The sequence below is a fragment of the Ptychodera flava genome, unplaced genomic scaffold, assembly GCF_041260155.1.
Source record: "Ptychodera flava strain L36383 unplaced genomic scaffold, AS_Pfla_20210202 Scaffold_31__1_contigs__length_3010019_pilon, whole genome shotgun sequence".
Classification (NCBI taxonomy): Eukaryota; Metazoa; Hemichordata; class Enteropneusta; family Ptychoderidae; genus Ptychodera; species Ptychodera flava.
Genome location: NW_027248353.1, coordinates 1,300,688 through 1,372,776, shown reverse-complemented (window position 1 = coordinate 1,372,776; position 72,089 = coordinate 1,300,688). Strand labels below are relative to the sequence as shown.

At 38.5% G+C, this 72,089-nt stretch overlaps 1 protein-coding gene and 1 pseudogene across 1 annotated transcript; both read right to left on the bottom strand.

Moving 5' to 3' along the window:
* Window positions 1-37,237: 37,237 nt before the first annotated feature.
* Window positions 37,238-71,180, bottom strand: LOC139127383 (large ribosomal subunit protein mL37-like; annotated as a pseudogene).
* On the bottom strand, window positions 45,169-48,127 carry LOC139127339 (uncharacterized). Its single transcript, XM_070693255.1, has 3 exons — window positions 47,865-48,127; window positions 47,146-47,228; window positions 45,169-46,452 (listed from the first exon to the last, which is right to left on the bottom strand). Exons 1-3 carry the CDS (start codon window positions 48,022-48,024, stop codon window positions 45,196-45,198), a joined length of 1,500 nt encoding a protein of 499 aa, XP_070549356.1. The 5' UTR covers window positions 48,025-48,127; the 3' UTR covers window positions 45,169-45,195.
* Window positions 71,181-72,089: the final 909 nt, after the last annotated feature.

Below are 72,089 nucleotides of genomic sequence, written 5' to 3'. Positions count from 1 at the left end.
TCCAGATCTTAAGACAATTCGTAAATTTTTCCATCACTGTTTTCCAGTTTTCTCTAGATGTGTTACTGTTTCCTAACCCAACTCCCAGGATCTGCAAAACCTTGTTTGAAAAATCGATCCCTTCCACTGAATCAGTGCGGCTTTTAAAACTCCCAGCCCATAAACCTTTGGATTTCTTTTTGTTCAGCTTTGCACCTGTTGCTTTTTCATATTTGTTGAACATTTTCAACGACTGAGTAATGCTTTTCAAATTTCTCAAATAAAGAGTCGTATCATCTGCAAAACCCTTAATTTTTTCCTCTTGTTTGTCTGGTAGTATGAATCTGATATGCTGTCATCTTTACGAATATTTTCAGCTAGCACTTCTGCTGCCATAATATACAGTAATGGTGATAAGGGGCACCCTTGTCTCACTCCCTTATTAAGTCGAATACTGCGAGAAAGAAAGCCATTACACTTAATTTTGCATGTAGTATTATTATAAAGAATTTTTATCCACTTGATAAAGTCAGAGCCAAAGTTGAATTTGTCAAGGACTTGAAAAAGGAAATCTCTGTTTAACCTGTCAAAAGCTTTTGTTTGGTCAAGACTTATGACAATAAGAGGTTTATCAGTCAAATTAGCGTATTCAATAATGTCCCTAGTAAAGACAATATTATCACCTATCTCCCGCCCGGGGATGTATCCACACTGATCTGGGCTACATATTTTGCCAATTACCTTCCGCACCCTATTAGCAATTACTTTTGCAAGAATCTTATAGTCTACATTGAGGAGACTTATTGGTCTCCAATTGTTTAAGTCTGCCCTATCTCCCTTTTTATAGAGCAAAGAAACTAAACCAAGTTTCTGGCTGTTCGTCAATTCCCCTGAATTAAAGCAAGCGTTAAATGTTTCTATTAGGTCAGACCCTAAAATATGCCAGAAGCATTTATAGAATTCCACTGAAAGGCCATCAGAACCTGGTGACTTATTGTTGGCCATTGACTTTAAAGCGTTGAGAGCTTCTTCCTGTGTAATTTGACCTTCACAACTATGTTTATCATGATTACTTAAAGCAATGTTGGTTTTATCTATTAATTCCCTCTGTAGTAGGGTGTCAACATTCTCTTGTCTGTAAAGATCTTCATAAAATTCTGCTTGTATGTCTAATATAGAATCAATATCAGTCACTATTTTGCCACTCTTGTCTCTAACCTCCTTGAATAGTTTTTCTTTACCTCTCTGTTTTTCTAGATTGAGGAAATATTTTGAAGACTTTTCTCCTTGTTCAACCCATTGGGCCCTTGATCGAATTTGCTGTCCTTGTATTTGATTTAATTCATACGATTTTAATTGGTTTTTAACCTCTTCAATATCACTTGCGGGTTGATCTGATGTCATCATACTGTGCAGCCTTTTTTCCAACAGATTACGATGTTTCTTATTACTTCTTTTTTTCTGTAAACTATACTTAATGGCCAATTCTCGAAGTTTATCCTTGCCTTTGTCCCACCAAACTGAAATGTCATCAAAAAGAGGTTTTTGACTTTGCCAAAGTTCCCAGAGGTTTTCTACTTGGTTTTTGAAATCAGTACATGACAGGTGACTGTTATTGAATTTCCATGTCCCTTTCCCACGTTTTACACCTTCTAAAGATTCCATATCGACTACAACTGGTTGATGATCTGAAATAACACAAGATAATATTTCACACTTTTTAACCTCAGTAAATAAGTCGCTCGTAAAGAGCCACCGGTCCAGTCTAACTTTTGTCTGATAGTTCTTTTTGTCTTTACAAAGTCTGTGCCACGTGTATTGGAGAAGATGTGGGTGTACATGCAGAATCATTTGGCCTGTTAATAGAATAGCGCCCTCTACAGTCAAGCTTCACTACCATTCACTGTTCTGGTCACAGGCTTAGCAGCTTAAACTGTGTCTATGTAGTATGTAAATTAACTACTTTTACCAGAAAATCAAGCTACCAGCATTTGAAGAATGCATGTTAGTGCACGTGTTTATTGTGAATGAAATTATACTAAAAGAAACTGATTGGTCAGAAAAATTGAATCAAGGTTTGCATTGATCAGCATGTTTCCCTATTTACCAGCTTCATGTTGGATCATCAAAATTCAAATGTCAAATTACCCAGAGTACTGTGAAATACACCACTGTAAAAAACTCTATTACTATAGGGCTAAATCCATGAAAATCATGCATTTATGTGTGTTTAAGCAAGAAAAATCAGGAGTGTGTTTCCATTTATTGTGAGGGATCTTCAAGACCCTTTTGTAAATTATATGTGCTTCATGTCATACTTCATGTTAGTGAAATCTGTGTCTTTCTGTTTGTTGTAGGGATATTTCACAAGGTCAATATTTATGTGGTATATTGTATGCTTCACTGCTAATATTTTACGCCATCAGCAATATTGAGACACAGCAAGGTTGTAAATATTTACAGACTGCAATTAAACATAGTGTAGCATCATTAGGTGTTCTAATGAAATTTAATGTATCTTTTCAGCCAAATGATGGAACCATGCACTCTACCATTGACAGTGACACTGAAGTTTGACCTCGGAATGGAATGGACAGGACTGGAAGATGAATTGCAGTGCCAGAAATCATCAATTACTCCAAGACACCATCGCAACACACGGAGCAACTTTAATTTGCATTCACAGTTCCTACAGTGTGCTAAAGGAAATTTCACTGTATCTTATGGTAAAAAGGTCTACATCATTCATGCCAAAAATGACCAACAGATAGAATATTAAAAACCGAAAGGTAAATCATAAAATGTCAATTTTTTTTCTCACCATCAAAAATGTACAGGGCATGATAATTAGCATGTAGCTAACATGATGACTAGTACAGCCACACTCTATCCTGATTCACTCTTCAGCTTGCTGGCGTAATCAGACTCTGATTGGTTGCATTATAAAGTACGTACACCTATGTGTGGACACAGTTATGAGTGTTCAGAACCCCATTGTCAATGGGGGAGCTTTATTGAAAGAAAGTGTGCATAACATTGAAGTAGTCAATTTTGATTTTAAAGGACTTATTGTTTGGTTGTCATATATGATTTGATTATTTATTTCCCAGCTATGTCTTTTTGGATACTCATCTCTGTTGTCATTACTGAGAAAACACACCAACATTGGTTAAGCTAGCACACTGTTAATCAACTGTTTTACTGTAGTGTGAGTGAGTTTTCGAAGACAACAGTCTTCATCTGATGAAGACTGTTGTCTTTAAACTTATTGAGAAAACCTAGCCTCTTGCTAGAATTTCAAATTCCACGCTTACCCAAAGTGGCGTTGTCTTGTACAATCCATGTAATAATGGGGAATCCTTCACTTATCATAAAATCTTGAATGTTTTCGTATTTGAATGCATCAATCAAACCGTATCAGATGGATTTTTATTCTAGCAGTTGGTTGTTGATATTGATTGTGCAAAATGTGTGATAAAATATGACATTAATTAGGGGAAACATCTGGCTGGTTTACTGTTTCAAAATCTTAGGGAATAATAAAAACATCTCAATTTCACAAAAAACCCTTTTGATGTAAATGGTATGAAGTTTGATGTAGAGGATGGACAACTTGCACTGTTTTCTAATGTTCTGCTCACTGACATTCCTTTTAAAGCAGACAAGGGTCATAAACTGTAATTGAGAGGCTCCATATGTTTGCACAGATTTTGTGTTGAATTTAATCAATGGAGTGATTTTAAAGATTTTTTATCAGCAATATTGAGTTACAGCAAGGTTGTAATTATACATATTCTAATTAAATTTAATATCTCTTTTCAACCACCTGACAGAACCATGCACTCTACCATTGACAATGACACTGTAGTTTGACCCAGGAATAAAATAGACATGGCCAGAAGATGAACTGCAGTGACAAAAATCACAATAACTCAAAGACACCATCGCAAAACACAGGAAGCAAATTTAATGTACGTTCACAGTCCCTGGAATTTGATGAAGGACATTTCGCTATCTCTTATGGTGAAAAGGTGTACATCATTTATGCCAAGAAGACCAAGAGATAAATTGTAAATTGTAAATTCCCATACTTTTTCAGTGTTTCATCTTGGCTGGGCAATTGCACAATTCACCCTCTATGGAGGGCAGTGCACCGTCAATCGTACGTAGAGGGAGCAAATCATTGCACACTCTACAGAGCTGGCTGGCATATCATAGTGTCACACATCGATGCATATAACCTATTGTCAGCACCTGTTGGCATGGCAACAGGCATTTATAATGAAGCAATCCTTCAAAGGTACAGTGGAAATGGCTAACTGTTATTATGTTTGTACATTCAGCCCTAACAAAGCAAACATACAGAATGTGTACAAACAAACATAGAGAATATTGTACCGGTATATGCTACATTTTTTCATGATTATTAATGTTTATGAATATTAATGAGTTGTCCTCACTCTTGGAAGCCCTGTACATTCACGACAGTGATACTCCCAACTTGTTGACTGTTTGAAAAAATCTTAGAGCATGGTGATTGCAGCAAGCAGCCTGGATTGTGTTTTAAGCAAGTGATTTATGGCTTGTAGTATGTATATCACAAGTGACATCATTGCAACATTAAAACTTACATGCAAAGACATTATAATTTGTTTCAATTTAATCCTCCAGAATTGTTAAATCTCCCTAAAATTCCTGTAGAGGGGGACCAGTCTCCACTAGTGTAACATCCTAGATGAAACACTGCTTTCCAATTTTCTATCGATAAAAGAAATTTTCTACAGCCCAATGCCTCAGTTGTTAAGTGTAAAAATGTATGATTCCATGTTGTAGAAGCTATTAAACTCGGAGTTGACCCTGTACAGAATTTAGAAGTCCATACAAGTACAGTATGTAAATAGCTTATTCATCACAAACAGCATTAGGACTCCGTTACATGAGTAAATTTTACCTCAATATGATTGCCTTTGGTACACCAAGTGTGGTCATGTGACAGGGTGAGAGTAGTTGTTTGTAGTACTCGTATGAACAATTGCCTGTTTTATTAATTGGCTTAACAAAACTCGGGCATTGTATCTTTTTGTTGGTGATACATTTCAAACAAATTTCAATAAATAACCTTATTACATGTCTAATACATAACAACATGATTAATGATACTGTTTAGAAAATCATTGTCAGTGCCAATTTTCAGAAAGAAAGTGTTCATAACTATTGAACTCTTGTCAAATTTTGATTTTAAGGGACTAACTTGTTATTTGTTGTCATCATTTGCCTTTATTGATCCAAAATCATGATATATGCAATGATTTTTATTAGCTGTGTCTTTTTTGGTAGCATTGGATAGTACATGCACATCATCTATTTTAAAGGTCTGGTGAAATGGTCCCGTTCTTGAGACCAAATATCTTCTAGGGGGCAATACTATTACACTCGCAACAAAATTGCAACCTAAAAGTACGCGCAAGTGTTAATTTTTTGATATTTCTATGCGCGGCTTTCATCAGGTCATTTTGCGACACCAAGGTCACGCCCTCAGCAGGAGTCAAGGTTGGCCGTCTGTGACGTCACAGTTGTGTTCATTTACATCGAATAGCGGTCCACGCCGCCTTATCTCTGCCTGGTATCCGCTAACAAAACACTGTTCGCGCTGCCTATTTGCCACGTTTGTCAATGCGAATTGAAATCCGAAGTGGCGAAAAAAAAGATCCTTATTTGCCACAGTGGCGAAACTGATTTTTGTTCAAAAGATATGGCAAATTAAAGAAAAAACGTGGCTGTTTGTAGTCTTTTGTTGATCTGGCTTCTCTCTCGGCGATTCGCAAAACTGTATCTACTTCCGTATTGCGTCACAATCTTTCATCGTACATATTTGCAATCGAGCCAAGTCTCGCGAGAGATTTGACGTTATGTAGTCTAGTCCACAGCATGCTTAAATGGCTCTCGCGAGAATTGAAACTTCGACGCACGCAATCGAGCCCTCGCGACAAATTTGACGTCACTTTGTCTACTGTACTGCAGGCATAGGAACGCCCGCTCACGAGAATTGAAACTTTTGCTATAGGCCTACATAGCAGACATACGAATTTTAATCGAGGCCACAAGGTTCGATGTTGCAGTTGATTTGCATTGCGGTCTGGCGGTTCCGTGTTGTGCATTTTAATCCATGTTGCGGTCGATTTGCATTGCGGTCCTCGCGTGGTCCGGTATAACCTATTGTTCTTCATTTTAATGGCCTCCATGCGCACAGTCCAGAGCTGCAGAGGGACTGTGCTCCATGATTTGTACCGGGTATTTATATCGCGATCTCTACGTTCCGTGTTGTTTTTCGTTTTAATGGCAGTCACAATGTTCAGTGTTGGTGTTCATGCAGTTGATTTGCATCGCGGTCCCAATTTTGTAGCGTGTAGCGAGGCAGGCTGAGGGACCGTGGCCGATCGTACGAACCAGAATAGACAAGCACATTGGTTCAAAACACTCAGCATTTGACGGGAACTCGAAAAAGTTTACAGTTGAGCCGTTACGTTCTTGCCGCTGTCACAGCCACTAAAATAACAACGTCTCCCCATAGTGAAATTAAAGGAGGACACTGTCCGGATCATGTAAGCGGAAAACCTAGAAGTTACCCCCCGTGGGGAGATTACGGAGGTGTGAAATACCTTACTTCCCGTTATGAGATACGGCGTCGGGCAAACTTCGGAAAGCCGACAAAAGTCGACTGGAGAGGCTCGGCGGACACGCCCACATCGCATTTTTCCTTTGCCATATTTCATAATCACGCGCGCTAAACGAAAAAAGAAATGAATGTGACTGTTTTATAGACCATCAACTGTATTTCTGTGATTTTGCAACATGGGCATTTCACCAGACCCTTAACATTGTTGAGAAAAAATAAACACTCTTTTTGCTGACTAAACAGCGCCCTCTATAGCTTAGCATTCAACTACTTCTACTTAATTTTAGATCATATTACTCCATGTGTTTATCTTGTAAAACAGTTATAAATAATGAGCATGCTGTCATCACTTTTTTGTCAAATGAAAAATTTATTAGTATATCTTAAAGCCGCAATTTTCAATACCAGGTTCTCGCATTAGTGGAGTTCTCCCCCAGTACAATGTTTTGATTTCTATTACATTAATTACACAAACTGTTCTCAACCTTTTGCCACCTTTTGCTAATCCTGCAAACAGAGTTTATACAAGCGTTTGATTGACAGTTGGTTCAAAAAATCGCCAACCATTGATTCCCTATCACCAACTCTTGAATTCCCTAAAAATTTGTCTTACAGTCACATTAGAATTTGAATATAACCACAGAGTACGATCGGCAGCAGCTTAGTGCTGGCAGTCTGTCTGCGTTTTTGCACCTGGAAAAAACTAAAAAGTGGATTTTCTGGAGCGTGTGCCCGCGTGTTGCCTGTTTGGTGTCCACTTACACAACGAACACACACCATACCTTCGCGTCCTTTTAAAGGGAGAACCCCCCCCCCCCCTTGAGTCTTTTGTATGGAATCTCTAAACATATAAAGATGATAAAATAAATTCAAGTTGAAAATGTCAGCGACCTTGTGCGTTGATGGAACAACTTCTCAAATTGAATAAATTGTTTGGAAGATGTGGTCTGTATATTCATCGGACATTGTACCCGGTACTTTCTATAATGCTTTGTAGAATTAACTCTGGGACAAGATATGTGATTGCTACAACAGGTTGCACTGTCTGTTACTGAATGTGCAGCAAATTGCTAATTGTTATTTGTAGATGCAATATGTGATTAGTACTTTGGAGAACGGTCAAATCTGTCTTTATAGTGGCTACCTCCTTGTGTCTGCTTTAAAAAAGTATGTTAACGAGCAGAACATTAGAGAAAACTTTTTAAAGCAGATAAGGGTTCCAGACTGTCATATTTTGACACCTCTGAAATATGACGTTGTGTAATACCAGTACACATTTGTACTGTTACCATCTCCAAGGCCAAGAAATACTTAACCCCTATAGGCAAAAGGTATAGTCTTAAGCCATAATTTACAGCGATTTTAGTCAAATGGATACTGTTCTTCAGCTTTTATTACTTAGATAGTATTTCTCTCTTAAATAGACTTGGTTTACCAGTTACCCAATGACATCTTAAGTCATGTTGGTACGGCCAAACTTATAACTATTCTCACAGCATTGCAGGTGACTCGCCACAAAGGTTGTTTTTAAATGCCTTATTCATTGCTTTCACTTTAGCATTATTCAAAATGCCTCAATTATGCCATGGTTTTGTTCAGTGGGCACCACATCAACAGACATCCTGATGTGCAGCAGCACCACAAATACCACGATGACCCATGCCTAACAGTTGATCATGATTAATTTCCGGCATACTCTGGTAATTTACATTTATCTACAAGTTAACAGTTACTAGTGGGATTTTTCTCAGTTTTATATGGTATTGTATCTAGTATACAAATTACACGTACTGTGTATGTTGATTTGATGACACTTTGGCAATGGAAATATAACGAATGAAAGTAAAATTATCAGAAACATGTTAGCCACAGATGATGCTAAACCATAATTTTATCATATAAGACATTTTTTATTTCAGTATATTACAACATGTTTTGATGCAAATATCCTACTTTCCATGAGAAGCAGACAACAGGAGAGAATCGTGGAAAATTTGATAAATTATTTGCTGTCTCAGAATGCTTGTTTATACAGTATCTATTTTGTCTTTGTACTGGATACTGAAAGGTATGAATCCTTGCACTGTCCTTGTCCTTGTGTCCTTGCACTGTTCCCTATATACATTTGCAACAATTGTAAAGTTGTTGAGTTTAAGCTCATATTTGGTATGTATGTAAATACCAAAAAGAGCTTATATTTTTGAGATATCAGATGAAATTTTGCAGAGGAGCAGAACAGATTAACAGTGCCAGCACTACGGCCCTTCATGGACAATTTTAAGTCAGTACGCTTGTATATGAAGAATTAATCAACCACATTTATGAAAGAACAGATTTCACATGGGCCATTTCAGGAGGTAATTGGTGCTGTTAAGAAAAAAGGACCAGAAGCAAATGAGTATGTCTCACAAAGGCAGCATATACAATGAATTGCGTTTCCAGAATTGTTCAAATTATTTGAAATAACTTTCCTAAGTGTGTAATGTTTAGCTCATGCAGACTATTACCGAAGCACAGAGACTTATGGTACATTGCTACCAAAGTCAAAATACTTCAGTTTTGACAGGGCTTCTGAAAGGCATGGTCCCTGTTCGCTTGATTAATTTCATTCCTTTCATTAGTTTTAGTATACGGAAACCATAATCATCAGCTAACATTTAACAGCTTGAACAAGTTTAGAAGCGATCTGTGGGGTATCCTTGAATGTGTTCCTGATTTTTTTGCCCTATTCATATTTCAATTCCGTAATTATTTTCAAATAACGAGATTCTAGTAACTTTAATCTATCATATTGCCCCTCTTATAGTGCCTTGAAACAGCTTCTTTGATAACAGTGACAAGAAATATATTAGGCCAGGAAGGAAATTGCACACCGGACTCATCGCTTCTACTTCAGCCAATGTGGAAGGGATTTTTGCGAAATTGAGTCAAATGTATACTTACACATTGCAATAACTTTTAGTGTTTTAAGGGTATTTTTGTTGTGTTTTCTTTTAAAGTTTCTTGTTACAAGTTTGAGATTTTGCTGATTAATAAAAATAAATTAAAAGATTTTGCTAGCTGCCTTTGTAGCATTACCAAAGTAATCTGGTCTTAGTTTGGGACTGTTTAATATTTCAATCTCAAATCTCATTTTTACAGGTACTTGCCATTTAATGCAAACATTACTGTGAAGTAATAGCAATATAGAGAAGTTCTTGCCCCCATTTCACAAACGGTATGCATGATACTTTGTATTTGATTTGGAAGCACAACTATGCTAAAATTTCATGAGACATATGACGATTTTATTGCCGATGTAATAGTTTCTGTGACCAGCAATCTGCTGAGCAAAATTTCTTTCTGCGTATTGGAATAGCCTTAAGGTCTGGCACTGCAAGTCAGCAGCTATGGCATCACTCCTATTGCACCGATTCTATCTTCATGCGTGTATATGGTGGGCAATCCGCACCAGCTTTTTGCCTGCTCAGTCATGACTTTCACTTGTTCTAGCTTCAAATTTTGAAGAACGTTGCAGACTTTTCTTTTGCAATTTATTTTATTTAAGCAGATTGTGAAACATCAGTCAGTACAATCTTCGTCACATGTGTGGGGACACTTACCTGAGTAAATAGGGTATGGTATCTTCCCTACAGTCATGTGTCTTTTTCTCCAACCAGTATTTTGCAGACAAAGACACCAGAAAAGAGGGCAGGGAAAGACACTAATGGTTGCGTAGATTGCCCGGGGCAAGTAAAAGTCCACATTCGGGCAAGTGAACTACTGATGTCTCTTGCCCAACGGGACAAGTGAAAAAAAATATGTAGAAATCAAATCCACGAGAGCGATTTTCTGGTGTGTGAATAATCATTTGTCATTGTGAGCATCAGCATAAAGTTTTTCATTAAATCGCATGAAGAGCTGATAAAAACAATAGCACTAACAGAATCGCTTTTGATAAAATGCTTTTAAACAATACCACTGGTTAACCGTACGCTGATTTTGCATATGAAAAGCTGTTCAGCTGGTTGAGCATTCGTTAACAAAGTTCAATCAATGCCCTAACTGGACAAGGTTACAGTGTCACACAAAGAGCCCAACTGTGTATGTTTCACCCGAACCTGAAAGCATGCTGCAAGGTGAATCAGCTTCAGGTGAACACATGGAGAAGGCAAGAGTCCATGCCCATTCAACAGTGAGGTCACATGACATGGTTGATCCCACATTTTGGTTGCTAGGTTACCAAGCACCTGCGCACCCTCAAAGTTTACTGACAGGGCTAATGAATCTTATATAACAAACAATTCAAGCATTTCCTCTGAACATGTTGCCACCTTGGATCCAGGTCAAAGTGCAACCTGTCTCTTATGCTAATGCAAATACGGATTATATGCAGCACACAGCAGTAGCACAGGCTTCCCCTATTAATCAGTCTCCAGCAAGCTCTCCAAACCTCAAGTTAGTTGACTACATATGGTGATACACACTCTGGTTTTAACAATGGAACTGAAATGTCTACCCATGCAGAGGCTTGCATTCATGTATCCACACTTAGGGCTTCTCGTAAGTAAGCCCCAACTCGTCTCAGCTCAACATCTGATATCAATGACCAAGGGGATAGACACCATAGACACCATCGTTCACTTACCGCCAAGCGGTATTCAAGCAAACGTGAGTCTAGATCACATGCTCGACACCGTCATAAACATGGTTGTATATTCTAGGTCTTGGTCCTCATCATCAGATTCTAGCCTGAAGCAAGGTAGGCATAGGCGTTGCTGCTACACTCCACCTCATAATACTGGTGCATTGGCATAACAACATGCTATCCTGCTTAGAGAGCTTGCTCGTCTCATTGTCGGCAACATGACCATAGGGACTCAGTTTGTTGAACATGTGCCATCTAGAGCCGACTTTGTCCAATACCTGTCCCCATACAGGTGACCCTGCCCTTTCCTGCTCCTCCACGACGGAAGACTTGTGTTGGTCACCGGCAAGGGTCAAAGTGAGTCCTATGATTCTTAGTGCTCTAGTCGTTTTGCACAGGAATGTTTCCCAGCAATGACACCTACTGCTATGCCACTTCCTAGGGATACAGCAAGACAGTGATCAGGATAATATGGATGGGCGCAATCTCACTCATTGCCCCTGATGACCTGGACATTTGTAAAGCTGAGGGCACATCACTCAACCCTCAGTCATTTCATGGTTCATCTTTGGTGGCTGGTCGCCAGCCTCATTTACCTGCCAGATTGAAGACATTGATAGCCCTACTGAGTCAAGTGCTTAGTCGCCAACCAAGGAATATAGTTTTCAAGACTGCATTGAGTGGTTAATCATCAATACCCTTCGCAATGCACATCACCTGCTGCTCCTGCTCAGATTGAGACTTTAGCACTGGTGGCTCTTAGAACCCCACTAAATGCTTCCTCCAGTCATAAACCCTTACCCTTGTCTAGTGCAGTAGTCTCCCTATATGATAAAGTAGACAAGGAGATAACTGGCGCGGAAGCTGGCAAATCACCATTAACATTGGCAAGTTTGCGTGGCTTAAATCAACATGTAGAGCCACATGTTACAAAACCCATACTCAGCCACTTGTTGGCCCTATGCTAACACTTGATAAGGACGTGCAGTTGGTTGACTAAGACACCTCTTGTTTCAAATCTGTTAATCTATATCAGCCAGCCTTTTACCAGATTCACGAATCATTTAGACAAATGGGTTGCACTGCCTCTTCTCTTGATTTGTTTCTAGGGACAGCTGCAATGAAAATTCTAGCCACTCCCTTAGATGACGATTATATTCACAGCCTCATCTGGGCTATTACCACTGCTATTGGCCATATGGCTGAAACAGCAGTTAGGGGTGCCTGTGCATGTGCATTGGCTAAATGGGATGCCTTTTTGTAACGCCCATTAGTTCAACCCTTAAATGAGCTGAAACTGGAGCCACACATGATGTGAAAAATAGTATTAAAGGGATGTGGCTGGTTCAAAGGAAGCCAGTCCCAGTCGAATTTCAAAACTGGTCAGTGGAAGGGAAATAAGCCCACTTCTACACCTAACACCCCACCTCCACCTCGCCACAATTGCAAATTCCAGTTGGAGGAAGATACAGCATTTTGCTGATCAGTGGGAATCATTTACCGACCACCAATTGCTCCTCCCAGTGATCAGAAATGGCTACGAGCTAGATTTTCATTATCCTGGGCCACTTTTCGACAATTTTTTTGTCTTTATGCGCAAGCATCAGCATTAAAATCGAGAGGCACTTGAATTGAAGCTGCAGTGGAGTCCCTCCTTACAAAAGATCAGTGAGGAGGGTAGATCCAAACAAGGCAGTATCAGCCTTCTGCAATCATTATTGCTTCCTGGTTCCCCAAAAGTTAGGAGGATGGAGACCAATTCTCAATTTAACAGTTCTTGATCGATTCTTCCATAAACCCTCTTTCGAATGGAGACTCCAAGAAACATTTTACCCGCATTACATCTAAGGAAGTGGCTCGTATCCATAGACTCCAGGACACCTGCTTCCTCATAACCTTCTATGAATCTTATTACCATTATCTACTGCTTCTTGTGTTTGCAATCAGATGTACAAGTACACTGCTCTCCTTTCGGCCTGACCATAGCACCAGTCTTCACTCGAGTAATGGTGGCTCTGGTGGCACTTCTACACCAACATCATCCCACGGGCAAGACTGCTAAGGCATCTAAATCGGCACTTTTTACAATGCCTGACTCCTGTGACACCAGCCCTAAGATATCACATGATGTGGTGGCAGGAGGAAGACAACCTGCTTGCAAAAATGCAGTCAGTGAGTGCCCCTCCAGATATTTTCTGTTCACAGATGACTACATCATCAGTCGTGATGCACATTTTGACAATTATCAAGCACCTGGTCTGTGGAATGCACAGGAGCAAATCCAGCATATCAACTGGCTCACACTTCAAGGGGTCTTTCTTCCACCGCAGAGGTTTCAGTGTCATGTGACCTCTAACCATGTGTTAGTTAAAACAGACAATGTGACTGTGGTATCCTACATAAACAAAATGGGGGGACCAGATTCCCGACTCTGTGTTACCTGCTATGGGATCTAATGATGTGCCAGGTATTGGACATAAAGCTCAAAACTCTTCACCTGCCAGGCAAGCAAAATCATATTGCGCAAGTACTGTCACGCAACCGACAGATCCTTTCAACCTAGTGGGCTCTACCCCAACATTTAGTCAATTTGATTTTAAACTCCTGCTTGTGTCCCCAGTAGTGGATCATATGGCAGTTGCGGTGGACACCCTGTTAATGTCCTGGAAGGGACTAAGAGAAATAACAAAGAATAATCATGATTCTGATTGCCCTGTGGCCTAATAGATTATGGTTTTCAATTTAGTTGGCATTGTTGATAGAGATCCCCCTTGAGTTGCAACTTCAGGAGGACCTCCTTCTCAAGAGAGATATTTGGTTCATCTGAACCCAAGCATCTTCTGCCTTCAGGCATTAAAGTTGTTGAACAAGCCCTCCTTAAGAAAGGTTAATCCAAGTCAGTTGCAGCCATTATTGCAAGACCTCAATATCCCCTCTTGTTCACAGTAAGCAGATTTTCTTCTCTGTCTGTTCAGGGAGAAATACTGCGGTGCTGTAGACTTTGGCAGTCTACAAAGTTTAGGGGCAAGATTATTGTCATAGTAGTATCTTATCTGCCATGATATGGAACATTATGATCGAAATCCGCCGCCCCAGGAGGACTACAGTCCTCCAGTGGAGTCTATCATTGGTTCTAAAGGTTTTTACAAGTGACTTACCTTTCAATTTATGAATGCTATCAGTCGTAAAGCACTAACGTTTAAGACTGCATTCTTATTGACCTTAGCCTAAGGTCAGCATTAAATCACGCCCTGAGCATGGAGGACGGCCTGCTTCACCTTAGCAAAGACCAGGCCATTTTAAAAACAAGGCTTGGTTTTCTGGCAAAAAACAACAATAAACAAAGTTTGGGGTCTGTTTCCTCCCTGATCTACATAAAGGCTCTAAGCCACCTAGACAGCCTGGAACCCGAGGAAAAGTATCTTTGCCGGTCAGAGCACTGCGTAGGTATATAGACAGGATAAAGTCTTTAAGGGAAGGAAGAATGTGCTTATTTGTTCCTATTCCCCTATCCACCAAATTAGATTGTGCACTATCTCAATGGATTGTGGGCACTGTTCGTTGGGCACACTCTGGAGGGTCAGACAGTCAGTTGTGCCTGTCTAGAGTTACTGCCCATAAGGTTGGGGCATTTGCAGCCTCCTGGACAATAACCGCAAGATTTCCCTGTCAAAGGCTCTCCTCTGGCAGGTACTTGGCGATCAGCTAATTCATTCATTAGCCTTTATATTTTGGATATAGCTTCAGAATTGGGCGGTCTTCATGCGTTGGGCCAATCAGTGTGAGCAAAAGTGTCATTTCATTACAGCATTAAGTTGATCGTAGCCCCTTCATCCCACCTCCAAGTTTGTGTCGAATTCTAAATTTCCTAAAAGTTGAGTGAAGTAAGTGTAGCAATGAAGCAGCAGAATTGAAGTTTATACCTAAACTAATTTCTGCACCAATACCTATAACACGATTGGAACTAATTTTTGGATAATCGGATTTTCATATTTTGCAAATTTCTCAATAGTTTTAGGTGCCATATAGTGGAATAATATCGCAAATTATTTATTAAAACAAGCGTGTAATATAAAAAGAAAGTCAGATGAGATAACATTTGTATATCAAATCCACATTACTTCACCATCCAATTATCCCAAATTAGTTCCAATCGTGTACTATAGTTACATCTAGGACCCACCCTCCTCCCTCACTTGCAAGAGGCTACCACTGGCCTATCGATGAGTGTGGTTTTCTCAACCTAGCCAGGTATGTTAGTGGTTCCACTATACGTGAAAAACTGAAAAAGATGCATATGACGTCACCAGCCAGCATGATGCTGGCCATGAGGATGCCCTGTTTAGTGTGTATAAAGCTAGATGCAATGGAATTTCCCTATAGTTGAGTTGACAAAAGTATAGCTATTCGTGCAGAAATTGGTTTAGGTCTAAATTCAATTATTCAACATTTATGAAATGAACAAGCATCGGTATATAACGGTCATGCTAATGCATGGGTTTATACTGGCATATGTAAGTATATCAGCGTACATAGCATGACCTGTGAAAGCTTTTTTATTACGAATGATCAGTGTAACATAAAGCATACCACACAGCTTCTTTCATGTACATTCTGTCGAGAAGAGGATTCCTTAATTGATTTATAATGTACAAACCTTGCTTTATGCGAATTAAATTTGATATGAGCTGATCCATTTCCTTAGACTCTTTGATTCTCTTCGTGATGATTGAGATCTCTTCAGGAAGCTTCTGTTGAAGCTCAGTCAACTGCATTATCTCTTTGTCATAGTCATTTCCACTTGAATCAAGTTCTGCATTTACTTCACTGATCTGAGCTCTTAACCTCTTCTTTTCTGTCTCATTACTGTCTTCCATGTCGAAAAGTTCCCTGTTCAGCTCACTGATCTTGTTTAGCAGTTCATTCGTCCTTACGAAATTCCTTTCTGGCAAGGCTGCTATTTCTCTGTTAACTTCATCAAGCTGATCCGTCAGCTTGTTTCTTTGCATATCCATATTTTCTGTAATAGATGCCTGTTCCAGCCTAAGCTCATCCCTCTTCTTCCTTAGTTTTTGACCTGTTTCTCGATGTCTTGCCTTCATAGATAATTGTTTTTCAAGTATTCTTCTCTCAGTTGCTTCGAAGGCTTCTCTTTCATCAACAACATTGACTTCAATCCATCTCTTTGACTTTGCTTCTCCATCAGCTCTGCTTTTTCATTCTCGCATAATCTCTTCTTTGGTTTGCATATGACTTTAGGTCTTCGTTTTGATTGTGCAGAACGTTGACATCAGGTGCCTTTGTAGCTGCCTCTGTACATACAATGTACAATGCGGGAGTTAATAATGCAAGCAAATTCATACAGAAAAATCAGGCGGATATTTCACTATTTCAGTACTGTTAAATAGAATGAATACCCATTCACTATTTGTTTGATTAGTAAACCAAATAAATTTACACCTTTACTCTATGTGTCTACAGTGCATATGTACATCAGCATGTGAACGTCTTTTTTTATAAATTCCGTCCTTAACATAAGGCATACGTCATGGTGTCGATCGAGACTGCCCTTGAAGGGAATTGTGCTAACAGAAAGGACTGGAAACCTTTAACCTACCTCTGTCTGTGATATCCTGTTTACACTGCAAATATTTTTGGTAATCTATGAATGTTTCCAAAGACAGCATCCTGACACCAATGTCATTCAATAGTGGTATGGATAGAAATGTTTCATCTGCCATCCTATCTAACCTTCCACTGCTATAAGCATCCCACAAGGCATCAGCTGCATCCTGTGAACCACACCCTATGGTAAAGTTCAGACTTCCTTTTCCAATGTCTTTACCTTGAAGTTCTGGATGAATGTTGGTAATTTTACTCCTATAGACCTGAGCATTTGCTTGCGTGCTTTCATGTCTAAAAAAGACGTTCTCAACATCACCCATTTGTTTGTCATTTTCTGGTGCACCACCTTGTACTTGCAAACGCACATCAACTTGACCTGTTGAAAAATCATAAATACATTATTTGCACAGTCCAACGACATTTGAACAACGACACAAATAAACAATACGTAAATGACTTTTAGTATTACCCAGATGTTAACAAATATGTAAATGTTGTATAACATCACTAGGTCCGTAGGCTCTGGATTGCGCAGTAAAGTCAACTGATGATTCAGTCAAGCTATTGTTCCGTGCGTTTGTCACATTGAAGCTTGACTATGACAACAGTTTACTGTATGGCTTTCCACTATATGGCATTTCAATTAATAGTATCAGAAAAAATCAACAAGTACAAAACACCGCCTGATCTCTTAAACCCGAAAATATGATCATATAACAGGAAAATTAAAGAATCTTCATTTGCTTCCTATATCTCAGCGAATTAAATACAGGTTACTTCTTCTTACTTATAAAGCGATACATGGACAGACCTTACCATATCTCTGTGAGTTATTACTTCATGTATATAAGCCAATACAAAATCTCCGCCTAGAATCCAAATTTTTGCTCGAATTTAGACCCTGTGTGTTGTCCTGTGATAAACGTGCCTTGGCAAATATTGCACCTGTGGTATGGAATCAGCTCCCCAAGAGGTTGGACTATGTGATAAACCAGTGACTTTCAAGATGAAACTGAAGACCTATGTTTTTAAGAGGCTTACATCTGACTTTTGCCTTTGAAATTTTGCGTGGGGGGTATTTTTTACTGTGATTTTTTTGGTCATGCTAAGCGCCTATGAATTTTTAAGGAAATACTGCGCGCTCTAAATGCTCGTATTATTATATATTGTTAGCTCCACTGTCAGCGACGCAGAGCTAGAGCTTATCAAATAGGTTGATTTTCCATAATTGTCCATCATCGTCCGTCGTCTGTCGACAATTGCCTTCTCCTTTGAACCGCGAGTCCGATTAATTTGAAATTTTATATGCAGTTCACTTAGGGTAAGTTCACTTAAGTTTGTTCAATTGTGGTGAAATTTGCATATTTGTACTTATGGGGCATTTTTTACTGGTTTTGGTAAAAAAATCATCTTCTCTGAAACCGATTGTCTGATTGCTTTGAAATTTGATATGCAGTTTACTTAGGTGACCTCAGTTAGATTTGCTCAAATCGTGGTGAAATTTGCATATTTGTATTTTTAAGGCAATTTTTGTCGTGTTTGGTATAGAATCTTTAAAAATCTTCTCCTTCAAAACTACCGGCCAAATAGCTTTGATATTTGGTACATAGGTCCTTAGGGATAATCTATTTCAGATTTCTTCAAATTGTGCAGAAATATGCAAATTTGCATTTTTAAGGCATTTTTTTTTCAATTTTTTGTAAAAAAAAATGTGTTTTTTAAAAAGTACTGGTCTGATAGCTTTGAAATTGGGTATACAGGTTTCTATAGATGGACTAAGTAATATATATTGAATTTCTGATGTAATCTGTAATTTTGTATTTTTGGGGCAATTTTTTCCATTTTTGGACAAAAATGTGTATTTCCGAAACCACTCATCCCGATACCTTTGAAATTTGGTATACAGGTTATTACAGATGAACTAAATGATATGTATAGAAATTATGCTGATATCTGCAATTTTGTATTTTTGGGGCAATTTTTTTCAATTTTTTGTCAAAAAATGTGTTTCTCAAAAAGGACTGGTCTTACAGCTCTGAAATTTGGTATACAGGTTTTAACAGATGAACTTAGTAATATATATAAATTTCTGATGAATTCTGCAATTTTGTATTTTTGGGGCAATTTTTGCCTTTTATGGTCAAAAAATGTGTATTTTCAAAATTACTCATCAGATAGCTATGAAATTTTGTATACAGGTTTCTACAGATCTGCTGAATGATATCTATTGAAATTATGATGAAATCTGCAATTTTGAATTTTTGGGCAATTTTTTCAATTTTTTGTCGAAAAATGTGTTTCTCAAAAGTACTGGTCTAATAGCTTTGAAATTTGGTATACCGGTTTCTACAGATGAACTGAGTAATATATGTAAAACTTTTGATGAATCTGTAATTTGTATTTTTGGGGCAATTTTTGCCATTTTGGTCAAAAAATATGTATTTACAAAACTACTCATCTGATAGCTTTGAAATTCGGTACACAGGTTTCTATAGACAAGTTATGAACTAAATTTCATCTATTGAAATTATGATGAAATCTGCAATTTCTTTTTTGGGGCAATTTTGCCATTTTGGGTCAAAAATTTCATTCTCAAAAAACTACTGGTCTGATAGGTTTAGTTGACATGTTCTCAGAAATGATCCAATGTGATATATTCAAATTATGATGAAATTTTCAATTGTATATTTTTGCAGCTATTTTAACCACTTTTTTCTGGCGATTGAAATGAGCTATAAAAGATTTCACCTGCTTCATCAACATGTGTCAAAAATAGTTATTCTCTACATAAACACAGCAGAGCTATATCGGCAGTTAGGTCGCTTGCAAAATTGTTATTATTATTGTTGTTGTTGTTGTTGTTGATGTCATGAGATCATCGATGCAACACTTTTCTAACCCATTCACAAGATTGTCTTGTAACGATATTTATTCATTTGAATGCCTTACCAAATATAAACAAGGAAGTTAAAGTTGCAAACAGTATTCATTGATACAGATAGCGAAACACCTGACACTGGCTTATATCAATTTGGCAGGTACTTTCTTCTCCAGTATTTTTTATTTTGCGCAACTTCCTCTTTTGTTATGTTTTCACTTGTTTATTGGTCATAGCTTAAATGTCAACAAGATAAGTGACATGGAAAAAGCCCATACTGAAGTATATGACAAATGGTTTGAGCAAACGTACCACTTAAAGTGCTGGTGATGTAGTTTTTGATTCCCTTTGCAGTTGCTCTATACTCGTAAACTTTGTTGACTTTCACAGCGTAATTTCCAGGTAACATATGACCGGTTTCAAAAGGATAAACTATTATAATATCGATAAAATATTGTACTCACTCACTCCGTGTGGTAGGAAATGGTGTCCACACAACATCACTTATGCCAGGAAAATAATATTGACAAAGTGTCAGAAAATACTTACTTGATGTTCCGTTTTTGTCATCATTTACAGGATCAGCTGGCTTGTAACTTCCACATTATCAACTTCAAAATCACATCCTTGTGTGGTATTATCTGTGAATGAATGACACAACAATTAAAGAAGCTATATATCGCAAAACAAACACGGAACAAACACTTATACGACCCAGATAAACCAGTGATTTGACGAGCCCAAACAAATCATTGCTGCTTAAAGAAAGTGCCATTGCGAAAGTACTCTGACACTATCTGACACCTTAAAGCCCCCACTCAATTATCAGATTTATCTGTATAAATATTATTTACTTGGTAAAATACTCAATGGAAAACAAAAAGAATGACAAACTGTTAATGGGCTATTGACACATTCGCTAATGCGAGAACCAAGGATTGAGAAGGGCGCCTTTAAATGAGAAGTTACTAGGACCGTTGGCGCACAATAGGGTGATTACCGATGACGCAGCAATTTGCATACACAGGGCAGGAGTTTTTGATATCTCATAGCATCGTTTTGACTGTAAAATAAATTTGAATAATCAGATGGGCACTTTCGGGACATATGCAAAGGGGGGTCAAATGGTCGTACAGGGAACACATTTTGCAGCATATGCGTTCCAGGACAAAAAAAAACGGAACATGTTTCAGGTTATTTTCGACTCAAGCATAGTCGTTATATATTCACAGACATCATATGCAAGATTCAATGACAATGAACGCCTGAAACATGGCAAAATTATGGGATTCTGGGACTAAACACGGCATGTCCGAGCAGTAGCGTGGTTTTTTCATATTTGCATAGATTTACGATAATCCTGCTTTTATAGGGAAGTTCCTGTTTAACTTAGCAAATGTTTGTATACTCACCAATTCCAATCTTACGTCTCTTTGCCGCAGGTTCAGTCTTATCAATGTCAGAATTTGGAGAGACGTTTCTTTCAGTAGTGTGACCTGTAAGTGACATCCAATCTTTGCACTATTACATGCAGTATGAGTAACAACAAAAATTAAGGTTTCAATGTGTACACTTTTCATGCGTAATGTTGCAAAATAAGCGTACTATGTAGAATTGTAATGTGTAAATTGTTGAGACAAAAAGCTTGTAGGGTAAAAAATATATCATAGTTAATGGATATTTTGGGTGACAACATTGTTTCCCGAAATCCTCAAAGTTATGCTGAAAACGTATTGAGAGAGAATATTTGTTTTAAAGTCCATTGTACGTTTATCTGAAATCAATAGGTTTGAGTTTAAGGTTATGGCACTCGCAATGTATTACTTCACACCATTATTTTTTACTTTAATGTTTCTTTTTTATGCAAGGAAATTCTGCATTTTAATTATAAAAGAGGAACACTTTCCTACCTTGCGCAACAACAGCTACATCCGACAGATTGTCCAGTGTAATGTCTTCGTGACGGCATATGAGTTCAATCAACTCCGTTTTCATTTGCCTTGATACCTCATTTGTTTTGCCTTAGACTGCCTCTCATTCTAAAGCCCTCTTCTGGTACGTGGATAATGTTTCACCACCATTTTTATTTTGTCGCATAGTTTGCTGTGACTACTTTTCATATCAACTGATATATCATTCGAGTCTAAATCAGGCAAATATTCCATGACAGTCTTGAAACTCGCCGAAAACAATGGTACAAGAAGTGGAGTTCCCGTCGCGATCGTAGAGAGTGACAGGATCATCGAGTTGACGGAAGATGGAGGTACTAGTACTAAATGAGATTGCTGCAGTGAAGTAATCACTTCAGTAGCTTCGAACGATTTGTAAATTATTTCAAGATGGGGATGGGGCTTAAGATTCTTTTTATGGTATCCTCGCGACCTTTAGCTATTGAAACAATGATCCACTTTGGAGGTTCTTTTCCACTGTCATAAAAAGATTTGGCCATGCTATTCATAGCTTTTGCCACTACCGATTTGTGCGTTAACTCCGCGATATCATTTTCGTCGACGAACATCAAAATTCGAAAGTTTCCACTCTCAGGAATGTTTGTTGGGCATGCAATTTCGAAAAGATCATCGTCTGGTGTCAGTAATAAAGCAAGGTGGTTTATCTTTGTTTTGAAACATTCATAGAGGGATTCGAAATGCTGAATATTTCAGAACTTACTGAAATAACAGCTTTTGCGTCCCTGCTACCCTTCTTAACTACATCTTCCCAAATCTTTCGCTTTTTTTCGTTGTATCCTAGAATACATAAGGGCGTGTCCAGCTTGTAAGGATTGACAAGATAGAATGACGCATTGGGAAAGGTTGTATCTTTAATCGCGAAAGCTTGATATGATGTTAACATACTAAAACCAAGACCAATTTAACCCTTTCAATTTTACTGATTGCAGGAAAGTATGTCTTGTGGTGATGAAGCCAGCTAATATCTTCCTTGTCAAGTTGATATAATTCAGGGGGATCTGGATAAATTAGGTTGGTACCAAATTTTCGAAATTCATTTTGGTCTTCTCTATTTACTTTGAAAGCAGTGCAATATATCGCTAACCCTATTGAATGTAAGAAATATATCAGTTGCCGAATAGCAGCAGCCACACCACCAGTGATAGGCCAGCCTAGGTACGAGCAGACAACTAACGCAGCTGGACGTTCTTTATCACTGAAAATAAAAAAATCCCAATTATGATAACATTTTACTTTTGCAAGGCAAGGCAATAACATGGTGAGCTGCATGCATTTTGATTTCATATTTGTTGAGCTGGAACATATGAAAAGGTTCAGATTTAAAAGTTTAACAAACTCACTGAAAAGGTTACTCTGAATTCTCAGTAAGTACTGCTGGTTCTAACTTTTCCGTAGTCCGCACTTCCGTGTAGCTGAAATCAATGGGAACTTTAAAAGAGACAGGTTTAGTTCCTGGGGTATTCTAAAGAGACATCATCTATGAGCTTGTCATATGGCCTTCACATGTATTGCTACGTGATAGTAAACTTCTGATATGAATTCAAAGCAAACTATGATCGTGTCATAGAAGTGAGCAGTCACAGGTACCAAATTGGTAGCATTTTGCAATGTCTTATTAGTCGATATAGTTACCTTTTACCGTAATGACTCTTGTCTTGGGAAGACATCCTTGTATATTATATTTATGGTCAAGTCAAAGAAAGGGGACATTAATCCTAGATCATCACCCGTACTCTGGAAAAGCAGGAAGCAAGATTATGTAAAATGGGTGTGGTTATCATGCAGTATAAATCTTTCAACGAAATCATACTTGCATACACCTGTGTTAGCAAATATTTTAAAACGAGCAACATACTATCATTCAATTTTGAAGATTTACTTTTTCATGTATGAGATTGGTCATTTTAACTATGTCAAGTTGGAATTATTAGCTTTGTGTACACAAAATTGTTTACGCTACCTATCAAATATTTTTTTAAATTGTGCAATTTGCAATTTCCTAAACCTTTTTATATCAAAATATCGCGATTGGATTTCATCCAATCATCTTGGCGTCAGAATTTTTAGCGAAACAAATTAAAATATAACTTTTTTGTCAATGCAGAAAAGCCACTGACGTGAAAATTTATGCATAGAATGAAGATCGCGTAAAAATTGTGCTTTACCCGCAGTGAAGATTATCTAATATTTAAAAAATATCGACCAGATGGTTGATATCAAGGTTAACAAAACGGTGGTTATGTCAATGAAAGGCTGTCAGTCGAATCTTTTATCGGGCATCGCCGTCTCAGCTGACCATTGCGTCAGAAAACAATCGAAACAATCATAAAAATATTTTTGGCGACAAACATTGATGCAAAGTCAGTTGATGGTTGATCTTAGTGCGAAAATAAAATAGTAGCTCCACATTTTGTGGCCCATATATTGCCCGGAGAAATGACCCTTTTGAGAGGTCATCGCACAAGTGTGTCACAGGTATGTCGGACAAGCGTTTCGAAGAGAACGTCGCGTCTGACAAGGGTGTCGCTGGTGTCGAGGAGAACGTCGATCGGACAAGTGTATCGAAGAGAACATTGGCAGAGTGTGTCGCTTGTGTCAATCGACTAAATGGCTTTCTACTGGTCGACTTAGAAGAAACGAAATCACAGAAAAGCAGTTAGAGGAAAGCATCAGCGAAATTAAGAATGTCAGCGTATGTCTCGTTGTACTTAGCCGCGTAAGCTTATTTTTACCACAGACTTTCTTTTTGTCTGCGGTTTTACTGTCGGACAATCAAAATGACTGCAATGCTACGCTAAAATTATAGAACTGCTTTTCTTCTCAGAGAACTTTACAATATCAAGATGCACTGAATGATTGGGAATTTCAAAATGAAGAGACAGGTCCCAATGGAGCTGAAAAAGTGAAAAGAACGGAGAGCCAGAGGGAAAGTGAGTGATTAATGTCAGAAATTTGCAAATATAATACGATCAAGATTCGCTCAAAGAGCAGAACATTAATCAGTTTATTATGTACTGTGTTAATATGGCCAACATTCTTGAATGTTTCAACTGGACACGAAAAGGCATGATGTATAGGATAAAGCCCGAGTACGAGGGCTCTTCTGGTATATAAAGTCCAACCCAACGATAAAATGTCGAGGCCGCAGGCCGAGACATTTTATCGTAGGGTTGGACTTTATATACCAGAAAAGCCCGAGTACGAGGGTTTTATCCGACTTAAAAACTATCGCCCCTAACTGATATATTTTCGTTTTCAATGTGTTTACGTCAACCGTCCCCTTTGTCAATGTAACATGTTTAGGATATGAATTAAAACTTTTATTTGTGAAATAGCCTTTCAATGTAATTGAACATCCTATAAATGCCCTAGGGCACATTATATAAATGCCCTGGGGCACAGCAGATTTTGTGTTGCAGCTGGTTCCGCTGTGTTACCAAATTTGAATATCAAAACGTACCAGATGTCTACAGAATATGACATGTTCACTTTTGATTGGACAGTACTTTACTACGGCGCTGTCATTCGTTTCTGGAATTTGGTGACCAAGGCTTTATGAGTAAATAAAACACCCTGAATTGAGCACTCTGATTGGTCAATCAACAGTAGATAGTTTTTAAGTATAGGATAAAGCCCGAGTACGAGGGCTCTTCTGGCATATAAAGTCCAACCCAACGATAAAATGTTGAGGCCGCAGGCCGAGACATTTTATCGTAGGGTTGGACTTTATATACCAGAAGAGCCCGAGTACGAGGGTTTTATCCGACTTAAAAACTATCGCCCCTAATTGATATATTTTCGTTTTCAATGTGTTTACGTCAACCGTCCCCTTTGTCAATGTAACATGTTTAGGATATGAATTAAAACTTTTATTTGTGAAATAGCCTTCCAATGTAATGGAACATCCTATAAATGCCCTAGGGCACATTATATAAATGCCCTAGGGCACAGCAGATTTTGTGTTGCAGCTGGTTTCCGCTGTGTTACCAAATTTGAATATTAAAATGTACCAGATGTCTACAGAATATGACATGTTCACTTTTGATTGGACAGTACTTTACTACGGCGCTGTCATTTGTTTCTGGAATTTGGTGACCAAGGCTTTATGAGTAAATAAAACATCCTGAATTGAGCACTCTGATTGGTCAATCAACAGTAGATAGTTTTTTAAGCAGAAATATCTTACCGATAAACGGACCAGGCAGTGAAGTGATGATTTACCTAAATTACTTGAAAACAACAACACATCCACATACCTAAGTACTCATATGAAACTGAAAGATGTGACAATCCAAAATGATCCCAATCATTTACTGCACTTACGGCAATGTCCTTGTTAGTCAGAGAAGAAATTGTTAATTTAGCATTTTGAAATGGTCCTCATAACAACGTACAAGTGCATCTCAAGAAAAGGTACCAGCAAAACTGGACAGAAGAGATTTTCGGCGTTCCCAGTGTTCTTTACTCAATGCCCGAAGTGAACAAGTTACACGCCTTGCAAGGTGAAAAAATATTTAGTACATTCCATGAAGATAAATTGCATGGTGTGACTGAGGGATTAGATACATTTTACAGATTCGCTGAATATGAGTCAAAATTATGTTTCAGATGTGTATTTCATGTAACGATGTAGCGAATAAGCTCGATTTCCCATAAAAACAATGGCGTCTAGTGTACCGTGCAGGTTGCACACTTCTCCTCAATACATATTTCTCATTCTGAACCAGTAATATTAAAGAATGGGACAGTTATATTTCGATTCATATGCAAAAATCTTATCATTTTAGATTTTTAAATTTCACGAAACTTGTTTTTGTTCTGATCAATGAATTACACTGTTGCCCTCAATAAAATGGCAATCTGATTGGTTTACATATGCAAAAAAGGTGTCTGAAAGTGACTGATTTATTCAGTGTAGTGAACGTTATCTGTCTTTTATTGGAAATTTATACAGCGTTGCTAACCCGCAAGTCGTCCCAAGCTCATAATGGCGTCGAACTAGGCCAAAGTGCACCAGGACTGATACGTTGATGTTGTGATATCTAAGTCAATAAATAGTGGTTATTATGGAAATATTCATGACGTGACCTGAGCACACGAGTTGCAAGCTAGCACATTTCTGTCAATATTTTATTGAAAAGAAATTGATACGATGTTCGCTGTCATCACTAGCGACCGACTGAAAACTCTGTCAGTCAATTTTTCTGAGTTAGGGAGTTACGCAAATTCATTATGATTGGCAGGGGGGTTACTCAAAATTTCGGAGTTTCATGAAAGTCCTAAGAGCCCCCCCCCCCCTAGCCGTAAATAATGATGGCTCCCTTAAGGCAGAAGAATGGCGCATTTTTCATGTCCAGTATTCGGAAACTCTCATATCTTTTTATTAAGATCTACTAGATGGCCAGATGATGGGAGTTGAAAATAGATAATGTAGGAGGGATCTATAAACATATGATCGACTGTACGTACCGCACACTCCATACTTTCTTCCCCAGAGAAACAACGGATTAGATTTAGTAGAAAGTCCACACTGACATAAGAGATGACATGGGTCAGAAAATGCCATTTTAGTGCGGGAAAGTGATCGTGATGCTGGCCTTCAAAACCGACGTGCTACACTTGTACAGCAAGAACCATGTCTTATAGAAGTAAAATCAATGAAGCAACCCCGCCACACACAAGAAATTTTATTTTGATCAGATTGGAAATGAGGCATTGTTGCAGTGAGCCGCGGTGCAGCGAGGATTTGGTTTAAGCTGTATGTTGGGAGGTCTCTTCTGTGCAGCCACGCCACTGCTTAAACAGTGGCCAACATGCTAAGCATATAGAATCTAAAAACGGGGACTCATCATTGTTGGTGATGCACTCAGTGAACTTAACAAAAAGCTCTCAACACAGGTGGTGGAGTAAAATGTAAGCACTAACTAGTAGAGTCATTTCCTCCAAAGCCAAACGTCACAGATCTCCCAATATTTTTGTCAACGTTTTGTAACATTCCTCATGAAAACGTCTGTAAACTTGACTTGTTAATAATTCCTCAGACATAGACCAGAGCGGAAGAGAGACAATGGTTACAAGTGCATCTTCTGACCCACATTGCGGAATCAGGACCCATCGAATTTGTGATTGCGGGCTCAGGGGAAGACTTAATCAATCTGTCGTCAAAACTCCTTCTGATCAAGACTAAAATTACAAAAGCTGAAGGCGCTAACAACCATGGTGCAGATGCAGCAGTTGGTCTGGTCAACCTGTTGTTCCAGTCACCGTGCAGCCAAGTTTTATGTACATCTCCCCTACTTACCCTTTCCGAACGATGTTTTTAATCATGTTAATAGGCCAAAGACATCCATATTGGTGCAGATCTATTCTGCATGACTATCACTTAAAATTAAATAAAACGGTCACTACTAAAGCAGGTGGGGAATTGAACAAGGGACTCAAAAAAACTGATAAAATTTCAAGTCTTCCAGTCAAGTTGTCGATAAGATAGAACACAAAAATAAATATTTCTTCTTTCCAACCAAATATTTAACAAACGGTGTCAATATGACATTAAACTGGTCCAATAATCATTTCCATTCAAGGTAATACCAGGTCCATGGGACTTTGAGAATTTTAAATTTAAGTAGGACAATCCTGAATCGCTGGTAGTTAGTGGTGGTACCAGTGTCCAGAATGGGTAAGGGTACCATGCTAGCATGCTACACCCGTCAGGATTGGTCCGAAAATTGTCTAAATACTGTATGAAGTGATACAGTATATGAATCACTTTATAAGTCAAACCGGAATGCTGTCGCTAATCATATTTCCACAGTAAAAATCAACTCTTCATCTTTTTACGATGATTGATGAATGTTTATTTAGTTTTGTATGTCAACATGACGTGGATATTTTTACTGTTCTCACCTAGAATTTCATAACATTATGCGTCTCAATTTACATTCTACCATGCAATATGTTGTTTCATATTTATTATTATATTTATATGCTATAATGTTACTTTATGAATGTTTTGCAAATTGAGTTGTCTGACTTTTATAGCATTCAATGTTTTTTATGTTGTTATTTCGTTCTGTTGTTTATGGTGTTTTTGATTTGCACACTTTGTTATTCTTGTGGGGTTGTAACTGGGCGAAAGTCCGTTGCTCCCGCTAAAAATAAAATTAAGAAATGTCGATGATACCCTTTTAAGCTAGAATTGTATTGTCGTCCCTCCCTAACAGTGGAGTAACTAGGCAATTCAGAGTATGTTTTACCTTCGGGAATGTACCATTTTGGAAATGGGATGCGAAGCCTAGGTTAATTTTTCGATCACAGTTTGTACAAGGTACATAAATTAATTCTCTTGGCGTTGTGATGATTTGAAACTAACGTGATTTGACACAAACCGTATGTTAAGTATGCACATGGCTAGAGAAACAAAATTGTACCTAAAAGTTACCTGCGAAGTTATAAAGTGATAGGGTAGGTCATCGAAGAAATCAAACAGACGTGTTCATGCACAGCTGAACTATTGACTTTTCTCGCAATGGCAATTTTGAATCAAAGACGGGTGCCTTGGGTTACTCAGAGTTCAACGGATATGGATTTACAGTATCATTGATGGTCTTAATGGTCAAAATCGGCATGGAGATCAACGAAGTTCTAAGGTAGGAACCATCAAAAATGTCCTATAAAGAAATCTGTAACTGCATGTACACCTTCGCTGACCTATGAATGCAAATTAGCATCAATTGAAAGGTTAGGAAGGTGTAACCATTAATCATTGTGCAACACATTGGTTTCAGTCGGTGACTTTTGAGAAGACAGTTTGACTTTAACATTTCTGAACAGGTATACAAGCATACACTGGTCTTTGAAAGCACCACGTTTGTCAATTGATGATTCATATTTAACATTTTGTCTCAACATATCTTATCATGCGCCCCCTGAGGTACGACATGTCATACTTGCACACTCGGTCATTAACCCTCTTCAAGGTTGATCTGTTCACTGTTCTTTAAAAGAACTGGAGGTCAACATAGAGCTCATATTTATAACTATAGTCTGTACGATCCTTCATTTCCAAGATTAAATATTACGAGTTATAAAATCACACAAAATTATAGCCTTGGTATTAATTTACGATGCTACAAATCTATTGGAGGACACTGTCGCAAGTTTGAAGACCGTTTAAGGGAATAAGTGGAAACCGTATTACTAAGGAATGCCTGATACAATTTGGAATCACCCATAGGAAGGGCTAAAGTGTAAAACATATCATATTCATTGCTGCGATTCTACACATTGCCCCTACAATTAAACACACTCTCGTTAAAACTCTAAATTTTCAGCGTACGCCGTCAGTACTGACTATACTTGTTTGCCTGTCATTCCGTGTGTGTCAAAGTTGAATGTACTGGTGTGTGGTTCTAAATTGGGTCCATTCAATGGGATCTAAGCAACGTGATAAAACCTGTTTACTTCACTCTGGCGCTGCACCTCGACATTTCATTGATTCATGGCATTCAGGTCACCGGGGCAGCCTCAAAAGAAATACTCACCCCTGGACAGGTTTGTGAATGAGACTTTGTGAAAAGTAGGGCAAGGTTCTACAACTGAAGTGTACAACCAACAATGCATTTATGACATTTAGCGTGTTTCCTGTTTTAACTGGGACAATCTCAATACACCGCACACTGGCTACGATACAAAAACAGAAATCTGAAGCCTACCGGCTCTCATGTCATTCGTAAGTCTACGGTCGAATGTAACGGTTCCAATATGTTTACCCTCAATCGCAACGTTGAATGAAATAAATGTAGGACGATGGCATACCAATTCCTTTGTTCTGTTACTTGAGTTATGCTCGGACGTCCGGCTTAGCTCACTCTCTATTAAAGTGAAACGGAAGTTTGTGCTGTAAATCGGTGCTTGCTTTTCAAACTATCACACATCTGCGAATGGAAATAGATTAAAACAAACTGTCGCAGCACGTAAACATGCAATAATTTTGCAAGATAAGTTGGTTCTACACAAGCATAAAATCGTAGTATTCAAGCTTGGTTTAACTTCATGAACCATGTCAATGGTATGTCTACCCTATGTAATCCTAGTGCTGATCAATGGCAGTAATGAATGAACGTTGCGATTGGTACAATGTGCATTTGTATTAGCCATCACTTTTCATAGTTTCACTAGTTCTATTTGTTTTCATTCATTTAGTTTTTTGAGCTTTTCATGAAAATATTTTATAAATATTATTGATATACTGTGATATTTATGAACTAGTCATCGTCAACTGCATAGTACCCACTGGATCAACTGTTAGTGGAAACTTTTAAGTCCTCGAAGGCCGAGGGTATTCATGGATTAAGCTACGAGCTTCCGTCTGTCCGTCCATGCCGACATCTCAGACACTCTATTCCTTACAAACTAGGTACAAGGATTCTACACTGTGCCATACATATGCACGTTCATTGTTTTGGGTGTTGCAGGCATACTTAGTGCAAATTTAAATAATTGGTGTTTTGGGGAAAAAGTTCTCCTCCAGGAGAGACCTTGTCATACTTGGGTAATACAGTTTAATTTTAGAAATGAAAAATTATAGTATTACTTGTAGAGTAGAGTAAACATCAGGCCTAATCATGTGCAATGGATAAGTCGTCAAAATAGAAGTTAAGATATTGTTCAACTGGCAAGACATTTGACTAAGGCCACTTACTATATTAGTCATGCAATCAGTTATTGCATTTGCACAACTTTCATGCGAGGGAAACTGAACTTGGTGGAGAATCCGTTAAATTCAAACTATCCGTTCAGTTTTCCGATAATATTATAGGGATTTACTTAACATAACTTCTGGGGCTAACCTATGTATCAGACGATCCTTGAGCAAAGAATAAGCCACGTTGATATTGATTCATTAATATATGTTTACAAATTGAAGCTCTCTTCTCTCAGTGCTGGGACATTATCGGTTCGACACCTACTGAACCGGTATTGAAACTACAGTCTGTCCATGTTTCAATACGAATAAATATGGCCAACTCATGACAGGAAACCGGACTTTCTGGAAGTCGATGACACTCTATTCAAGGGCAGAGTTCATTTCCACAGCTCACACACTAGACTAAAATCCACCCAGTCTTGTAAACTTCGGAGCATGGCTCATGTACTACAGCCTGGGCTGAGAAACCTTGCATTAGGGGAGAACCATTTGATTTCTGGGGGAGGTAAGGAGGATTTTGAGAAAAAAAATTGTCACCAGGTGAGATAGAAGAAAAAAAAAGATCCTGTCATGGCCTGAGAAAGAAAAAAAAGTCATAACAGACAGAAATGAAAAAGAATTGTCACAATGCACCAGAAATTAGCAAAATTTGGAAACCTTATTTTTATGTATTCTCTGCCAGTGCGCCGCTATAGACAGCGCAAAAGTTTTTACCATAAGCAATTCATATGTTTTTTTCCCAGCACTTATGATATAAGCATGCACTACATAGGTCTACTTAACACCTCAGTACACTTAATGTTTTCCTTCCCTTTTCTGACCCAAGAAATCATATTTCAGGATTTCTGTTGCAATATCTCAATGGCATCCATTTCTCAAAATTTTCAATGTGAGAGGGGGGCACCCGCCTCTCGTGCTCTCCCCATTGGGTCTTCTAACAGTTTTACTGGTAAAAGACAAATTGAGTATACCTCTCGGATTGCACTACACTGCACCGTGGCGCACATCAATTTCTCAAATTTTCACGGGATCTAGGACAAAACTGAACTGTTGTGAATTCATCCTTTATTATCACAGAAACATGTTTTAATTTACCTCAGTTCAATGACCATTTTGACAGTTAAACATACCATATTCAGGCTTTTCATTAGAAGCTGGCAGCTGGAGAAATGACACAAGGTCACAGATTTTCCGTTCCTGTATATTCATTTGTCTTCAGTCTCTGGCAAACAGAACTGTTTTCACAAATTGTATTGTCATTGTTTGGTTGTTGAATATTGTGACTCAAACACTGATCATGCAAAAAATGTAAAAAATATCAGTGTTCAATGTCATTTTCAAACAGTTTTACCGAGTGCAAAATAAACTGAAACTCCTCTCAGATTGCACCATTAAACACATCAATTTCTCAAAATTTCCAATACGAGAGGGGAACCCCCTCCCATGCTCTCCCCCTTGGGGTATTCTAACAGTTTAACTTAGTAAAAAAATTAAAAAACACCTCTCAGATTGCACCAGACTGCACCATTGCACACATCAAAATCTTAAAAATTTTTCATGCAAGATTGGGGAAAGCCCCTGTGACACTTTCCCCCTAAGCCTCTTGCGTGTTCTCCCCTGTACTTACAAATTCTGCCCGGTCAGATATCCTAGTGAAATCCCTGTCATAATACCCATCCAAATTAAACAATACACTATATGGTTAGATACTGCATGAGCTTTTATATCTTTATTTTATTGTGACTTTGAATTTCATTGCGATGGGTTCACCTTTTTGAACCATCATAAGATAACTGATGATAGTCTAGCAGGGTACATCAGGATTTGAAAGGTCTTTACTGTTGCTGTATTTTGTAAAATTTACAAGTACATGTATTGGTATAAACGTTTCTAAGTAGGGGGACAGTCAAAATTTTAGAGTTAGAGAGGGAGATTACTCAAATTCATCATGGTCGGCGAGGGGGGGGGGGTCACTCGAAATTTCGGAGTTTCAGGCCCTAAATAATGACGACTCTCTTATATACAACGCATTACAAACTTGATAACCAATAAAAAAAAATTGCAATGCTACTACATTTGAAAAAAATTGATGCAGGTCTGACTGTAGAAAAAAAAATTGCTGTCACGGTGACAGGAAAAAAAATTGCTCCCATACCCACTTCCTCCATACCCCCCCCAGAAATCAAATGGTTCTCCCCTTAGCTGAGACAGTGTGATACATGAAATCCTTAAAGGTCTCACCCCTTACATGACCTTTTGCGTAACAAAGTTCCTATTTTGCGACCATACTATTACCAGTGATTCATTATAACGGACGAATTCCATGTTATTTAAGGGTATTTTTATGACGTTTTCCACAATTAAGTCGCTAAATATTTTCGACATATGTTCGGCAACTTGACATGTCACACTCTGTTGGGTCACGGAAGTGTTCCACAACTTCAAACAAATGGCGTCCACTATTGCCAACAGCTGCTCTCTTTGTATTTAAAGCCACATGCTTTTTCTGCTGTTAATTCACACCTACGTCTTGTAACATATAATAGCATACACGTAATACTCTGCATACAGAATCTGTTCCAGGTTGGGATCATATTTTCAAGTACTCAACCAAGCCACTGCAACATCTATTTTAAATATTATAGGCCAGTTATGGATACTTTATATACAGCCCAGTCAAAAATGGGAAGTATAAGATTTACCTGTTCCTTAGCCTTTCACCAATCTGATTACTGACTGTTGAAATGTTGTTAGTCTTATCCTCACTTATATCCTGAATAAGGAGGTTGGATATCCAGGTACTGGTCCAGCAGATAAAATTAGACGTCTTGTCTTACAAACGTATACAAATGCAGTGAACGAAAACAGGTCAAAGGGTTGATGTGTGTCACAATTGTGTACACAAATGCTGTGTGTTCAGCACTGTAACCTTCAAAACGTTTACGAGGTCATGGGTTCACTCAAACTCTAAAAAATTCGCACCGTTGAAATCCAGTGATTTGAATTCCTAGGATATGTGTGATTTTCTTAACAAAACTTAGTATTCATTCCATGATTATCGAGCAAGATTTCAAAACGTTTTAGGCCCGAATGGGCATTGGGATATTACTAACAGGACGCCATACTTCATTAAGTATGCATGTCAACCACAACGTCGAACTGCGGTAATGATTAACGATTCTTACCAGGCGTCAATGGTAACACAGACATGTGTCTTATATCGCATTGTAGCTGCATAAGTTGCACAAAACGTTATGTAGATGTTTTCTATAATCACTGCACCAGTTCGGTCATCTCAATTCTATTTCCATAATAATTTGCTTGCTTACAGGCAGCTCCATCATTGAAATGATCGCGATATACTGATGATAGCCCACGAAGTTATTACTAACCTTTGAGGCAGTTGTGGAAATGAGACCTGTACAAGATTAATTTATGAAGCCTCTGACATCCTATTCAACGCGTGAAACCTCTGGCACTACACAGCATGGTATCAGCAATGTGTTTATGAAACTCTTGTAGGCTAGAATTTTATTATGGCCCCACCATTATAAATGTGTGCTGTTACCAGTCAGTGTGGAGTATGTTTGCACTCTGGAAGGTACCACTATGGTAATCGGGTGTGATATTACTTAAGATCATTAAACTTTTGACTTAAATCATTTATATGTTTGTAATCTTCACTGTTCAAAATACATGCACTCTCTTGGAGTTGTCATAATTTGCAATTAACGTGGGTTAATTAAACCATTCGCTAAAAACAAAAGTAAAACTGACAAGTCTCTTGAAATGTTTCAAGGTGATAGAGAAAGTCCATCGAAGACTGCTGACAGGCATGTTTATGCAGCGCCGCTCTACAGATAAATCTCCCATTTTCTATTTTTTAAAATCAATCTTTAGTGTCTTAAAATTTCTTAAGCTACTCAGACTTCGCATTGACAACAAATGGCCAAAGTTTGCCAGAAGATCTACGATCTTATATGATGTAAACCATCAATAAACGCATGTAACAGATGAAAATTGTGATTACATGCACGACAACGCTGACCCCTGGAACCGGGGAATTTGGAACCCAATGGTTTGACTGTGTGACTTTCGAGAAGAAATTTTCCTTCAAAATTGAATTGGCAAGCAGGTATTCTTTAATATAAATCACGTGATCTAGACAAGTGAACCATAAAACTGCCGTTCCCAAGTACAGGCACGTTGCCTGTCAACTGGAATTTTAAATACGCACATCAGCGCATATGACATCATACCATGGTTCATACCCAACACTTTGATTTTGATTGACCCGTTGGCTAGTAAGCAGATTTACCTGAGTAAACTATCTTATCATGCATCCCCTTGGGTACGACATATGGGCTTACATGCAAACTCTCTCATTTACCATCTTCCAGGTCGTTCTGTTCATTTTTTTGTTAAAACAAAGGGAGGTCAACATAAAGCCCACATTTATAACTGTAGTCAGTACGATCCTTCCTTTTCAAGACTTAAATTTTTCGTCATGAAAATTACGCAGACGTCAAAATATACATAGTTATGACTAAATCCAAACACTTTGCCCTGTGAAGAGACTTCAGTAATTACAGGTGGGGTGGGCTAGGGTAATTGGGGAAGGATCGCCTTTAACAAAAGCTGATTTTACAGCTTACAGGTATACAGTCACCTGTAATCTAAATATGACCATATATGGTCAAAGGGGCGTTCCTTGTTATTCAAAATGCCCATGTGAGGGCGCTGTTTTTAAAAAGCGGCCATCCGCTTAAAGTCTGTGATAGGTAAGATTTTCTCTTTCCATGGTAACTGTGGCAAAATTGGAACAGGTGACATTATACCTTTAACCTTCGATTGTCAATGTCATATTTCCTGAACAGAAAATCACCGACAAAATTCACCCATTCTTTTAAATACATACACATTATCCACAAGCTTAACAAGCAAGGCATCTTACATTACACACATTGAACAGTTAAAACTTATGACAGACAAGAGACAAAAACACATGGGACATGTGGCATACTGAATATCAATTATCAAACGTTTTTTAATACACCGATTTAGCTGGTTTTTTATTGAAAAAATTATTCATAGTTCTCTCATAATCTACAAAGTATACAGAATGAATATTTTCAGTGAAATCCCAAAATCAATGCTTGTACACATATGCTCTTGTAACCACCCCAGTCTATTCATAGGGAACTGCACCAATGTCCGTCCCCAGGGATAGGGTGTCTTGTCTCAGGACAACGTTCTTCTTGCCATGGTTTATTTTATTTTTATACGTTTATATATTGCCAATAAAGAGTTATACTACCAACATTTCTTTGCAGCTTTGGTGTCTTTGTCTTATGTTAGCGCTGGTTTTGTAGCGATTTCTTTTTTCGTATTTACGTCCTTTGACAATCGTTAACGAAGTTTTTTCACTGTGTTGCGTCTATTATCTTACCAGTTTGATTGCCTAATTTGCCAAGGCAAGCAAAGGTTGTAGTAATTTAGTCTATTATCTAATGACTTTGAGTGCCTAATTTGCCAAAGTAAGCAAGGTAAATTACTAATCTGTGGACGCTGTCACCAGATTATCACCGGATTAACTTTGACAAAGTCAACAACAAACGCACCAGCAAGGCCTCTTGTTATACCTTGCTGGTGCGTTTCGTTGTTGATTTTGTCAAATTTAATACGGTGATAATCTGGTGACAGATGACAAACTAATGAAAAACTGAAGCTGTAATATGAAGATTAGGCTTTATTCACCATTTGTGTGGGAAACTGATACACTTACGATGAAATTGTGATGTCAAACTGAGGCATGAAAATATGTGTCCATTTATGACATCAAAGTGTAAGGTATTTCTGTCTCAAAATACACCACAATTAAATTTGTATTTTATTATATACTGCTCTTGGGATTGGACTGCAAATAATTGTTGTATTATGTTCTCTGCAATGCAAAACAAAAGATCCACAGTTCTACACTGAAACCCCACCATCAGGTAGTATGCAAGGAATTTCCTGAACACTTCAGGTCTCACACCAGCGATTCTCTTGTCTTTCCTTGTAATTGTCCAATAAAGCAATTTATTACTCTCCAACCACACCATGTTTTTGATTCCATCATCATCTCTCAGTTTCAGAGTGTTCAGCTGAAAGCTGGCAAATGACCCACCGCCGTCCATTGGTACCGACAGCATGCGTCACAATGGGAGTTCCCAAATCAACATCTTCATTCTGCAGAAAATGAAAATGAAAGAGTAAAGTGATCATTGATTTCAAATAGTATTGCACCTCTGGATGTAAGTTTTGAGTCTTTGGTGTCCAGCAAATACTCTGTTGTCTTTCCAACTCAATTTTCCTAAATATGTACTGCATCTATAAACGCCACTGAAGGTAAACTATATGATCAAAGGACAGTACTCTGTATGTGCACAGTACTAGTTTTTTCAGCGACATCAGTAGATCTAATCATATGCTGAAGAGCATAACAGATGATTATGGTGATTCATGGGATTGAAATAGAGAAGATGATTGTCTTACATGACAACATTATCATACTGATTGTCTTGTGATTACGTTTCTTGGTATTTCTTTTCCAAGAATATCAAAGGATCAGTGTTGTTATATCTGATATTAGTTATGATGATTGTGGAAATAAATCATTGAAATTTCCCTTATTGAGATATACTGTCTACATGCAGCAAGCCTTGTAAGCTTGGGCAATACATCTGGGTTAAGGTACAATCATGTGTATGTACAACAGCTTCAATATGGCAGTATACAAAACTGTCACAATAAGTTATTTTTTTTTAATCTTCTGATATTAGATTCATGTACATAGTATGTCTTGCAATGAAAACAACCATTAGAATTTTATCATGAGAATTATTTGTGAACAGCAAAGTCAAGATGGCAGCATAGAAACTAAATTTTTGCTTTTCTAAGCTGAACAAGTGGTCAGATTGTTACATGAAATAACATTTATGTTAAATGACATGCTCTTACATGCTTCATGTTCAGAACTGAGAAACAATTGTTGCAGCCAAATTATTATAAGGCATAAGAGAAATTTCACTGACTGGCTATATACATATCTTTGTAATGCTTCAGGTGAAAATTTCAAATGCAAAATTTTATTCGCTACACAAAATATGTCTATGGAGAATTTCGAATAGGCATTCATGAATTTTCAGCTCTCAATACTGACTCCATGCATAGCCAAAGGCTTAGAGAATCTTCTAAGTGGCCTATGCAAACAGTAAATTGTTCTCGTGGACTTTGATTCGTGTGAGGAAAGCAATGGCAGAAGGACTGTGGTTAACTTTAAAAAATGTTATACAATACTTCAAACTGGAAAAAGCTGTGAAAATTCTATTCTTTCGCTCTTTACAGCCAAGGTACTTTGTCATGATTTAGTTTTAAACTTTCATTTGACTCATTAGCTTGTACGTAATTTTGCTGTTCATTTTGTAATGCCATTTTTATCTGCCCAATTTCATTTTTTCCATTTCCCTTATATCTTTGCATTTATTTTGAGTGTTGTCATTTTCCATGTTTTATTTTCTGTCCGACTTTCTTATTACTTTAGTCCTACTTGACTGTTTTTAATTTTATCTGTGCTGTATTCTATTTATTCAATGCATGGAAATACATTTATGGATGCATTGATTTAAAAAGAAATGGAATGAAACAAGTCATTGAAAATGACATAGTCCCCACTTGTAATAGGAGTATTAGTCTTGATGGGGCAGGGAAATGTGGTCATTGAGAAGTATCACTGGAGTGTATATGTTGAGATCTATGGGCACATAGGTCTATATCGTTGTTCCCAGTTTGAAACACATGAGGCATGTCTAAGTTATGGTTCTAAATCGGGAAAAAAGATCAGACCTCTAGCTGTATTGGCCAGCCAAGAAATACATATGCGCAAAATAAATGAGGTACAAGATGTGACATCTTAAAGCCCCAGTATTTGTAACTTTTAACAATTTTTTTCATATTTTTGATTAAAATGACATCCTCAGTATGTGAAAGTAGACCATAATTAATACTGACTCGCATGGTTTGCATGCCCAGCCCGCCTCACGATTAACAGTAAAAGGAGTGAAAAATGACTTCTTGTCCGGACCAGAAGTCAGCTTTGTTGACACACGAAACGAAACGTAATACACCACCGTGCATGCTCAACCACATCTACGTAAGTTTTACTGTGGCGTCCGTAGAAACCATACGCTCTTCGAAAAGGTCTGGTCCATCGAAACTGGAGACTCAGCTAAAAACGCGCGAAAGTTGGGTGAAATACCGGAAAGATATAAATATGTAAGTGTTTACAGATTGTTCCGACTATAATGAGCCGTGCAAACAAACGTCTTGAACAGCTAAACTAACGACGGAGGCAGTCGATTGTAAGCTTCATGCAAGGCATTGCACGTTGTGACCGATGGTACGGAGATCAAGTTTGCTGAATGAATTGAGAGAGAAAAACATATATGAATAAAAATTCAACACTTCACCATTGTAATCATTGAACTAGTCGTTTCTTCCATTATGGAGTATAATGAAAATTTCGTTGAAAATAATGACGGGACTGATTCTGCTCCGTCTACTCAAACGGAATTTTGTGTATGGCCAGGCTACGCTGCAGGCAACACAGCCTATCAACTTCGCATATCGTTGCCGTACGGCGTAATTGAAAACGCTCAGAAAGGAAAAATTATATCTTGAATGCAGTACAAAAGTCTTACTTATTAAATTTAAAAGTATTTCAAAATAATATCGAACTGTAACGGGTATCTAATCCTCACAAGGACTACAGTAGTACAACAAGTATCGGCTAGCTGCGATGCGATGGAAGTTCGAACACAAGAGAGATCCGGCCTCACTGCAAAGTCGTCCCTGCGCACCGGCCCGACAGCAAACTAACCTCTTGGTTTGATTCTGTTGTTTATATTTTTGTATAAAATTCATGATACATATCTGACTTTCACAACTGTACAATTTGCTCAGGCTGTAGTCTACAGACGATCGGAGGGAGCTAAGGCAGGCCCCAAATTTGCATGGACAATGCCCGGGACAATTGAGAAAGTCATTCACATAAACCTAAATGAAGTGAAAATTTATGATCAACGGTTCTGACCTACGGAATGTACACTGCGACGTTGTTTTTTGTGTGTTTGGCCAGCTACTAGACCTGTAAGGCTGTACTACATGGAATAGTAGACTGTACAAGTGCAGCGGGGCCGGGCCGAGATTGGTGTGGGGCCTGCAGCAAGGTATAAATTGACAGCGTCCATTGCAGAATGCCCGCGCGTTATCCTTTCTCGTTTGGGAGGAAATTTACCGCTGTATTCAGAATGCCTTTTTACCAGTATAAAAGCTCAGTAACTGATGCATCAAGAGCCAAGAGTCTGTAAATTTCTTAGCAGTAGCTCCATTGTTTTTTTCTGAATTTTCGCTGAGATACAGCATTGCGTATACTGATCCCGATCGTTCTGACTCAGGCGTTCACAGCTGTTTTTGGAGCCGTCATTATTTACGATCTGGGGGTCGGAGGAATTAGATTAGAAACTCCGAAATTTTGAGTCGCACCCCAGCCAACCATGATGACTTTGAGTAACCCCCTCTCTAACAGAAAGTTTGGCTTACCTGAGCCCATGTAATAATATGTAGATATAAAAGCTCACCTAATAAGCAGTCTCCGACCATATAGTATTGTTAAATTTGGATGGGTAGCATGTCATTATGGTATGGTTAAATGTCCAAATGGTTGTTGAACTCAAGTCAAATAAAATATACATTTCTATGATAATATAAAGGATGAATTCACAACAATTCAGTTTTGTCCTAGATCCTGTGCACTTCGCCGTTATCAGGTAGCGGCCATATTGGATTTAAAACGAGGTCCTTGACGCATAAGTAATAAACAAACAAACAAAAGAGCATGCTTTCTCCATGTACTCGGAGGCTCCCGGGCCGCTGCATGTTTTTAGGAAGACCAGTATGCGTTCCTCGTAAGAACAGACATTTGTTTCATCCCGCAAACGTGAACTTTGGCCTTAGTCACTGACCTACACGTATGTTTGTTATTGTTGTGGCGTACGGCGCGGTGTGTCAATAACCGCCGTCCTGAATACTACAAATTGGGTACATTGTGTTCAAATATAGGTGCACAGTGAATGGTCGAAGCTAGCGCGAAAGGTAAGTTGTTACATTTTCTTTCCTCCTAGTTCAAGTCTTCATTGGTTCAAAATGTAATGTACCGTAACTATTTGCGCCAAATATTTGAACCCCCGAATTTCTGTAAAATGGCTGCTCATCACTGCTGTGTTCCGCTTTGCCAAAATGACAGGAGGTACAAAAAGCTTTCATTCCATAGTTTTCCGGTAGACCCACGACTGCGGACAGAATGGCTTATCAAGATACGCCGTGATGAGGGTCCAAATTTTACTGTAAGTTAAGTCATGGGATTTATCATTCATACTCTCTGCAACACTGCAGAATGTACCACATACGTAAACACATTTGAAGGAGATTATAGTAATGTCACAACTGCTAGTATAAAGAATTACATAGAGCCGCATAGCATAAGGGGGGTGGGTGGGGTGGGGGGTGTAAACAAAATAAATTATGTATTGATGCGTGTAAGGGCCAATTGATTGTGTCAATCAGTTTTGAGATTTATTGATGTATATTTACAGATCACCAGTTCAACCAAAGTATGTGAGGCACACTTTAAAAAAGATGATTATGTGAAGTCACTGACAGGGATTAAGATTCTCAAGAAAAATGCAGTACCCTCAGTCTTTCCATGGATGAAAATAACTCAACCAAGGAAGCCTCCAACACCCAGGAAATCAGTATGCCAAAGTGAGAGTGACCCAACCTCTACCAATGTGTACAGTTTCAAGGAAGTATATCAATACATTTAAAATTTGTAATGGCCCTCTATCAAAACATATCTCTTGAAATCTGTCCTTGCATGGGAGACATGAAATTGAGTATCATAGGATAATGGATATTACAAAAATACTTTTATTTTCCATCCAAAACAAAATAGAATTTTAAATATTTTTAAGTATGAACGTAACACATGAATATTGCATCATTCTTGTTACAGTACTCTCTGTTTGGTTAGTCTGTGGCGAGACAACTGAATGCTAATGATCTGAAAATTGATCTTTGCTCCCTCTTGTGCCACATTCAAAAGGGGCTACCAGCTAGTACATGTATAGATGTAGGTGTATAAATTCCGCCAAGTTTGGCTCAGAAAAAGTTGTTGGGGTTTCAGCAAAAGTAGGCGACATAGACATCCCCACAAAAATAGTGTTAAAGACTCTTCACAATGTGGTCAGTGTCAAGAAAGATAATGTTATTGAGATGAGATAATGTTAGGAGACAAGAACAACAGGAACTCTGAATACCACCAAAAGAAATATTCATCAACTTTCTTCATGTAGCATATATTTTGCTGAGAACTGTCTTCTGCTGTACTCTGACATAACACTTGCTCTCACAACAGGGAGTGGCATGGCATCATGTGTCGAAATTAGATTTCCAAATGTTGACCTAGGGGTTCGGGTTGTCAGAAACTTGTCTCGGGTAGATTCAGCTTTTCTAGTAAGCCCTGTTTAGTGAGAATTGTCCTCATTACATAAGAGGTGTGCTATACTTTCGATTGAAAGTTCTGTTGTTGAAAGTGGTAGACATTTGCTATATTTATTATAATCATCAACTGTCAACTGTCCTAAACTGAGACTTTTGAGTCCATTTAAATGTTTTGATAAATACTTCTTAACATATATCACAGATTGAAAAAGCTGCATTATTTTGAATTTGTTTTGTTTTTATGCAAATTATAGGTCAGATGCACAGCAGACAGTGACCACTCCACCTCCATATCAAGACCATGACTATGCTGCACGTCCAGCCAAGTTTACAGTCCAGGAGCAGTTAGAGGAAGCACAATCTTATATTTATAAGTTAGAATTTATTAATCAATCACTTAGAAATCAGAGATTTGGTTTAGAACGTTTTTCCAATGATGACAGTATGATTAATTTTCACACTGGTTTTTGTTCTTATACTAATTTTGTTATGTTTTTTAATTCAGTTCAGCCAACTGCTGTAAATATGGTGAGGTGGTCAAAAGTGCAAACCGTTATTGGCAGTATTGTAGAACAGCAGGGAGAGCAGATAATTTCAGTTAATCAGAAGGTTTTTCGTCAGTCATCTTTATGTTTGATAGATCAGTTATTTTTGTTCATGTGTAAAGTTAGATTAGGTTTGTTTGAGCAAGACCTTGCCTGTAGATTTAATGTTTCAGTTTCAACCGTTAGCAGGATTATTATTACCTGGGCAAATTACCTTTATTTTTTCCTTGGTTCAATTAAAGTGTGGGTTTCAAGGGATATCATTCATAGAGACATGCCAGAATGCTTTAAGCAGGCTTATCCATCAACCAGGGTAATTCTTGACTGTACTGAACTCAAAATCCAAACTCCGTCATCTCTTGTCTTACACTCTGAATTTTATTCTCATTATAAGGGTACTACTACATTAAAGGGTTTGTTGGGAATCACTCCATGTGGGTTAGTGTCTTTTGTTTCTTCTCTCTTTTCTGGCAGTATCTCTGATAAAGAAATTGTTATTCAATCTGGCTTAATTCCAAATCTTGAAAGGGGGGATTCTGTTATGGCTGACAAGGGTTTCATTATATCAGATATTCTTACTAAACATGGGGTTGGGTTGAATATTCCACCATTCAGATATAGTAGGGGGCAATTCACAAAGGAAGAAGTGGAGGAAACACAACAAATTGCACATTTAAGAATTCACATTGAACGGGCAATAAGGCGGGTTAGGGAATATCACATCTTTGATTCAAGTATACCTCTTTCTTTATCAGGGACAATTAATCAAATATGGACTGTTTGTGCATTACTTTCTAATTTTAGGGGGCCTCTGTTCTAGCATTTAAAGAAAAATAGTTTTTAGATGATACACCAAGAAACATCGGAAATTAAAATTCAAACTGCACTTGCAAAGGGAATGCTGGCTTTCTACATTTTTTGTAGTGTTATCGAAAGCTATCACTCACTTTGCTAGTGCAACGTAAAATTATGATCAGAAATTTCTTGTTTTTTAGAGAAGTTCAAATATAATTTGATGTGTATATTCATAATAGACTCAAGAGTTCTTATATAGAAACTCAACCAAATTGCATTCTTTATCTATTACCGAATGAAAGCTCAGTATGTTTCATGCTCAAAATACTTGGCCACACCAAATTCTACTGTGTGCTGTTGTCTCTAGCCAAGTACATGCAATACAACTCTTTCATCAGGATTATGATGCTTCTTGGTTTTACCTGATACGCCTTTTTACCATGGCGTTACTTGTTAGTGTGTTTATTTGGATTCACATTGTAACCATCTAAGTTGTGGTATTCACATAGAACTGAATCTTTCACTTCTGTTCTGATATCAGTTTTATTCTAAATCCATGCCAGGAGTATATTTACAATACTCTCCAAAACGCTGTATGTAAAGACACGTCTTCTTCAATTTGTGAGTCTATTTTGCTCTTCACAGTTGGCTATTTGACATCATCATTTCACAACTCTCTTTAAATTAAACATATAAACACAGAAAACTGTATAGTTTTTGATAGAACCTGTTTTTATATTACAATAAATTATATTTGCTTCAAAAATCTGTTCAAACGTGGTCATTAATATTAATTTTTTGTCAAAAATAAAGGAAGATAATTCTCAAAGTAAAATTTATCAAGTTTCATTTTCATCTCTGCGAACTCCTGTAGATTGGATCTGATTCTTTCAATACGCATGCCATTTGGAGTCCACACAACAAAGTCACACCATGAGAGACCGCTGATGCCCATTTGACCCATAATTTGATAGTAGTATTGGTGGCTAGTTTTTAACTTCAGGGCCCCATTATTCATTTTGAGATATTGACAATTGTGAACCGATTCAGCCACAGGGCATTTCTGTTCAATAAGGCCAAATGGCGGATCTTCATCAGGGTCATAGACTCTTTCATCAGGTGTCGCACCAAGATGAGGGCAGCTGGGATTTATTATTAGGCCACATTTGTAAACATTAACATTTCTCTCGTTCACATATGCATTGACTGCATCGTTCTCATGATCTAAACCATATTTCATTGCTGGTGTTTGGATTAGTTTGGCATTCTTCAAACGGTGGGCCAAAGTTTCAAAATTACCCTTTCTCGAACAAATATTTTTAAATTGGGATGCAGTCAGTCTTGGTTGTCTAAATTGGAACCACTCATGACATTCACTTTGTTTTCTGGTGCTCTGTTCAATAATTATACTATCTTCTCTGTTGATGGCTATTCCATTGTAATATTCTAATTCTTTTTCAGAAAACACAAATGAATACTGGGAAGGGATTATATAATTTTCAAGGGGTAACAGGGGGAACTCGGGTGCATTTTCAATTTTTAGTATAGTATCTGCTGGGGAAATAGGATGCTGATAAGATAAAACACTTCCAACAGGGACAGGGCCAAATTGAGTATCTACTTTATCAATGTTATCATAGTTGGGGAGGAGAGCTTTAGAAATCAATAAATCGGAATAAGAAAAAGAATGATGCAGGGCTACAAGTCCGTCATAATCTGGATAATTCCTGATGGGATTGTACAGTTTACTAGACACAGCACCAACAGTTCTCTTCTGACTATTTTTCCTTGACTCTGCGTGTTCTGACTTCTTCACTACAACTTTGTGGATTGGCCTTGCTGATATCCCAAAACGGCGTGATGGAATATGCCATTTCTGAGGATAAGAAGTCTTGGACACTGGTGGTGGAACGTACTTCAATTTCCTGGCCTTGAACTGTGCAGTTTGTAGCAAAATTGCGACCACATGATTGCACAGGCCCATACCAGCTGCACAAGAACACTGCCAATGAGATATGGCACATGGTGATGTACCAGACAGAGTCACCTGCAGGGAAAGCATAGGAAATAAAAATATTGTCAATGCCTCCACATCTGTTTACTGGAGCATAAGTGTTGATAGTCTATTTCATTTGCACAGCCATGGACAATCTCATAACATTTTGGTATACAAAGTTTTAGCAATTAAACTTTGATATGAAACAGAAGTTATTATATTAAATACAAGTAGAAACTTATATGATATTGGACACCATAGACTGTACAAGCAAGTCTCGCAGCGACTGTCTATAGGCTCACTAAACTTCATGTACCAGTAGTTTTGTTCTTGATCACTTAATTTGCTATCAGTTTATACGAATATAATTAAAGACTTCCTAAGATACTGGTAGCCCATTTGCCATTAACTTTACTGCACCAGTAATAAAGATGTGTAATATATTGACAAATACTGGTATCTGGTTGTTTAGTACATAGATTAATATTTCATTCAGGAGTTTACTACTTGTAGTTTTGTTATTTGGCCAGATGTTGACAATTCAGTGTATCCCAGTAAATAGAGTGGTCACAAATTAAAACTTGAAACAACACAATTTAAAATTTGAAGCTGCACATTTCAATCAAGGCAGAATTGTCAACTTATAATCAATGAATTTTGTATAATGTCAGGATAATTACATGGCTGATATAATATTTAAAAAGGATATATCCATTATTTAACTAATGTTTTATGTCTACCTACCAAAATAGAATGAGGACTTTCATTTTTCTTCAGTGACCTATAGCATTTGGCGCGAATCTTCACACCATTATCAAATACTTGAACTATATTAATATAAAAAGAAAGTAATAAATAAATTAAATTTATGAAATATTTATACTGGTGCAAAAAGGGTAGAATTGAAATTATTTTACTATTGCTTTTTTATGTGAAGTTGTATTTCACCAGCATGAGTTTGCTTTGGTATATTATTCCAAACTTTGTAATCTATGTATCAGATCCAACCATACTTTCAATCTATCTGGCCAATTCTATTCCCAAACCTGAAAAAATTCATCACAGAGATATATATATTTTGTACAAATTTCAAAACCGCCAATGTTTGTGGTTTCCTCATACTACATTTACGAACACGTACACTGCAAAGAAGAAACACTGTGTACATATTTTGAGTCATGAAAGGGGTCATATACATCTGTTAGTCTAAAAATAGACGCCGTCGCATAAAAAAAAATTCGGAAACATTGTAGGCAATTTTGACGGCGGTCTCCGGTACTTGTCCTCGCATGAACCTTCAGAGATGTAAACAAAGAACAGAAGACCATCGGGGCATGGACGGGTGCTAAAAATTCATGTCGACTGTGTCCGACGTGGACCTCCTTCAGAAATCCAAAAGCATTCTAGTGATTTATAGTCTCCGTAAACAGAATGTCACGCGGATGCAGAAGTTGTGTACTTACCTTCGTATTTGTGGATATATTCTTCAAAAAAGAATTTATGAGCCCTTTGGAGTGTCCGTCTTGGTGTTTTTGCCTCACGTTTTACAAATGTTTCAACTTCTCCGTACGACAATTCTGGAAGTCGAAACAAGCAGCGAGTCCAAATTCCCGGTGGCGCCATTATTTTGATTGCTCTTTTGTTTGTTTGTTTATTACTTATGCGTCAAGGACCTCGTTTTAAATCCAATATGGCCGCTACCTGATAACGGCGACTTGTAGTGATATCTGTCGAGAACATTTCTCCATGACCCAGCCTCTCCTTCCAACCCTGGTAACGACTGCAGAAAACTACTGTGTGACATCATCATCACCACTGTTGATCCTCATCTTTAATGTCGCTGCTGGTGCCATTGCGTACTTGAACAACGATATCATTCTCATCGTCACTATCTTCTCTTTCATAATAAGCATTGCTAGTAGTAGCACCTACTTGTAGTTTTTTGCCTTGCTTCATCTAGTTGATATTTATTTGTACTGTTAGAGTATTTATTTTCTTTTTATTTAATATGTATCAGAGTAAAATATATATAATCAACCAATCATCATGTCATTGAGGACAGAGTAAGACAAAGAAAAAACATTTTGAGCACCCCCTTATAACTTTCAATTTTTGAATGACCCCCAGGTCGTAAATACTGACGGTTCCCTTACTTGCTGCCAAAGGCCATCGCGTTCACTGCATTCGACTGCTTACCATACATTGTCAAACTATGTTGCTTCGATTTTGCAATCACCTTGCAGCTAAAGCGACAATCAGCTGAAATTTATTACTTCAAGTTACTCAATTTTGATAGCTATTTGCCTACAGAAGTGAGCCAAGTGTATATAGTGTCGTCTTGATTTTACATCGGTACCCGGAGTTCTAAGTGACCAACTGCAGGGTGCGCATCGGTGCACTGCCAACTGCAGTTTGAATAATCCGTATATAACGCACACGGTACCAGAATAGAATGTTAGCCTCCTCTGCCAAAGTTCTGTATCCTCTGAAACACAGTAGCAGTACGTATTTGAACGGAGAAGAACAAAATAAAACCGTTCGCAGGTCATTCAGCCGGCGACCATGGGCGATTACCCGGGCAGTGTGGCGATTACCCGGGCAGTGTGGCGTGGCATGGCAAGGCCCCAGGAATGTTGCAGGCTCGATGATGTCATCAGTATCGGCGTTCTCGATCACGTGCACAGCCTACAAGTTGTCAACAAACCCGCGCGGCAATCCAACTCGATCGGGCAATATTTAGCGTTTGTATGTCACTACAGGAGCACAAATTTGGCTTATTTCTTTACTGAACAACATTTCACGATGGATGTAAGAGAATAACATGTAATTTCGAACATAAAAAAAGGTTAAAAGTTACAAATACTGGGGCTTTAAGGTCTACTATCATATCAGAATTGGAGGGTATAGAACTTGTGGTTACTGAGTTATGAACATATATGTATAATCAAGGTCAAAGGTCATAAGGTCACATGACATTTTGAAAAAAAATTGTATTGTTAATTAATCCTATCTGCCAAAAATCACACCTCTAGCTCTATTCGCTTGCCCAGAATTAGATGTGTGCATAATTAAGAGGTAAAGCGTGTGTTGTCATAAGGTCTCCCACCCTACTAAATATAAAGGGCATAGCACTTGTGGTTACGTATTTATCGACATTAAAGTATATTTCAGGTCAAAGCATCGAGGTCACATGACATTTGGTCAAAAAATTTCTATCCTATAGTTATCCCTATATACCAAAAATCAGACATCCAGCTCTATGGGCTTGCTAAGAATTAGATATACGCATAATTAATGAGGTACAGCATGAAGCATCATAAGGTCTCCCATCATACCATATATGAAGGGTGTAGCACTAGTGGTTACTGAGTTATGGACAAATATGTATATTTGAGGTCAAAGGTCACCGAGGTCACGTGACATTTTGTCAAAAAAATTGTATTGCTAAGTTATCCCTATATACCAAAAATCAGACCTCTAGCTCTATTGACTCGCTCAAAATTAGATATGCACATAATTAATGAGGTACAATATGTGGCGTCATAAGCTGTCCCATCATACCATATATGAAGGGTGTAGCACTTGTGGTTACTGAGTTATGGACAAATATGTATATTTGAGGTCAAAGGTCATCAAGGTCACGTGACATTTGTCAAAAATATTGTATTGCTAAGTTATCCCTATATACCAAAAATCAGACCTCTAGCTCTATTGGCTCGCTCAAAATTAGATATGTGCATAATTAATGAGGTACAATATGTGGCGTCATAAGCTGTCCCATCATACCATATATGAAGGGTGTAGCACTTGTGGTTACTGAGTTATGGACAAATATATATATTTGAGGTCAAAGGTCACCAAGGTCACGTTACATTTTGTCAAAATATCTGAGATATCTGCGTGAACGGATGGACTCACGGACGGACATGACCCAATCTATAAGCCCCCTGGACTTCATCCGTGGGGACTAAAAACTGTGTCACTGCATCCTTTTTGCAATATGAATACGATGAGAAACCAAATTTTTATTTTTCTTGGCCTTATACATGGGAGTCTATGGACTGCCTTATACATGGGAGTCTATGGACTGCCTTATACATGGAAGTCTATGGACTGCCTTATACATGGGAGTCTATGGACTGCCTTATACATGGGAGTCTATGGACTGCCTTATACATGGGAGTCTATGGACTGCCTTATACATGGGAGTCTATGGACTGCCTTATACATGGGAGTCTATGGAGACTGCCTTATACATGGGAGTCTATGGAGGTGAAAACTAAAAAGTCCTCTAACACGGCCAAATTTGATCGCATTGTGAAACAAATCGACGTGCATCTGTATGGGGTAGGGTACTATCCTTGTGCAAAGTTTGAAAGAAATTGACCTGGGCATGTCTGAGATATCTGCGTGAACGGACGGACGGACGGACGCACGCACGCACGCACGCACGCACGCACGGACATGACCAAACCTATAAGTCCCCCCCGGACGGTGTCCGTGGGGACTAATGAACTGACCACTTGTACACAACTCTTAGCTGGAAGTGTAGACAACAGCGATCTTACCGAGTGTAGTGGTGGCCATCAGAGCATAGAGAGACAGACATCGAAGCAGAATGGTGCCCTTGCCAATCTCATTGTATTCTAAGAAGAACGCTGCAAATAAATACACTGTATCATGAACGTTCTCTGTTGTGTCATATGGAATTTGTTTTTTCATGTTTCATTCAATCCCAGCCATTTAATTCTTACCTGGACACCGTATTGTAGCTTAGCTCTAGCTAAACAGTTGCCAAAGGCAAAGAGAATTAATTTGGCATCGAGATGCTCAGGCAGCCAGCCCTCAGTGTTCAGTACCAGTAGTAGATGTGCATGTGGGTAGGGGTATCCTTCCGCTAAACCTGAAAACATGTAAACAAGTCATTGTAAATGACACAGTCCCAACCTGTAATTTAGCTGATTTAGGTGATTAAAGTATGTGCAGATTTTGCCAACAAAGATTTGTATGCGCTCCAGTAATTTTACTGCTGTGTGTGACACTGCACTGTAGCAGTGCTTCAGACACGTGATAAAAATGATGTATATACCAGCAGTGGAACAGTACAATTTAATAGCGTGGCTACATTTCCTGTGTCCGAAAAATATGTGCATGGCCACTGTATAGCCATGTCTACATACACGTATGAACCTTCCGATAGCAGGATTGTCAATGGAAAAACGGATCATGAATAGTAGCTGAAGAAAAGTATTTCATTTCATTTCATTTTAGTCTTTGAAAATGGAAGGACATGTCATGCAATTTTTGCTGACAATTTGATGAAAATATTGGAACATTAACAATCTACTAATATTATGGACAGTTTGCAGGGAAAAAATAGAATTCAACTTTATTTTCTTTAATTTGCGATGTATAATATTATGTTGCACAATGTGATTGTAAAAGCTGTCACATTGCCATATGCTGTGCCAATAAAAAGAAACATACCGGTACTGTGAAACTTGTGCTCCAACCATAAATAAATTATTATAAACCCATCTATAGTGATCCAAATGTATTGTAATTCCCGACTTTTCTGAATGTAAGATAATACTATAGAATTTACCTGTTGTTACATGATCATCTCTGTAGTGATGTAATGATGCCAAATCAATAGTGTGCGCGATGGGGTACAATGACTCCAACTGATGCGATGCCGTATCCTAGACTTCTTCATCTGTTGCCAGTGGCACAGAGGTAGCTTTGACGTAATGAGAGAACCTACCCTTCCACAATCTGTATGCGATCTTTGCCTGTTTGAAACACATGAAAGACAAGGGAATATAAAGTTTGATTTTATGAAAGATCTGTTATCTTGAACTTTCTATGCATTTCCTACGGTTTCGGTTCATTTTTTTCTCCAAGAGAGAGTCGACTCACTAAGAAAGTATAGTTTGTCCATACAGATTGAAAGTCTTGAAAACATGCTTAATGTCACTTATTGCATGTTTACCATATTTGAGATGAAAGGTTCCATGAAATTTCTCCAAAGAGTCTTACCTCTGCGATATGGTGCTGCTAGTGTGTAGTCATTGACAATGGCTCTCTGGAGAAGGTTGGGATACTGTGGTGTAAGTCGACCGCACAGATTCAGGAAACACATCAGCTGAGTATAGCTGTAATGTGAATATAAATACAACTTAAAAAGAGAGATTCTTCCTACAGAGGAAGCAATGTACAGTATAGAATTGTTCAGCCATGTACAACATTGGAAAATATTTTTCTCAATTCACAAAGTTTACATAGTGACTCTTCGGCAGGAAGTAGACGGAACAGATTGAAAAGCACAAGCTTGGGCACAAAAGATCTACTCAGAAACAGCCCAAAATTATAGTTACATTGTGGCTTCATGATTAAACACTGGAAACTCTTACCTAAATCTCTCTGGTGGAGCCCACCGTTTTCTCCGTCTCCATGGTTTTCTGAGAACAGTTTCATCAAAGAGTCGTGATTTCTCTATTGACCTGAACACTTCGTCTTCCTGGTGTGGTATCTCCACTGTGTCTGCCAAATGTTGTAACCTTGATGGCATCTGAAAAACAATAAATAATAAACATTTACAGCTGGGTTCAAGATTGACAGATAATGGACAAATCGTCAAGACAAGGTGATTGTTGAGTTTCCTGACATCCTTTCACAGGGATAGAAATACTTTTTTATTTCTTGTGGCAAAAGTTTGCCACCGGATATGAAATCTGGTGGCAATTATGAAAAATCTGGTGGCAGTTTAACACATTATGTGATCGGTATAATACAACATTTTGTCATTGCCACATACTCATTCTAATTTATAAATTCTTGAAAATATGGTGAGTACACGTCACAAAAAGTCAACCCATACTGCATGCCTCGAAAAAAATTTTCAAACTTACTAACCGTGGGACACGTGAATTTCATTTTTACTTGCCCGAGAGGAAAAAGTACTTGCCCTAAATTTCTAATAACTGTACCAGTAATTGTAACAGAGAGCAGATAGAGTTTGGCCATATGAAGTGAATTCAAAGAGGGAAAAAACAGATTCAAACAAGAACTACATCTTGTTAAAATGAAGGACTATTACCAAATCTGAAATGTCCCAGAAGAAATGTGAGAATACTTTAGTCTTTTCTGTAGATTTGGCCATCTAGAAAACATCTTTGAATTTGGAATTTTTCCACAACCTAGTCCAAATTAAAATCTTTGCATAAGAGTAATAAGATTGTGTGATTTACAATGTGCATGGCTGGCTGCTGCTCTTTATTATCAAGCTGAGATCACAAACAACTGCTCTGCTAGTGTTTATCTGCCAATGCATACGCACATGTACATCTGCAACTCTTTTACCTGTTTACATGTTTGCTCACTGAGCACAGCAGTCTTTCAAAGTTTATTGATAAATGTATTCGTCAAGAGAGCAGATTCAAGTTTCGTTTTCGTTACTCTTCAGTGCAGATTTGTTTTCTGTAAGTGAGAGCCGATCCCTAAAAACCAAGGTCACGTAATTTGAAACTGTCTGCATCTCACGCACTACGTAGCTGCAATATGTGGCCTCCTTGTCGACTGAGCCTGTTTCGACTACGATGTAAACTTGTACTTTTTCATCTGGGTGTTGATTTACGTTGAACAGTAAGCATTTCCGAGATCTATGGCTTTGAATAAGTTTACATCCATTTACAAAGCACATGGTGCAATTACACTATCGCGTGAAGCCGATCGACTGTCATACAACTCATACGCTTGCACAAAGAGAATGGCTACCACTGTCAAGAGCATACCACTTTACGGCACACATACAAAACAGTGAGTTCACTCCGTGTCGTCGGAGAGAACATGTCGCAAAACTCTATTTTTACGACTTTTTGTGTTTTACAACAGCAAGAACGATTATTTTGCGATGTCGGGCGGATTTTCAAGGGTTTTCAGAAAACACTTCTGAGAGTTGAAGGACTTACAAGATTGTAGACGTGTACAGACCTAATGAAATACGTTTTCAAGCTTGAATTGTCCAGAGCTTAGTTTAATTCAACCGCTGGTGGATTTGCCCGTCGGACGGGAAGCATATTGATTTTAATTGCCCGACCGCAAAATTCACTAGCAACGGGCGTCAGGCGATAGGAATTTTTGAGCCTGTACTGGCTAATGAATTGCAAGTATTTATTATTATTAAATCACGCATGCTGCAGTTTGGCTTTGTTTTCAAAATGTCACAACATGCTTTTATCTTGTCCCTATGACTGCATTATGCGGCTATCACAGAGAACAACAACATGTCAAGTGTACAAAAGCTGCTGTCATCGATATGGAGATTAGCCAATCACAAGTTTGGATTCACGCTATGTTTTCATTCATGCCAAAATGTCGCAATTAGTTTGGGGTTTTTTTTGCTAATGAGTTTTTTCCGCCGTCCGACAACGTGTGTTCCTTCAGTGTTCCTTCATTCAAGCCGTAGGATCGATGACATGATGACCCAAAATTTAGTGGCAGAAAAATACCACCAGAAAAAAATTTTGGTGGCAGATTGACAGTTTTTGGTGGCAATGCCACCATTGCCACCGATTATTTCGAACACTGCTTTCATCATTGAAGACTACAAGAGCAGTGTTGTCAATGAGGGACACATTCATAAATAGATCATTGGCATACACCTGTTTTATCACGTTTTTTGACAAGGCAATTTAGAACTTCTCTTTTTTAACAGTATACTCGATAGCTCTTTCCAAAAGACAGCTATCAGGTTTCTTTACCTGGCATACAGTGTATGAATCATGGACGACTTCAGAGCCTACATTTTGTGATAGAGTTTGAAGAAGTGATTTAGTCTAGATGTTCTAAAGAAAATGTTCTGAAGGGCAAATCCATGAGATTTTGAAACCTAGAATCCTACAGCTTTAAGATTTGGAAATCTGATGATTTTAATTAACCAGTCCACTTCTCAAAGTGGGAGGGCAATTGAATAATCCTCTGGGATATTTTATGGACAAGCAGTACTTTTAGCAGTACTTTTCTTAACTCATACTAATGTTTTTAGAATCATATGTGAAGTAAATTAAGTTTGTCTTGGACATTAATAGTACAATTTTCCTCACAGGGTCAATGCAGTGTGCAACTACCATTTTCAAGATCAATATAGTTTTCTAATCATAAACATTGCATGAAGACCCCTAGTTTCCATTCTTGATTTAAAGGGAGGTGGTCCTCGCACTGCGCGTGCACAAATTTTTTGTTGATAAACATAAATTTTGTAAACATAAGCCTTCTCAACTTCAATAGGAGTGAGATGGAAGCGGCCCTTCAATTTGTAAATGCCTCTCTAAGACTCAAGATCATGCGACAGTAAAATATTAAGATGGAAACCGAACTTCAGTGGTGTAATTCTATTTATAAACTCGTGTAAGGCTACGAACATTGAGACAATACACTATCAATACACTATTATATCGCTGAGTATGTATTACTGCACTAAGTTACGGTAAACAAATGGGGTTTAATCACGCACGGTCACGTTGGTTGTACACAATGCTATGTAGAGTACAGCAATAAAACATCGGTAAAATGATCAACATTGTATATATATTTAGGCCAGCAACAAGTGGAATGCCTCACACAAAAATTACACACAATTATCAGCAAGTAAGAGTAGGAGACAGGAGACGCTGTTGCATCGATAAGGGAGAACGGTCACCACGTTGACGTACACGAATATAAGAGAATTCGGTCCCACAATGTACCGGCTTCACGACAGACTTGACTCATGACCCACTGTTGATCACAGTTGCTAACTTCTTCTAGTAATACGTGGCAAGAAATAGTCAAATAACAGGAAAAATAGACAAAACGAGCGGGTTTTCGCGGCGTTTGGCAGGAAAATTGCATGGCTCGGCTACACATAGGGACGTGTTGAGAGATCCTGTGAGTACAACAGTCATGACAGCGATCGAACGCCCACTGTACGCATACCGCTGCTACGCAAACTTTACCTCCTGAGTGTTGGGAGGGTCTGAGTCCTCATTCAAATGGGATAACACCACAAAAAGACCAATCAAAGGTCCTTCGCTTGACTTGATAACTGTATTCAGAATTATAGGTTGCACCACACCATTGGGGCAAACTTTGTAGTGGAGTCGTATTCTCCACAGCCGAACAGGGAGCGCCATATACCCGATCTCTCGACATCGACGTTCACACAGACCATGGAACACATTCTCCTTGCAGCTGCTGCAGCGGGCACTGCTCTGTGAGCTACGTACGGTAGATTTCGGTCACTTGCTTAATTCAGGGCTCGAAATTAACATTTTATCCTGGTAGTCATTTTGACCACCACATTTTAAATTTGGTGGTCATTTTAAGGCAACTGGTAGTCAATATTTTTTTTAACTGAATCATATTATCAGGCTTTTTGTTTTCATGAAAAGAGATGTCAATGTTATGGTGGGTCTTTGAACATAGCTGTACCCAAAATGTACATGTCTGTACAGTGGATAAAAAAATAATACCTATTAAATGGGATAAGCAGAGTTCTCCCACCCAAATGTTCATAGCATATTGGCTAACTTTCAACATTTTTCGAACAATAAATATGCAGAAATGTGGCCTCTGTTGCATTCACGGACAAATAGATGAAGTTCTACTTTTTAAAAGGACATGTAACTTTTTCATGATTTTTTTCATAAGTTTACAAGCCTTTTAAAAATACTATAAGACTTATGGTATGCACATTAGATATATTGGCATTAAGACAAAAACCTACCAAGACAACAGTGCTGTCATTAAACATGGAGGTATTTCTTTACCCCCATAGTTTGAACTACGCGGAGTACGCGTACAGAACAAGATTTTACACTGAATCGTGCTACCAGCAGTCCACAGTCAAGTTATATTTCATTTGTGTACGTTTGCGGCCCGTTGAAACACTGAAATATCCTGCATGCTCGACGTTGGTCTTCAACCAAAGTTAACTTGGCCGATTGTTACCGCAATATATCGAAATGATCACAAGTTTACATTCCACAAAACAAGACGAATTTATCATAATAGGCACGTCGAGGTACACGATCCGCGGTGTGTACACTCGAAGGCGAAGAGGGCCGAGGGCTGCCAATTGTTTCAATAGGTACCATTTTACGACAGTCACACAGAACTCCTATGCGCTGTGCGCCAAAATGTCGCAAAAATTTACGTCTTTCAAAGTTTTACGGTAGAATGAACTCATGATCGTTTCGCGATCTTTTTTTTCAGAATTATCGGGTATCTGTCCAACTTTTCAGAGTCAATTTAATTATTTTAAGCTTTCAAAGGACCAAGAGACCTAGCAGTCGCTCAGGCTAAACTGTTTAATCAGAGATTACGCGTTTGTTTCCGCGAGTTGCGACGTGTAATGCCATTCATCATGTCATAGACATTTTCTCCACGTTCGATCTCGATAGCGTAGTATTTTTCCTATGAAATCTTGCTGCGGCAGGATAACCGTTTATGTTTTAAACACTGAGAAAGAATATAGCGCCAAGAAAACGGAGTTGGTTAGAATTTGTAAGAATGAAGGGCTGTACTTTGTACATTTGTTTGTATACGTGTAAATTCCGAACCGTAGTGGTGCTATTGAAGTGTACAGGCCCGATGCCGATACGCTATCGCTAGACAAGTACAGTGCTATTGTAATACTGTATCACATTGTTGCACCTAAATCAATCCATTCAATGCTTCCCGAGAACGTAATTTATGTTAAATGAACTGAATATTGAAAGCATAGTTTTATTCGCTACACTGTGCCTCGGGCGTCGATCGGAGGAGATTAGAGTATGTTACATTTTGCATTTTTGGATACAACGTGACGTGTGCCTTTGGTCTCAAAAACTTGGGTCCCAGCCGTGGCGCGAGCGGCTAATCGCTCTCGCGGAATTTGATTTGCGCGAGTGGTAGGCGAGCCATCAGACAAACCGGCAACCGCTGAAATACTACATTCTTTTCATGGTGGTCAAAATGACCACCAGTTACAGAATTTGGAGGTCAAGCTTGGAAAAATGGTGGTCATTTGACGCAAGACCACCGCTAATTTCGAGCCCTGTAATTGTTGACTGCACTCCTGTTGGGCCTTTGAAATAAAGCTCTCGTCTTTGCCAGCGATGTCATGGACTAGAGCCCGGTCATTTGATAGTGTGTTGGCGTATTACTGTAACACATGTACAGGTGAGTGTTTTCAAGTATGCTCGAGCGATAACAGTAGCCGATCCCAATTCAAGAAAATCATGATCAAATGTGATCTAAATACAGCGTGTATTCAGCAGATATTTAACTCAGATTAATTGACCTGTTATTGTGTGTTAGCTTTGGTAAGTGAGAATACTTGGGACAGACCGGCCGCCACTTTAACAAGTGGCAATATTGCAACTATTGTAGTCAGCCCGTAACTTAGTGTGGCGGCCTTGGATATGTTTACAAGGGGGACCCCCTCACGAGCATACGCAGCGCGACGACCACTGCCCTTTAATCAGAATCTGGTTCTCAGGACAACAACAAACAAGTCATTACAGATGACACAGTCCCTGCTTGATTTTGGTGGTTGAATTACGGTGATTGAACTACATGCTTCGTAGCTTCAGTACAGGGAAGAGGAGTGAATTTGTTAAATGTTGGGAAATCACATGATAGTTGTCTGTGGTGGGGGGGGGGGGTCATGTTTGTGTACTTGGGAGAGTAAAGTTATGGCTGTTGGTGTTTTCCATGGCAAGATCAATAGTTGCATTTATAAACTGGATCGCATCGCACCATTAATTGACATGCACATGCACACTACAATACAATGTCTGTGTGCCAAGTTTGAAAGAAATCTGTTCAGGGATAGTTGAGTTATGGTTCAAAAACATTAAAAAATTGCAACAAAATGGCTACCTGGCAGCCATTTTGGATCGTATCGCAAAATAAATTGGCATGCATATATATGCCATAGTACAGTACTTAATATGTCAGTGTTCGAAATAATCGGTGGCAATGGTGGCATTTGCCACCAAAAACTGTCAATCTGCCACCAAAATTTTTTTTCTGGTGGTATTTTTCTGCCACTAAATTTTGGGTCATCATGTCATCGATCCTACAGCTTGAATGAAGGAACACTAAAGGAACACGCGTTGTCGGACGGCGGAAAAAAACTCATTAGCAAAAAAAAAACTAATTGCGACATTTTGGCATGAATGAAAACATAGCGTGAATCCAAACTTGTGATTGGCTAATCTCCATATCGATGACAGCAGCTTTTGTACACTTGACATGTTGTTGTTCTCTGTGATAGCCGCATAATGCAGTCATAGGGCACAAGATAAAAGCATGTTGTGACATTTTGAAAACAAAGCCAAGTGCAGCATGCGTGAATTAAATAATAATAAATACTTGCAATTCATTAGCCAGTACAGGCTCAAAACTTCCTATCGCCCGACGCCCGTTGCTAGTGAATTTTGCGGTCGGGCAATTATTAATCAATATGCTTCCCGTCCGACGGGCAAGTCCACCAGCGGTTGAATTAACTAAGCTGAGTCTGGACAATTCAAGCTTGAAAACGTATTTCATTAGGTCTGTACACGTCTACAATCATTGTAAGTCCTTCAACTCTCAGAAGTGTTTTCTGAAAACCCTTGAAAATCCGCCCGACATCGCAAAATAATCGTTCTTGCTGTTGTAAAACACAAAAAGTCGTAAAAATAGAGTTTTGCGACATGTTCTCTCCGACGACCCGGAGTGAACTCACTGTTTTGTATGTGTACCGTAAAGTGGTATGCTCTTGACAGTGGTTGCCATTCTCTTTGTGCAAGCGTATGAGTTGAATGACAGTCGATCGCTTCACGCGATAGTGTAATTGCACCATGTGCTTTGTAAATGGATGTAAACTTATTCAAAGCCATAGATCTCGGCAATGCTTACTGTTCAACGTAAATCAACACCCAGATGAAAAGTACAAGTTTACATCGTAGTCGAGACAGGCTCTGACCCCAGTCGACCATAGCTGTGGGTCCATAGCTGTGGTGTTTTCGGACGGGATTCCTGCCTTTTACGGGCTGGTTTTGACTTTTTAAGATTTTAAACCCCGCCACCACAAAAGTCAAAACCAGCCCGTAAAAGGCAGGAATACCGTCCGAAAACACCACAGCTATGGACCCACAGCTAAGTCGACCAAGGAGGCCACATATTGCAGCTACGTAGTGCGTGAGATGCAGACAGTTTCAAATTACGTGACCTTGGTTTTTAGGGATCGGCTCTCACTTACAGAAAACAAATCTGCACTGAAGAGTAACGAAAACGAAACTTGAATCTGCTCTCTTGACGAATACATAAACTTTGAAAGACTGCTGTGCTCAGTGAGCAAACATGTAAACAGGTAAAAGAGTTGCAGATGTACATGTGCATATGCATTGGTAGATAAACACTAGCAGAGCAGTTGTTTGTGATCTCAGCTTGATAATAAAGAGCAGCAGCCAGCCATGCACATTGTAAATCACACAATCTTATAACTCTTATGCAAAGATTTTAATTTGGACTAGGTTGTGGAAAAATTCGAAATTCAAAGATGTTTTCTAACTGGCCAAAATCTACAGAAAAGACTAAAGTATTCTCACATTTCTTCTGGGACATTTCAGATTTGGTAATAGTCCTTCATTTTAACAAGATGTAGTTCTTGTTTGAATCTGTTTTTTCCTCTTTGAATTCACTTCATATGGCCAAACTCTTGCTCTCTGTTACAAATTACTGGTACAGTTATTAGAAATTTAGGGCAAGTACTTTTTCCTCTCGGGCAAGTAAAAATGAAATTCACGTGTCCCACGGTTAGTAAGTTTGAAAATTTTTTTCGAGGCATGCAGTTTGGGTTGACTTTTTGTGACGTGTACTCACCATATTTTCAAGAATTTATAAATTAGAATGAGTATGTGGCAATGACAAAATGTTGTATTATACCGATCACATAATGTGTTAAACTGCCACCAGATTTTTCATAATTGCCACCAGATTTCATATCGGGTGGCAAACTTTTGCCACAAGAAATAAAAAAGTATTTCTATACCTGTATGTGTACCAACACTGAGTGAAATCAGTTTAGGGATAGTTGAGTTATGATTCAAAACTATAAAAAATACCGTCAATGATGCTGTACCTTCTCTAATGTGTGGCCAGGTCAGGTAATTGGTTGTTGGCATGGAGTTATTGGTAAATAGTTGATGATGTAGGGGCATGAGGTGGATATGGACCCAAAGAACCCAAAAGATGATTATATACATCAATCGAAAAAAATTCTAAGCTACAGTATAAACTGCCTAAAGATAGTTCAATGTGGAAAAAAGTTAAATAATTCAGAAATAAGAATTAACAGTCCCAAATAGTAATGACGCACTTCCCTACTGACCTGAGTGCATGTGAAATACACAACCTGGCATCTGTAAATTAAATGTATACCAAGTGATCATTTTAAGTCACTTTAACTGTTTTTAAGGGATATTCCAAAGAGTCCTGTGGAAATGATGAAAAACGCTTATCTGGTCTTGTGTTTGTAAAACCTCATGGCTGATAATTGTCATAGTATTCAAAAGAAATTGAAAGTGAAGAAATTACTGTTTTTAATAGGCATATTTTCCTTGAAATACATGACCGTGTAAAGAATATATGCTAAAAGTGTTTAAGAGTAAATTTCTTTTCAAAAAATAATTTAATCTGTGACCAAAGGATTTTTATTCTTTGAGTTTACAAATTCAAACATTGCAATTTGTTCAATCATCTTGTGCAGTGCAAAATTTATAAAATGACTGAAAAATAAAAAAAAATTGGCAGAATTACAGTCTTTGTGATGTAAAATCATGGGTTGACATCACGATAATTGTTAATCTGTTCGAAGTACTTTCTATAATTTAAAAAAGAAAAGTTCATGCAGAAACGGTAACATATATTGTCAGCAATGTAGCGTTAATTTTGACTTTACATCAAAATATGCCTTTGCTGGATACCAAATATGTAGGGCGAAATATTATAATCAGCCATGTTCAGCAAAATCCACACAACAGCATTGATTCTTTTCTAATTTGATTTGATTTGCTTATGTTATCCTTGTATGACAGTCAGTACAATATGGAACTTGAACACAACACAGTGAATAAGTATGCTGTAAATGAAATGGTGTGGCTGCATCCACATGCAGCAATAGGAGTGCCTTTGTCTCTCACCCCTCATTTCCAACCTGTCCCATCCCTGAAAAATAGTTTGGTCTTATATTTATAATGTTAATAATGTTCTGTAAAAAATGTGCGCATCTCAAAAACTTTTGATCATAAACATTTTCATTGTTTTTTATAGCTGACCAGTCAGTTAACCTGTTTATTTTGAATATTTGCGCATTTTTTCTCAGTATTTGACATTTTCAGAATAGCTTCTTATTCATTTGTCATTTACTAAAAGTTAAAATGCTCCTTTGTGTGGTCAAGCTTTCCACAAGCATCAAATGTTGTACTTCATATAGGAAGGTCTGCCTCTAGAGGGCGGGCATCATGAATAGTGTTTGTTAGTTATTTCCTCCACATACACTTCTGATTGTACTGTAAACATTGAACATGGCCGACGTCCGATTTTCCTGTCTAAAACTTTCACTCATTTTCGTTCATATGACTCTGAAACTCAGGAAACGATTGGGAAGAAAGAGTTATCTTGAAATATTGAGGTACTCGCCGATATTTTGCAAAATTAAATGAGAAAAAATGCAAGGAAAATGCCGACAGGCTTACACAATGACCGTTTTCAGACTCAGAGGCATATGATCATCTGCAGATTATGCAACAGGTCCATATCACGTGAGGCCATGAGGGGATATCCACGCAACTCAGTACCAAACACTAGCGCACATAGGGTGAGCAAACACAAAGTGAGTACCCCTAACGTCAGCTCAGTAGACTGTAATAGATCGTAGTCAACTAAGAACCTTCGAGAAATGCTTACATGTAACACTGTGGCTATGCCGCTAAGTCCCTTTTGATTTTGTCACAGCTCAAAATCGTTCTCCTACACCTCAACCTGACCATGAACACCCCACCAGTTTATGATATGACCCATCACAATGGCATAACGTCAACGGATCTGACAGACGGAAGTATTGACAGACGGAAGTAGTTGACACCAGCATACTGGTTTTCAACTCTAATACCTTCTCTGTCTATAAATAGACACGAGAAGGTAAAAATCGCAACAAAATGGCCGCCTGGGGGCCATATTGGATCGTATCAGAAGATAAATTGACGTGCATACATATGCCATGATTGTACTTTACCTGTGTACCAACATTGAATGAAACTGGTTTCCAAGATAATTGAGTTATGGTTCAAATGCATGAAAAATTTGCAACAAAATGGCCGTCTGGCAGCCATATTGGATCGTATCGCAAAATAAATTGACATACATTTGTATGCCACAGTACTTTATCCTTGCACACATTTTGAAAAAAATCGGCACAGGGGTGACAGAGAAACGGCTGCTGACAGATGGACGGACGGACAGATGGACGGGACCCAATCTATAAGTCCCCGCCAGACTGCGTCCGTGGGGACTAATAAAGGACTTTGTAAAGTCTGTAATGTCCATTTTTTAATGACAATCTCTAACCCACCAGTGTCTGATGTTATTCCTACCTCTTCTGCCATCATTTTAGACTTGGATAGATACAATGCTTGCTTGACACCCTCCAGTAGTCTGGTTCTCTGCTGGAAGAAGTAACATGCCTCTTCTTTGTACAAGACATGCTCCTCTATCGGCTTTTTCACCTTCTTCCTAAAATCATGGACCTCCACTGGCTCATGTTTTTGCTCAACTCCTATAATCCTGAAGGGAAAATTCATAATCAGGTGTGACAGTTTGAATGATATCGGGACCTACATTTGTAAACTGGCAGCTCTGTTGTAGGATACGTTCACAATCTGTCAGTCAATTTATTATGAAGCTTGCCTTTCGTAAGAGATCTACCCCTTCTGCACTTTCCATCAATGTTAGTGTGCTTCAATGAATGTAATGAATACATTCGTGCATGTACACAACAAAAGAAATGACAGTACCCGGTATGACCACTGATGGCACTGTTTTCAAGGCCATTAAGCTTCATAGAGCCAGTGCCCCCTTCACAGCACAGCTGTTTCAGTTGAGGTCTCTAAAATTTGATCAGAGAATTTTTTCAAGAGAATACATATTTACTACAAGAAAATTCACTTCACAATGTTGCATACTAACCTTGCATTGAGAACTGAAACACTTGGATTGCGTTTCCTCCGTGTTTTAATTTCTTCTAGTTTCGCAGGTTTATAGTGACGTAGTTGTATCCTGCGGATTTCTGGTATCCTCAACAGCATCCCAAGTCTGTGACAGCTTTCCATTTTTTCCCTTTTCTTTGTAAATCTTTAGTCCTGTAACAATGATAAGCATTATTATTTCAATAGGCCATCTATGCACAATGAATGTGAAATTGAACACACCATACTCTCACAGTATTTATGTAAAGCATAAAACAGTAAATCACTTCTGTAGTGTAAATAGCATGCAATGGTAACAAAGTTCACTATCCGTATGGTGTAAAGAGTGCCATGCTTGTTAAATTTTCAAATAAACAGCAAAAACATGTCCACTCCTGTAACAGACAGTGTGTTTCCCGTCAAAAATTTGTGTCACACGCCTGCGTCTGCCAACACAGCACAGGGCTGTAGAGTGCTGATACAGTACAGGTACAGTAAGTATACAGTGCTGCAAAGACATTACTGTGTACACAGGCCTGTGACAAGGCTGGACTTTCACTCTTGTATGAGCATCTGTTTGGCTTGGCTTGACATGGCTTGACACAGTTCAATGTACAATAAAATATGCCACTTAACACCGGTGTATGAATGTCTTCACACAGTTTCACAAACACCTACTTGCTGGCAAAAGTCAAAACTTCATTTTCTAAAATTTCCACAACCTTTTAAATTCTCAGACCCTTGAGCAAGCCCTGAACTTCAGGGAAGGTAAAGCTCTATCTGCAGAGCTACACAGACTTCAACCGGGGTAATTGACACAGGAAGCACCTACATGGCTGTACAGCTACATTTGGTGTAACTGAACTGCCAGTTTTGTGTGAATATATACAAAGACAATGTAAACTCCAGGAGGTCTTCATGCCAGCTAAAATTTTTTTGAAAAATTGTGAAGATACTTGATAGCTTCTTTAAAAATACTATCTGTAGTTATATTTTAGGATTCTCAACACCATACTGCATTGACGAAATGGGCACCTGAAATATACTTGACCTGTGTCTAAGTATTAACGATTGCTCATCTGAAGATGTTTGTGTGATGAGTGAATATAGACATACCCCAAAGGATATGTCATGGTAGGAAGAACCACCAGCACTCCACAAAAATAGAACAGACCCTGGATTTTTCTATTCATCAGCGTGGGGATGACGAGGAATAAGACAATTAGGAAAATATCTGATGCAAAGGCAAATTAGCAGCCAAAATAAGACTGGACTATGAATTGAGTCAATGTGGTTTAGTTTTAATATGCAAATTTAATCGTGCAAAAGAGGCGATACCTAGACAAGGTGTTGCTTACAGACTTTTAAGGTTCCAAGACAAGAAATGTGACCTTTTTAATCAACAATCCTCTAACGGTTAATAAACTCAGAACACCAGTAAAGTATACATTTTCTGAAAGCCTACATATATGGGAACATTTGGTAACCACAGTGTCACCATTGTTTACATAACTATCACGTGACAAGATAATTAGCATAACCTTTCAAAAGTCGGTTTTCCCTATGTTTTGTCTCAGTACTTCAAAATATCTGACTCAAACTTGCTGGAATGCAAGCTGTCACAATGCTCTTTCAAAGTGTGTCTCAGATTTTTTATACCTTGCTTAGTGTTTTTGGAGCACAATTTTAAAGAAATCAACTATGGTAAAATTCACTGCTCTGGAAGTTTTTCTGGCATAAAAACTGTTTAAGGAGGTTTAAAAAAATTCTGAGACACAGTTTTGAAGACCTGTTGGATAGCTTGCACTCACATGAATTTCAGCCACATATCTCAAAGCATTGAAACAAAACATAGGGAAAACCGATTTTTGAAAGGTTATGTAAATTACCTGTCACGTGATAGTTATGTAAACAATGGTGACACTATGGTAACCAAAATGTTACCCTATATCTAGGCTTTCTGAAAATATACAATTTACAGGGGTTTTGAGCTTATTAAACACTAGAGAATTGTTAGTTTAAAATGGTTAATTCTTGTCTTGGAACCTTAAATTTGTCAACAATGGGTACAATGTAGATTGATGCCATATTTGTTTTTAAATTTGTGAATACTCATGAGTAATCACACAAACAGAAGTTGTTCAAGTCATACAGTACAGTCATGTGGATGATAAAGTTGAACTTGGCAATGAATTAATCTGAAAATGAGGAATTTCTTACAGCTATCATATTTTTGTATTTGAGTGGTTAACATATGATAGCTTAGTGGGCTTAACCAGTGCCACAGAGGTACTTCCCTTTCCTCTCCCTGTGTGACCGAATAGAGTTACCTGATGCAGTGAAATTAAGCAAAATGTGCTTCTACAAAAGCAGAAGTGAAGAACAATTGAACGTTTCTTTTGATCATTGTGCCATCATGTCTTCAATTTGAAACAATGATTTGTCTCTATGATATATATGCAGTAGTTTACACAACATTGCTTAGCAACATACTGTAGGTCACAGAAAGGACAAGACTCTCGGTATTCATAATCCCTTGTCTATTCTATATTTTTGGTGTTTCTTCTACAGTCTAACCATGGACTGATTGCCATAAACACAATCTGTCTCACTAGATCAAACTTGAGGTCGAGTAACAGTTAGATGCGAACATTTTTTTGTCATTAGTCCTGTGGGCTTCATTTGCTTACTTTTCTGGCAAAAGATCACAACAAATGGCAGGTTTATCAAAAGGTGGCTATTTTGATGTATGCATATTAGAGAAGATTTTCCTTCATTCATACATGAATTTGTCCCCACTACCCTCACAGGCTGGGAGTATCATCTTAGCATATATCTGAATACTACTACTGAATACGAGACGAAGTCGAGTGTCTGACGCAGCACAAATGACACGAATGCTGATACGACACAAGGAACAGGCGATATTGGGTAATAACCGATTTATCATATACCCATGCCCATAATTTTAGGGAATTTTTACTAATAGAACGAAAAATCTTTAATTTGAGGCTTTACTTTATTACGCCTTGCGCATAAATATCAGAATGTTTATGTGAACAGCCTACATTCATAAAGTATACGACGAAGATGTCACCATCACGCGCAACATAGCTGCAAGTCGTCCATATCTCAATGAAACCAAGAAGAAAGACACCGGGATACAAAAATCGTCATACAGAAGGGACATTTTAAGGTGCAATATGCTAGTACAACTGTATCCAATCAAAAACTGCTCAGCTTTAAATCTATCCTGATTTCGATCGTCGTACGGCACGGAGCTCGCGCCGAGAGGGGACGCAATTTTGTTAGTTTACCCTTAGAGTTGCCATGTCAACAGTCGTCGCGCGCGCGACATCGCTGTCACGCCACGCGCTCACTACCTGTTCGGTGGAGACCGTGCACAGTGCCGGCGCCGTGCGAACGGCAGAATGTTTGCTAGAACTTGACCAAAAAAATACCATGGGAAAACATTTCAAGACTCAACATGATATTTCCGTATTTTGCAACCAGAAATACCCGTGTTCCTCGAAGCCCTTCAAGTTTTTACGTCGGCGACATCGCTTCGCAGGCAGGGAGCGGCAGCCATTTTGTTGTTTACGTTGTTTACCAACAAACTGCTAATGTAGTTCGGGAAAACTCTAAAACTGATGACGTTCATCGTGCATATCTCAACGTTTACCGTGAAATATCACGGCTGATATTTTACGGTGAACGTCACTAGGATGTAGCAATATGGGCATGGGTATATGATAATAGTATTTAAAAAGTGCCTGCTCTACCTAGCCATGGTATCTCACAAGGGTGGACACTTGGCAAGATGGTAGCCTTGCATATGATGCTGTATGTTCACGGCATTATACAGCCTTCCATCACAGCCCCCTGCTGACTGCCATAGACAAAACCAGAGGAATGCATACAAAAAATTACGTTTCTAACTACTTTTGGCTGAAATAAACTCAATTCCGATCTATGCCTATCCGAATAACTCAACCGCTCGCAGAGTCCTGCAGAAAATATTTGCTCTTGTGACAACCCAAACCATTAGCTCGCCATAAGATACGTTCATGCACAGAGGGACTGTGGTTCATACAAGATACACATGTTGGCTGCCCAGTGGGCCCTTAACTGTGCTTCGCTGGAAAACTTACGGTTTGGGACGTCACGACCGCAAATTTGTTTGCAGATTGCGAGAGGATTAGTTATTCGGGTAGGCATAGATCAGAATTGAGTTCATTTCAGCCGAAAGTAGTTAGAAAAGTAGTTTTTTGTGGGGGGTACAAATTGAGAATATTGTCTATGACAGTCAGCAGGGCTGTAGTGGAAGGTTGTACGTAACGCCGTAGAGCAACGTAGAGCAACAATTTTGCAGCTACTAGATGGTCAGAGTATGTACGTAATTTGGGTTCTTTTATTGTTGCCAAGAAATTGCCTTGTTACAGTTCCATGGTCCACAATATCCTCAGCGATTTTGTGTGTTGGGAAATGCTAAAAGCACACACAACCGTCATGGAAAGCTGTGGGCTACAAAACTGTAGCAAGCAGGAGTCCATGGCCCACCGGCGCTTGGATTTGGAGCGTACAGTAGGCTGATTTTGCCTGGCAGGGCTGTGTGTTACCGGCTATTGCACAGGGCACAGAAATCAGTCCCCTGGGATGGGAGAGGGGTGGGGAGGGATGGTTTTTTGTGCAACGGTTTACTTTATTTGATTTTATTAATTTTGATTGTGGTATTTCAAATAAAGATTTCGATTCCAAACCGTCTGACTGCTTTCTTTATTACTACAAGTCCATATCTCCTCCCAAATCTGTGTATAAATCACTGTAATTGCTCCGAAAACATTGCCAACTTGCTAATCCGTTGTTCGTATCAGTGGATTAATTGATTGAGTCAACACCACAGCCGTCCCACGCGCATTAAAATTTATTTTACTATTTACAATAACTTGTCGGTAATATATAAAGCAGTCAGGCGTTGTGGAGTCGAAATCTTTATTTGAAATACCACAGTCAAAATTAATAGCGAGTGCAGCGAGAGCGGCCGAAGGCTGCTCGTGAAGCGACCATTAAGACTAACGCGTGTACACAAAATTTAGAATGGAATCTCTATATACCTACGAGTTTGAAAAGAGAGCACTTCCATGGAGGCGGCCATTTTAAATACTTTTACACAGATTGCGTGAAATTAAAGTTATCATCTACCACAAATCCTACTCGACAATGTGTATTTCCGACAAAAGAATCTCTCTGTTTCAAAGAAAGTGTGAAATTTGGTTCAAAATGACTATTTTCGATCACATTTGAAAGCCCGGTTCGGTCATCACAGTGCGCCGCCATTTTGAAACAAGCCAACTCTCGTGAGAATGAACGGTCAACTCATGCGAGAATTAAAAATCGTGTGCTGAGAGCTACTGACGGGAATACAAAGTACGTGTTTTATATTAGACTGCCTCAGTTCCCGCCCCTGTTACAATAAACTGATCGGAATCATATAATTTACCAGTTTTAAATAATTTTCGTTAGTGAACTTGGCATTTCCGAATTAAATTGCTATAATAATATATAAATGTTATTCTAGAAAAGACAGCAATTCAACCAAAATATGCATCATGCATCAAACACAGAAATTAGCGTGCTATTCTTGACCGCGGACATCCGGGAACTTGCGGTTTTTTACTTCATTTTTGCGTCACACTGAAGTGAGAACAAAATATTGAAGTGTGGATTTTTCAACCTTTACACCAGTATTCAAAGTTTCAACATTATGTCAATGATAAACACTAAGTTCTGTCCTTTGTCACATAATTTTTGCATTGTTCACTGTCCTGTATAGTAAAATCCCAATTCACCTCACTCGCGTGCGTGAGGTGAAAGTGACGTCACTCCACGGTCAAGAATTGCCTGAAAACATCAATGACGATATAGTATCATATACCCTACGCTGCGCTCGCTCTCAGGTCAGACCTGTTACATATTAAAATCAAATAAAGTAAACCGTTGCACAAAAAATCCCTCCCCACCCCTCTCCCACCCCAAGGGACTGATTTCTGTGCCCTGTGCTATATGCTGGACGCCAGAGGCCCATACATAGTGACACACTGCCCTGTCATGCCGATATACCGGTAGTAGCGTACAGATACCATTCGGTCCAGCCCTGCGTACCATGCGGTGTGTTCCCAGCGTTGTACGGCCCCACCAGGCCATGCAGCGCCGGGAACACACAGCATCGTACGCAGGGTACATTTGCCTAGCTGTGGGTCCATGACAGGCTAAACTAGACTGCGCCTTTACATCTAATCAACGAGGCCTGGGCTTCTCTTATTTTACAAAAGCAAAATGAAGTCATAATCATCTCAGGAATTTCGTTGAAAATCTAAAACCTGGGCAGAGGATAGTCGATTAAAAGTTACGTTACCTCACATGTTTGCAGGTACAGGCACTTGACACGTCGCTTCGCGAAGCGACGTGTCAAGTATTTGTGTTTGCAAGTACCAAACTGGCGAGGAGTTGCTCACATGGGCGCAGACATTTGAAAGAATGACCCCTGACCCAAGGCCCGAACAGAAGATGGCGCCCTCATAGGATGCTCATGAGGTAGGCCTGACCTGTATGAGGGCTCAGCGATAAGTTTCACATTCTGAATCGAATCTCATTAGCAAAAGTAATTGATAAAAAGAAACAAAAAAAGACAAAAATAAAAAAGACAAAAAGTCCAATAACTTCAGCGCCATCGAAACTTATCCAAGAACAAAAAATTTAAACTTGACTTTAATAATACAAAGACCACATTTTAAGCTGATACAGAAGTTGCTATCTGAATATTACTGCCCAGGCGTTGCTTTTCTAATCCTTATATGTCAGCAAAACTTTCCTGTAATGCACTAGACAAACCCAAAAGTTAATCCCGTTTGATACAATATCGAACACCCAATCCTTTTACATAGTTGATCCGTGAGTATGAAACCACAGGAAGCGATCGAGGTGCCAAATCCTTAGAATAATGAGTTTCCTCTTCAACTTTAATCCATGCACAGTGAAGTAAGTGATATCGGGTACACCTAGTAATTTAAGCCTTCTACCGAGAGTACAATTTATATTTCAGTACGGAAAATAATTACATCTCTGTTTTTTGTTTTTTGGTTTGTTGGTTTGTTTGTTTTTGTTTTTGTTTTGTTTTTGAAGACACTCAATTCTTCTAAGAAGCTCTAAACGAACGGGTCACATCCTAGGTGCGCGGATAAAATACAAGTACGCTACCTCAAAGCTGCATAAACTTTGAACTTTTAAGATATTAATCGCTTTAGGGAAAGAGAGACTGTACCAAGTCACAGTGTAAAACATGTTCAACCGTACTTTAAATATCGACTTTAGTGTGCTAGACCGCGCCGCGCCCGGCGAAGTTTTTCAGTGTTGCGATTTCTTGTGATCAAAACT

Bases quoted from the DNA above. Each gene is read 5' to 3' on its own strand.
- LOC139127339 (XM_070693255.1), bottom strand. From the start codon at position 48,024: ATGGCGCCACCGGGAATTTGGACTCGCTGCTTGTTTCGACTTCCAGAA. The intron at 47,229-47,864 runs GTAAGTACACAA...ATATTAATATAG, and splicing joins ATATATCCACAAATACGAAG to TTCAAGTATTTGATAATGGT. The intron at 46,453-47,145 runs GTAGGTAGACAT...CTTTCCCTGCAG, and splicing joins AAAGTCCTCATTCTATTTTG to GTGACTCTGTCTGGTACATC.